General features: G+C 43.1%; 3 protein-coding genes across 5 annotated transcripts; 2 read left to right on the top strand and 1 right to left on the bottom strand.

The window, feature by feature from the left end:
* The first annotated feature begins 11,944 nt into the window (after positions 1–11,944).
* LOC135539413 (presenilin-2-like) lies at positions 11,945–38,141 on the top strand. Its single transcript, XM_064965286.1, has 11 exons — positions 11,945–12,068; positions 12,429–12,595; positions 12,999–13,219; positions 14,059–14,200; positions 14,419–14,486; positions 17,333–17,553; positions 18,168–18,266; positions 18,880–18,948; positions 33,723–33,854; positions 34,160–34,275; positions 36,288–38,141. Exons 2-11 carry the CDS (start codon positions 12,467–12,469, stop codon positions 36,441–36,443), a joined length of 1,353 nt encoding a protein of 450 aa, XP_064821358.1. The 5' UTR covers positions 11,945–12,068; positions 12,429–12,466; the 3' UTR covers positions 36,444–38,141.
* A 479-nt stretch (positions 38,142–38,620) lies between these two features.
* LOC135539414 (protein dpy-30 homolog) lies at positions 38,621–40,249 on the bottom strand. Of its 2 annotated transcripts, none has more exons than XM_064965287.1 (5): positions 40,187–40,249; positions 39,638–39,678; positions 39,483–39,530; positions 39,011–39,153; positions 38,621–38,815 (listed from the first exon to the last, which is right to left on the bottom strand). In XM_064965287.1, exons 1-5 carry the CDS (start codon positions 40,194–40,196, stop codon positions 38,743–38,745), a joined length of 315 nt encoding a protein of 104 aa, XP_064821359.1. In that variant the 5' UTR covers positions 40,197–40,249; the 3' UTR covers positions 38,621–38,742. The 2 variants fall into 2 exon arrangements, with proteins under 2 accessions (XP_064821359.1, XP_064821360.1); XM_064965288.1 differs by lacking the exon at positions 40,187–40,249 and adding an exon at positions 39,864–40,147.
* Positions 40,250–40,278: 29 nt separating this feature from the next.
* Positions 40,279–69,998, top strand: LOC135539412 (spastin-like). 2 transcript variants are annotated; one of them, XM_064965284.1, is made up of 17 exons: positions 40,279–40,822; positions 45,923–46,006; positions 47,887–47,970; positions 52,156–52,239; positions 54,042–54,232; positions 54,584–54,723; positions 55,014–55,107; positions 58,812–58,886; positions 59,523–59,594; positions 59,838–59,913; positions 60,346–60,437; positions 62,213–62,292; positions 64,110–64,152; positions 64,265–64,344; positions 67,857–67,927; positions 68,029–68,069; positions 69,651–69,998. In XM_064965284.1, the coding sequence occupies exons 1-17, from the start codon at positions 40,465–40,467 to the stop codon at positions 69,774–69,776; spliced, it is 1,791 nt and encodes a 596-aa protein (XP_064821356.1). In that variant the 5' UTR covers positions 40,279–40,464; the 3' UTR covers positions 69,777–69,998. The 2 variants fall into 2 exon arrangements, with proteins under 2 accessions (XP_064821356.1, XP_064821357.1); XM_064965285.1 differs by lacking the exon at positions 52,156–52,239.
* Positions 69,999–71,885: the final 1,887 nt, after the last annotated feature.

Genomic DNA, 71,885 nt, shown 5'->3' with positions numbered 1-71,885 from the left:
GGTATTGTGTCTATAATGGAGTGGCCAGCACAGTCACCGGATCTCAACCTTATTGAGCTGTTGTGGGTGTAGCTTGACTGTATGGTACCCATCAAGCCAATCCAACTTGTGGGAGGTACTTCAGGACGCATGGTGTGAAATCTCTTCAGATTGCCTCAACAGATTGACAACTAGAATGCCACAATTATTATTTCAATTAAAAGTCATTATTTATAACCTTGTCAATCTCTTGACTATATTTCCTATTCATTCTGCTACTCATTTCATGTATGTTTTCATGGAAACAAGGACATTTCTAAGTGACCCCAAACTTTGGAACGGTAGTGTACGTGTTTTTGCCATTGTATTTACACAATTGAACATCCAAATCATGAAATAATCTCTTGGATTCATTGCATCTATTGTTATTGAAGTCTTTATCATACCAGACAGTTATGTTAGGGTGAGTCAGACATTCAAATGACCATTTCCTCTTTTACTGGCCAGCTCGGTGTAGTAGACATATTATTGCACATCAGATAATGAGGGTTGGGAATAAGGTTGCACATTTTGGGGAATATTCAGAGGTGGAAACATTCTGTGGGAATTCATGGGAATATGTGGGAATTAATGGAACTATTTGCAAATGAATATTAATACCATTTAAATGTAGATGTTTTTTGCATTGGATATACTGTATATATTTTTTAATTAAACATGTATAGAAACAGTTGAATTAACACTCCTCAGTTAGCAGGCTCAAGCAAGCAAAAACCCACATGGTAGTAAAAACTAACCAGCAGAAATTTTAACAAGTTAGAAATGATTTAAACCCACTTTGCTGTATGCTATTATTTGCTAGTTAACAAAAAATGATGTATGTCATATAAAATATATTCACCCCACCCAGTATTGTAATCAAATCTTACCAGAAAGCATGTCATCCTTGGCTCAGACAGTGTAATAGTGTGGGCTCAATAGCATCTCATTAGTGTGTTAGATCTTGAGAATCAGTTGTGCATGTGATGGAAGAATGCACTGTGCATGCAGAGGGTTGCAATTCCATTAAATTGGGGATAGTTTAACCAAAATATGCCACAAGACCTAGAAATGATTTGTGTATCCCACAAAAAAAGGTTTACTGTTATAAGCTAACATTTTTGATGAATGTAAGCAAAATTCTCCAAATTCCCGGTCTTAACTTCCCATGGAACATTTCTGACCCTTTGCCACCCGAATTGGGAATGCTTTTCCTGGAACTTGACAGTGAATCTGACCATTTAGCCGGTATGCCATTTAATCAAGAAGATGCAGCAGACAGGTAAGTCAGCACTTGCCCGAAGATGCTGTGGAGTTGGGAGAACAGTTAGAGTGGAAACTGATTGGTCTGCAGCATAAACTGAGGAGGCAGGTGCTGTCTAACCAATGAAGTAATCCACTAAATTGTTCCACATTTCTTAACTGTTTTGAATGATTTAATGTTTCAAAGACATACAGTGCCTAAAGAAAGTCTCTTGAACTTTTACATTTTGTGTCAGTGCCCCAGAGTTTCGTTCATCCCCCCACACTTATCTAAACACCATACTCCACACTTTTAAGGAGAATTTGTTTTTATTCTGAAAAAAAAATGATATATAAAAAATACAAAACTGAAGTATCATAATTGGATAAGTCTCCACCCCCCTGAGTTAATACTTGGTCTGTTGGGATAGGTCTCTACCACCTTTTCACACCTGGAGTTGGCGATATTCATCCATTCTTCTTCACAAAACTGTTCAAGCTCTGTCAAGTTCCTTGGGGAGCGTTGATTGGATTTAAGTCGGGACTCTGACTGGGACATTCGCCTTTTTATTCCTTAGCCACACCACTGTAGCTTTGGCTGTTTGCTTCAGGTCATTGTCATGCTGATAGGTGAACTTCCATCCCAGTATCAGCTTTCTTGCAGAGGGCAGCAGGTTTTCCTCAAAGGCTTTTCTGTACATTGCTCCATTTATTTTCCCTTCTATCCTGGGGTCTTATTTATAAATGTTGTGTCCATTTTAAAGTAATTAAATATCACTTTCTTTAAAGACTGCACTCACAAAAACATTGATTTATAAACTCGACGCACAATCATACATACGCACGTTTCAGATCTGTCGTAAAACTGTGCGCGCATGAATGAACATTATGACTCCGCCTGAATAATAACCACCATTCACCTTTTATGGTGAGAATAGCGCCCTTATTTGCTGTATACTTTGGAAGTATTGTAATTAGGCCAACACAGGATCTAAAGTAAATAGCAATTGCGAACTTGATCTAATGTCTTTCAAGGTTGTAATGATGTGCGCTGAGAGTCGGGAAGCAAGTTAAGGGAGTGAGTGTTTTAATAAATAAATGGAACATAATACAAAACAAGAAACTCAAACAGCACACAGACATGAAACTGAAAAAAAATAACGCCTGGGGAAGGAACCAAAGGGAGTGACATATGGAAGGTAATGTAGGTGAGTCTGATGACGCACAGGTGCGCATAACGATGGTGACAGGTGTGCACCATAACGAGCAGCCTGGTGACCTAGAGGCTGGAGAGGGAGCACGGGTGACAGAGGTGCTGAAATAATATTTTCTATTGCAGTGACATTTGCTGTATCTGAAAGACAAACACGATTGCAAATTGTTGTGTTCCTGTAAACCTATCGTTTGAATTCAATATTGTTTTGCATTAACTTTTTCCCGAACCTAAATATGCTGCAATACCCTCAAATTCTGAAACATTGTCTGCTAATTTTTTCTTCTTCTATATATTAGGCCTACTTACAGTGGTAGCCTGTGCACTTCCATGCAAAATATCAACTGTCTGTTCACCTGGTAAATTATACTGTATGTTATAAGGCTACTTTTGCCTTCCTGCAATGCTATACTACACTAGAAACTGCGTAGCCTACATCAAGTTCAGTTTTTATTAATGCCAACTTTTGCGTGAACTGGCGCACACGTTTTAGGGTATATTTTGTGCTTACACAACATTTATAAATGCGGCCCCTGATGAGTGCCACAGTCCTTGACAATGAGAAACATCCCCATAACAGCATGCCTCCACCACCATGCTTCACAGTAGGGACCGTATTGTTTGGGTGATGTGCCATGTTGGATTTGGGCCAAAATTACGCTTTGCATTTAGGCCGAAAAGTTCAGTTTTAGTTGGGATATAATGAGTAATGCCACCCTATCACACATGCCAGATTTGTGGAGCAGAGGAGGCTGGTCGGAGGAGCTATAGGAGGACATGCTCATTGTAATGTCTGGAATGGAATAAATGGAAACTGAGTCAAACATGGTTTCCATATGTTTGATGCTACCACATGTTTGATACCGTTACATTTATTCCTTTCCAGGCATTACAATGAGCCTGTCCTCCTATATCTCCCCCCACCAGCCTCCACTATTGTGGAGTGCTTGGGATATTGTTGTCACATGCACACATTGACCAGTCTTGGCGATAAAAACCTGAAGCTCTTTCAACGTTGTCATTGGACTCTTGGTAGCCTCTGATCAGTCTCCTACTTGCTCGGTCTTACAGTATTGAGGGACGGCCTGATCTGGGGAATTAACCTAAAGGGAGTGCCAGATGAAGGAGAGGTAATGAGTGAGGTAATGGAGTCCAGGTGTGCCTCATGATGCGCAGGTGTGCGTAACAATAGTTGCCAGGTCCGGCAAGGAAGAGCAGGAATAGGCGTGACAGTAACCCCCCCCCAATGCACGGCTCCAGCGGCAGGAAGAGGGACGGCCCCAAGGACAGAGAGCGGGCCTGTCTGGGTAGTGAAGATGGATATCACGGATGATGTTGGGATCCAGAATGTCCTCCACCGGAACCCAACACTGCGCCTCTGGGCCATACTGGAGCCGACCCCCACAACGTCGGGTGTCTAGTGGGGATCTGACAATATAGGGGACAGAGGGGTGTCATGGGGGACAGCATCAGTCAGCGGACCAGGAACCTCCAGCCTGAGAATGGAGACATGAAAAGAAGGTGAGATACGGTAGTCACTGGGATGCTGTAACCTATACGTCACCTCGTTGACCCTCCGGAGAACCTTGAACAGCCCCACAAATCGGGGGCTTGACTTCTTGCAGGGCAGGCGAAGTTGGAGGTTCCTGGTAGAGAGCCAGACACGATCCCCAGGATGGAACACGGGAGTCTCACTGCTGTGGCAGTCTGCCTGCTACTTCTGACAGTGGACGGTGCGCTGGAGTCTCACTTGAGCGTTGCTCCACACTTCTTCTGCGCGCCTGAACCACTCATCCACCGCAGGAGCTTCGGTCTGTCCCGGGGTCCATGGAGCCAAGGCTGGCTGAAAACCAAAAACACACTGGAAGGCAGTCAGCCCAGTGGAAGAGTGACGTAACAAATTATGGGCGTACTCCACCCATGGAAGAATTCGGGCCCACTCACCCTGCTGGTCCTGGCGGTGACTCCTCAGGAACCTCCCCAGCTCCTGGTTCATCCTCTCCACCTGCCCGTTAGACTGAGGCCTATACCCGGAAGTGAGGCTGACCATAACCCCGAGCTTCTCCATAAAGGCTCTCCATACCTGTGAGGTGAATTGGAGGCCATAATACCGGAAGACCTGCTGGAATAGTGCCTCAGTGACCTGGAGAGAAGTGGGGAGATCAGAGAGAGGGATGAAACAACAGGATTTGGAAATTCTATCCACAACTACTAAAATGGTGGTGAAACCGTCAGAGGATGGGAGATCAGTGACAAAGTCAATGGATAGATGAGAACAGGAATTCTGAGGCACGTATTGGGGAATAATCAGAATTAGTTAGGTAACATTCACAAATAGGATGTTTTATTTACATAATAATGCTTATGTGAGATATGTCATTAGGATGTCTTCTTTTGGATAATACTGTTGGTAGTTTGCAGTTATCCCTTCTCTGCTAGGGCTTAGTCACTAGGGGCCCAGAGAGGGGAGAGGTCAGGCTTGTCTTCATATGGTCATATGGGAATGTGTCTGTAACTATTGTATGTCCCCTCTGAGGTTGCCCTTATCTTGATTTAGTATATGACCTAAGAGTCTCACTGTCTTAGTGAGCTTGTCCAGGAGGGGGTGTATTTGAGATGGGAGTATCTCGAATTGACAATTGATATATGCCATTGGATGAGGTAATGTTTTGGTCCTAAGTGGTACCAAGAATGAGATGAGAACTTCGTTTAGGAGACCAAACTGAGCAATAATTTATAGCTAATGCTATCTAGCTATGGGATACTCCTCTTTCAAGTAAAAAAAATATTTGTGTAATGTTCCTAAGATCTGTTATTCGTCATGTGAGTTGAGATGGGTGTGTCTTGGCTATAAATGATACTAAGAATTGTTTGGTAAGCACTCTCAGAGAATTCATTTATAGACACTGAATTGATCTGAGAGCCACAGGGCTATGGTGAAGCTCATATAATTAAATATGGACTTTATAATATAACTCTGACCTGTGTATGGTTTGCTCTCTCATGATTTGGTAATAAAGGAAATTTCCACAACACACGGGAAGGAGTTTCCCTGCTGGAACGTGCTGGGGGGATTCGGTTTGAGCACACATTGTACAAGAGTTGACGTATCGACTAACGTCCTGCGCCAAGGTAGGCCACCAATAGTTCTCGGAGATAGATTGAGTAGTATGAGAAATAATTGCATGTCCAACGACGACAGCTGTGTGTGCCCAGGTCAGCAGCCGATCCATTATCCCTGTGGGAACGTAGATGCGCTCAGGAGGACAGGTAGTTGGTGCAGGCTCCCTCTCCAGAGCCTGGCAAATGTCCACATCTACATCCCAGAACACAGGGGTACAACTCAAGATGAAGGGGCTACGACTCGAGAGGAAGGGGGCATTCATCACAGGACCCTCTCCCGAATCATGGAGACGGGACAGGGCATCGGTTTTGTTGTTCTTTGAACCTGGGCGATAGGTCAGTGTGAAGTCAAATCTCGTAAATAAAAGGGCCCACCTTGCTTGGTGTGGATTCAGCTTCCTCGCTGTTCGTATGTACTCCAGGTTCCGATGGTCAATGAGGATAACGAATGGGTCCTTGGCGCCCTCCAGCCAGTCTCCACTCCTCTAATGCAAACTTCACAGCCAGGAGCTCTCAATCACCGATGTCGTAATTCCTCTCTGCAGGGGACAGTTTCTTAGAGTAATACGCACAAGGATACAATTTTTGTGGATTACCTTGTCGTTGAGACAGAACTGCCCCCACGCCCACCTCTGAAGCATCCACCTCCACCACAAAGGGTATCGTGGGATCTGGATGTTTGAGCAATGGGGCGGAGGTGAAACATCCCTTCAGTAGGTGGAAGGCCTCGTCAGCTGCTGGACTCCACACCAACCTATGGGGACTACCCTTGAGGGGAGAGGAGTAGCGATGGTACTAAAGTTCCTGATGAAACAGCCTGCTCGCGCAGTCCTCTTCTGAATAGCGTACGAAGTGAATAGCGTATGAAGTGCCGGTTCATTCCATCCGCTGGATGCTGCTACTGTCCGGAAGGTGAGGGCGTACTCAGCAGCAGTCTGGTCCTCCTGCCATAGTTGGAGTAGGTGCTCAACCCCCTCTCTGCCCTCCAGTGGATGATCGAAGATACCTCTGAACAGAGCCATGAACCCTTCATAGGAATCCATCTCCTCCTCACCTCTCTCCCAGACGGCTGTGCCCCATTACAACACCCTCCCAGTTAGCAGAGAAATAACCTTGGCAACCTTGGATCTATGTGGTTGGGGCTCCCATCCAGTGCGAAAAGTAGGAGCACTGTAGTAGGAAGCCACGGCATTTAGATGGGGTGCCGCCATATTTATCCTGGAGGGGCAAACAGGATTCACAGACCTGGGCAGGTTGCTGAATGTGCTGGTGTGATGCTTGCTGGGTTGACTGGTGGTAGAGTGTCCTCCGCTAGTTGAAGTCAACGGCTTTCGGGTATGTTAAAGACGTTGAACACTGCGAAGAACCTCTTCCATAGCCGTCCCCAGTTGCGCCAGCTGGTCATGGTGTTGACAAAGTAGGTATCCCTGTTCACTGACAGTTGCCAGGACCGGTGGTTATTAAACCGTCGATGTTGAACATCGGAGGGGAGGAGTGGGAGTAGACGTGACACCTTGGTTCTCATGGTTGAGTGTTTGCTTTGCAATTCACTACACAGGAACTGCTGAATTGACCCTGAAATCATGTGAAATCACTGCAATTTAACACAGGTGGAGCCTAATTAACTTGATATGTGATATTGAAGGTGACTGGTTACACCTGAGCTAATTTAGGATTGCTATTACAAAGGGGTGGACACTTATCCAACCAAGCTATTTCAGTTTGAATTTGTTTTATTCCCCCCCTTCAGTTGGAAGTTGTGGTAGGATGTGTAGATCAGTGGAGGCTCCTCAGAGGAGTTAGGGGAGTACCATCCTCAGTGAATTTCATAAAAAATAGTGAAACATTAAGTTATTATTTTTTAGATAAAACTAAATATATTCACATCACTAATTAAATACTAGATGAAAACACACTGTTTTGCAATGAAGGTCTACAGAAGCTTCAACAGCATTCTCTGGAGTAGCACCATGGTGTAGCTGGAGGACAGCTAGTTTCCATCCTCCTCTGGGTACATTGCATTGTCCCTACATTTTTCAGCACTGAGCATATTTCAGGTCTGCTGAGCACAACAAATTCTGTGCAACTTTCAGCATGCGTTTACTGTGAACACTTAGGCTGTACCCACTTTAAGTTACAGTTTCAGACAGTGGTTAAGTAGGCTACTGTGGCTATTTGATCATAATGTAGACCTACCAGAGCGGCGTCTCATTAAAAAAAAAAAAAATAGAAAATGCATCCCATAATATTTTAAGATGGAAACAGCTGTTCTATCCTTCAGCCTACAGTAGCAGCAAATGTTTGATGTTCAATGTAGGCCTATATTCAATTTTTTTTAAACATGCAGGTCTTGACATTAACCTGTGTATCAACTTTTTCTTCAGACAAGGAGGTGACTGAGAATGTTGTTGTTTGATGCAAGAAAGGACTTTACTAAATAAACTGCATTATTATTCCCATGCCATTATTACAGAGAATCAGACAAATTATGGATATGAACAAATGTGCACGTGGCTACATGCAGCTCTCACTTTGATCTGAAAACAAGCTAATCTACTCACGACCACTCATGCTGTAAACACAGTCCAGTTCAAAGTGAATGGCACAGATCCATGTATGGCAATGGTCTATTTGTATATAGGCCCAATGCAGCTCTGATTGGTTATGCCGCACCAGTCTGTAGAGTATGGGCTGAGTCATGTGTGTCAATAGAATCCTACTCCGATGCATTCTGCCTACAAGAAAATCTCTTTCAAAGTTAGTTTTGCATACAAAGTCTTGAATAGTTTGTTGTGTTTCAGTATAATATTACGTTGATTCAATCACAATTCCCACAGTAAAGGGAAACGTTGATAGAAAATTGAGTGAACTTGTGCTTAACTGCGCATGGCTGATATTTGGTATATTGACTTCAATACAAAACCTAGGAGGCTCATGGTTCTCACCCGCTTCCATATACTTAAAAAGTAATTATGACAACTTACGGAGGACGTCCTCCAACCTATCAGAGCTCTTGTTGTCCACCCAATCAAATAATGAATCTAGTACTGAAAGCATAAGCTACAGATAGCTAGCACTGCAGTGTATAACATGTGGTGAGTAGTTGACACAAAGAGAAAGACAAAAGTTAAATTAAATTTTTTAATGAATGAAAAGCGAGAGAGAGAGCTTGCTATATATTTTTCACTTTCATTTATTTAGCCAACGAATGCAGCTAGCTAAACTCCGCAAAAAAGAAACATCCCTTTTTCAGTACCCTGTCCTTCAAAGATAATTCGTAAAATTCCAAATAACTTCACAGATCTTCATTGTAAAGGGTTTAAACACTGTTTCCCATGCTTGTTCAATTACCCATAAACAATTAATGAACATGCGCCTGTGAAACGGTCGTTAAGACACTAACAGCTTACAGACGGTAGGCAATTAAGTTCACAGTTATGAAAACTTAATACATTAAAGAGGCCTTTCTACCGACTCTGAAAACCACCTAAAGAAAGATGCCCAGGGTCCCTGCTCATCTGCGTGAACGTGCCTTAGGAATGCTGCAAAGAGGCTTGAGGACTGCAGATGGGGCCAGGGCAATGAATTGCAATGTCTGTACTGTGAGACGCCTAAGACAGCGCTACAGGACGGACAGCTGATCGTCCTCGCAGTGGCAGACCACATGTAACAACACCTGCACAGGATCGGTACATCCGAACATCACACCTGCGGGACAGGTACAGGATGGCAACAACAACTGCCCGAGTTACACCAGGAATGCACAATCCCTCCATCAGTGCAATGGGCTGAGAGAGGCTGGACTGAGGGCTTGTAGACCTGTTGTAAGACAGGTCCTCACCAGACTTCACAGGCAACAACGTTGCCTATGGGCACAAACCCACCGTCCCTGCACCAGACAGGACTGGCAAAAGTGCTCTTAACTGATGAGTCACGGTTTTGTCTCACCAGAGGTGATGTTCGGATTCGCGTTTATCGTCGAAGAAATTTGCGTTTACACCGAGGCCTGTACTCTTGAGCGGGATTGATTTGGAGGTGGAGGTCCGTCATGGTCTGGGGCGGTGTGTCACAGCATCATCGGACTGAGCTTGTTGTCATTGCAGGCAATCTCAACGCTGTGCGTTACAGGGAAGACATCCTCCTCCCTCATGTAGTACCCTTCCTGCAGGCTCATCCTGACATGAACCTCCAGCATGACAATGCCACCAGCCATACTGCTCGTTCTGTGCATGATTTCCTGCAAGACAGGAACGTCAGTGTTCTGCCATGGCCAGCAAAGAGCCCATATCTCAATCCCATTGAGAACGTCTGAGACCTGTTGGATCGGAGGGTGAGGGCTAGGGCCATTCCCTCCAGAAATGTCCGGGAACTTGCAGGTGACTTGGTGGAAGAGTGGGGTAACATTTCACAGCAAGAACTAGCAAATCTGGTGCAGTCCACAAGGAGGAGATGCACTGCAGTATCAAATGGCCACCTGTTTTTTTTTTAATTGACACGCCCCTCCTTTTGTTTTTACACTGCTGCTACTCGCTGTTCATTATCAATGCATAGTCACTCTACCCCTATCTACACGTACAAAATAACTCAACTAACCTGTACCCCCTGTATACTTGTATAGCCTCATTTTTGTGTTACTTTGTCTTGAACTGCATTGTTGTTTAAGGGCTTGTGAGTAAGCATTTCACAGTAAGGTCTACACCGGTTGTATTCAGAACATGTGACAAATACCATTTGATTTGATGATTACACCCGAGTTCAGCTAGATGAAGCCAAGAGTGTGCAATGCGATATTGATTGTGTCACGGTCACCTTGATTACTAAAACATTTCATTCGTAGGCTAGGTTGTAGCAACCTCGTGATGAGCATAGGGAAAATAAGAATTTAGTATTTCATTAGCAGTGGTGGGAAAAGTACACAATTGTCATACTTGAGTAAAAGTAAAGATACCTTTTGTAATGAACACAATGGGAGACAGAGAGCTGGTTTCAAGCCCAAGCGCAGCAGGTGTTTATTTGTAAAGGACCACAGGAGGAGGCAGGTAGCTGGGTCCAGGGGCAGGCAGAAGGTCGTACACAGGGGGCCCAACAAGTCAACAGTACAGGCAGGGAAAAAGCTATTAACGTTGTCCGGGAGATCAGGCAATAAGTGGATAACAGGAAATCCGAAAATAGGCGTCGTTAGTGAGGCAGGCAAAAACTATCATACACGGGAGGATTAAATTACAGGAAACCCACCGCTCCAACTAGAAGTGAGTCACAAAACAAACAATACCTCACAATAATGGGGTGCAAGGAACTGACCTAAATAATGTGTGAACAAGTGATCAGAATTCAGGTGATTGGAATCTGGAGCGTTAGCTGCGTTCAGGGGATCTATGTGTTTGAGAGTGTGAGCTGGAAAGTGGGCTGGAAAGTGACAACGAAAGACACAATACAGAACATTCATAGACAATATCAGCTCAAGGTCAGAACTACATAAATTAAAAAATGGCATACGTAGCCCACATATCAATACATACAAACAAAATATCTAGGCCAAATAGGGGAGAGGCTGTGTGATGTTGCTTTGTCTGTTTTTTAACCATATTTGCTGTTCATTTGGGAAATATGAGATGGAAGGAAGTTCCATATAATACTGTATGCTTTCTTGAAATTTTTCTGGATTTGGGGACTGTGAAAAGACCCCTGCTGGCATGTCTGGTGGGGTAAGCTTGTGTGTCAGTGCTGTGTTGACTATGTAAACAAATTGGAATTTTCAGCACATTATTGTTTCTTATAAAAATAAGAGTTGCAGTCAGTCTCTCCTCAACTCTTAGCCAAGAGAGACTGGCATGCATATTATTTATATTAGCCCTCCTGTCACAATAAAAAGCAAGACGTGCCTCTCTGTTCTGGGCCAGCTGCGGCTTAATTAGGTATTTCTTTGCAGCACTTGAGCGTGCAGGAGTTGCTTTTTTTTTTTAAGTGTGGTGTCATAAAAGCAGAGCGTCTCTTTACTATGGACAGACCACTCCCCATCTTTACAACCATTGAATCTACATGTTTTGACCGTGACAGTTTACAATCTAAGGTAAAAACACCAAGTCATTGAATCTTCTCAACTTGTTCAACGGCTACATTTTAATGCAGGCTTTAAGGCAACAAAACATTTGAAAGGGGGTGTAGAATTTCTATAGGCACTGTAAGATGAGTGGCTTGTATTTGCAAGTTTCATAAACATATTTTTTATATATATTTTTACTTTTAACGTTCTTATATTTTTTTGTATTTTTACAAAGCAAACGTATTTGAAGTCACAAGTTGTCTAGTGACGTTGCAGAAGCACGGATCACGTGGTCCACCAGGCATCAGCTGATGACTTCCTTGTTGCGGTTCTGCTTGTCGTCAGGAGCAATTGCAGAAGTGCTCCCTTTCTTCCAAGAACGGACGCGGTGTCCTTGGTCTTGTTTATGTCAAATTGTGGATTAAGAAGGTACTTTGACACATTTAATAACTCACTTTAATATAGAACGTACAGATGTTTTATTATACTAATGCGCTTGCTAGCTAGCCAGCAAGCTAACTTTCAGTGATCTAAATACCAGACTGTTGTGCCATTGCGGTAAACCTCCTTTTAGCTAGCTACAGTAACGTTAGAGTATCCTGAAATGATGTAACGTTATGTAGTTTTAGGCTACGTTTTTCGATATCAATGTACTCGATAATCCAGTCAGTCCCTGTGGAACTATAATGATTGGGCGTCAGTAAAGTTGCAGTTACTATTTTTTTTGGGGGGGGGGTCAAATAACATCGCAAATTAATTTTGTCTGGATTAATTTGTAAAATTTTGCAGCTGTGTCCCACTACTCTGCCGTCGCTAACATTCCATCCATGAGTACCTCAGACAGTGAAGAGGACTCCTACAATGAGAGGACAGCTCTGGTTGCATCCGAGATACCTTCTGTGCCATCTTACCAACAAGACCCTGACCAACCCCAGCCTGCAGACATGGAGCCCAGGGTAGGTGTCTTCTGCACTGTTGGGCAAGTGTCCTTCCCAGAGCAGGGACACCTTAGAGCCATTGAATTGATCCATCTTAATTGGTCTTTGTGATTCCTTGTATCCCATTATTGGAGGAGATGGTCCAAGGTCCCTCCCCAACACATTTTGAGAAGTCGGCAAGGGGAGAGGATGCAAGGAATTTAGGATGACTTGAGAATGAGCCTTTGAATCAAATGTCCGCAAATCTTAGATAGTGGTGATTGTGATGAATATATATATATATATATAGACTGTGGGTATCACAGCCACTACTTGTTATTTTCTGTTGAAACCTTCATAGTGCAATAATAACACTATTATTCACACCATGTACTATTTCTATGTAATAAGCAATGCTAGAACGTGCCCCATTACCTTGCAGCGCCGCACAGTGGCCCCAGAGCCTGCAGCTGAACCCCCTAGCCTGGACAGGAGTGCCGTGGAGCGGGAGCCCGTAGACCTGGAGGAAGAGGAGGAGCTCCCCCTTAAGTACGGCGCCAAGCATGTCATCATGCTGTTCGTCCCCGTCACCCTTTGCATGGTGGTCGTCGTAGCCACCATCAAGTCGGTCAGCTTCTACACTGAGAAGAACGGACAGCAGCTGTAAGTGTTTTTTTCCCCTTCCGTTTAGTAGCCTAGCTTAGGTTATGTTCTGAGGTATAAAACGGACGGAAGCGGGGAGGGGTTGGTACCTGGACCTGTCCAATAAGAATTGCACATTTTTGTGTTCCATTTTAAAACATTTTCTGTTGTGTGCGCTAATGAACACGACCCAGTGTAATATGAGAAGAGATGCTTCTTTGCATGATAATATGAGATGAGCTGCTTCTATGCAGGACATTATGAGAAGAGGTGGTTCTCGCATATCTTGGACAGAACCTTAAGGGAACCTTTCCTGTGATTTGAGACTGACATGCTTAGAACTTAGTAGACACTAAAGTTTTTAGAACTTGAGTATGTTACATGACAGGTTTTCCCACACTGTAGTAGAAGCTAAATCTATATCTATCTCGCTGGAACTAAGGCTAAATTAGGGTTGGCCAACCCTCCCTCTGGTCATGGGGAGCTACTGGGTGTGCAGGCTTTTGCTCCAGCCCCACTATAACAGCCTGAAATACAGAACCTGATTTTGTAGAATATGGTGTGTTCGAGTATGGCTGCAGCAAAATCCTGCAGGAGGGTAGCTAGCCAGTGATCTGAGAAGGAGGGTTGGCCACTCGTGAGATAAATATTAGGTGTAGATAATATTAGGTTTAGAGTGAATTTGCTCCTAGATGCTGATCCAAGGTCAGTTCTGCATTTCTCCCACTAAAAGTTAAGGTTAGGATTGGGGGAGGGGAAGCTAATCGTAGATCTGTACCTAGGGGGAAACTACACCATGGAAGAAAGCATTTGCGTCAGGCCGATTTTCATGATTGTTGATTTGACTCTGGCCCTGTTAGGATCTATACGCCGTTCACAGAGGACACAGACACAGTGGGCGAACGGCTGCTCAACTCAGTGCTCAACACCATCATCATGATCAGCGTCATCGTGGTCATGACCATCTTCTTGGTTGTGCTCTACAAGTACCGCTGCTACAAGGTGAGACAGACCAAGAGTGTATTCAGTAATGTGAAACATTCTGAACATTGCAGATAGAATACCAGGGAATTGTGTCCGCTCTATTCATTCTGTCTGACAGGTAATCATATCTGTTGTTTTACAACCTACATTTCTATCTAAACGTTCTGTAATGTTACATCCTCCTGAACAGGCCCCAAGCTTGGAGTGCTATATTCTAATTCACTGTGTTGTCCTAGTTCATTCACGGATGGCTCATCCTGTCCTCGCTGATGATGCTCTTCTGGTTCAGCTTCATGTACCTGGGGTGAGTGTACATCCCAGGAATTGTTTGAAGTCAGCCACATGGTATCATGTTGCCTGGCTGTTGTGGTTGTTTCAAGGAGAGAGCGGGACAGGAAGGCTGTCTCATAATATGTAGGCTCTTTATATGGGCTTAGTTCATGGCTCTGGTCAAAGGTAGTGCACTATATAGGGAATAGGCTGTCACTTGTTTTACACCCCAACGCACCATATGCATTTGGGACAGTAGACTGGAAGTGCTTCTCTGCACTATGGTTATTCTGGGCTAGTTAAATTGTGTGTGTGTGTGTGTGTGTGTGGCCACACAATGCTTGCATTATCCGGGTGTTATTGATACACACAGAAAGGGGAACTGATACTGCTGCTTCGATGGAAGCAGAACTTGTTAATTAGAACCTAACAATGCATATTTTCAGAGTTAAAAACCTGACGGACACTATGAAAGCTCAAACCAAGTATATTCTTCCCAGAGGGTCAATACAGCTGCATCGGACAAAGACATGTTTAGAATAATTGTGGTATATGAACCCCACTTTGGGTGGAGTCTCCTCCTTTTCGCTAAACTTAGTTTCCTGTCTAGCAATAAAGATACAAAGTGATACTGGTAATAAACTTTTCTTTCTCACTTAATGTGACCTGATCTGACCCCGACCCCCTTCATCACTAATCCAGGGCTCTCTGCCCTTGTCAATGCTGCCACGTGATCGTTTTCCCTGCACTCAGCACATTCCAAGCTTAATTGCACACGTATATACCTTCCTCCTACAGATAACCATTCACTTCTGGTGTTGACCCTCTAAATCTAAGCACTCAATTTCAATAGGATACCTGATAATTAACCCTATCCCAAGTTTATGACAGAGTATCCAGAATCCACCAGTATTTTGATGCTACTTTTCTCTGATTATTGACAATTTTCCCAAAAATATTGCCTTAAAGCAATTTCTACCACACTAGTGTATTAAGTAACTTTGTTGGCTCTAACTTCTCCCCCCTCAGCTTTTGTTATTTAAAGAACTGTCCGACCAATCTGAAAGATCACCTTAGTCCCCGGGCTAGAGATTTAACTTAAACAGAACGCCGCTGTCTTCACTTATAGTACCAGTCAAAAGTTTGGAAACACCTACTCATTCCAGGTTTTCTTTATTTGTACTATTTCTACATTTTGAATAATAGTGAAAACATCAAAACTATGATATAACACACATACAGTCATGTAGTAACCAAAAAAGTGTTAAACAAATCAAAATATGTTATATTTCAGATTCTTCAAAGTAGCCACCCTTTGCCTTGATGACAGCTTTGCACACTCTTGGCATTCTCTCAACCTGTAATGCATTTAAATTAGGTGTGCTTTGTTAATTGAATTTGTGGATTTTTTTTCCCCTTCTTGATGCATTTGAGCCATTTAGAAGTGTTGTGACAAGATAAGGGTGGCATACAGAAGAAGCCCTATTTGGTAAAATACCAAGTCTATATTATGGTAAGAACAGCTCAAATGAGCAAAGAGACAGTCCATCATTACTTTAAGACATGAAGGTCAGTCAAGCCGGAAAATTTCAAGAACTTTGAACGTTTTTTCAAGTGCAGTCGCAAAAACCAGCTAGCACTATGATAAAACTGGCTCTCATGAGGGTCACCACAGGTAAGGAAGACCCAGAGTTACCTCTGCTGAAGAGGATACGTTCATTAGAGTTACCAGCATCAAATTGCAGCCGAAATAAATGCTTCAGAGTTCAAGTAACACACATCTCAACATCAACTGTTCAGAGGAGATTTCTTGAATCAGGCCTTCATGGTCAAATTGCTTCAAAGAAACCACTACTAAAGGACACTAATAAGAAGACTTGCTTGAGCCAAGAAACATGGACATTAGACCGGTGGAAATCTGTCCAGATTTGATATTTTTGGTTCCAACTGCTGTCTTTGTGAGAAGCAGAGTAGGTGAACGGATGATCTCCGCATGTGTGGTTCCCACCGTGAAGCATGTGGGGGTGCTTTGCTGGTGACACTGTCTGTGATTTTATTTTGAATTCAAGGCACACTTAACCAGCATGGCTACCACAGCTTTCTGCAGAGATATGCCATCCCATCCGGTTTGGGCTTAGTGGGACTATCATTAGTTTTTCAACAGGACAATGACCCAACACACCTCCAGGCTGTGTAAGGGCTATTTGACCAAGAAGGAGAGTGATGGAGTGCTGCATCAGATGACATGGCCTCCACAATCACCCAACCTCAACCCAATTGAGATGGTTTGGGATGAGTTGGACCGCAGAGTGATGGAAAAGCAGCCAACAAGTGCTCTACATATGTGGGAACTCCTTCAAGACTGTTGGAAAAGCATTCCTCATGAAGTTGGTTGAGAGAATGCCAAAAGTGTGCAAAGGGTGACTACTAAGAATCTAAAACACAAAGGATATATTTTTATTTGTGTAACACTTTTTTTTGGTCACTACTTGATTCCATATGTGTTATATCATAGTTTTGTCTTCGCTATTATTCTACAATGTAGAAAATAGTAAAAAATGAAGATAAAACTTTGAGTAGGTGTGTTCTAAACTTTTGACTGGTACTTTACATCCAAAGCAGCATTCTAATTACTCAGTTCACACTCTGGATCTCATCATCTCAACAGTCTAATGTGAATTCCTCATCCTGAAAGATAGGACAGATGAAAGGAAGGGTATTCGTCTGTCCTACTCGGATCACTATGGATGAAGGATATGAGGTGAGGAAAGGAAGCCACTACTGATCATTAAGATAAACCGCTTTACAGACCAAGGGATGTGAGGTTTGAATGCACTTTAAATTAAGTTTGATTTGACAGGTCTCTCTCCTCCTATTCAGGGAGGTATTTAAAACCTACAACTTGGCCATGGATTACCCAACAGTAGCCATGATCATCTGGAACTTTGGGGTGGTAGGAATGATCTGTATACACTGGAAGGGGCCTCTGCAGCTGCAGCAGGCTTACCTCATCGCCATCTCGGCCCTAATGGCCCTGGTGTTCATCAAGTACCTGCCCGAGTGGTCCGCCTGGGTCATCCTGGGAGCCATCTCCGTCTACGGTGAGTAGGAGGGCTCAGAGTACATATTGCTGTTGGTTTATACTGTCTGGCATCGTCCGGAAACAACCCCTAGCAATTTAGTCTCTAGTCTAGACACTGAGGGGATTTGAAACGATTGGATAGATCTAAGGGCCTTGAATAGATAATAATTTCCACTTAGCATATCCCTAGACAAGGTGGAGGGTCCATCTTTTATCTAGAAATGTAGAAGATTTGAAAGTATTGGTGGTGCAGGGTCCTTGGATGGGTATAAATTCCAACTAGCCTATCCCAGTGTAAGGTGAATGTACTATCCTATTCCGTATACCTATCTAATCCTTTCAGATATTTGCGAATAGCCAAGAGGGGTAGAGACTACAGGTTGTTTCTGGATGGGCCCTTTGATTTAATGGTATAGGTGTTAATTTGACGCTTCTTTTTAACTGTGATGGTAGACCTTTTATCATACTGCTGTACAGACCTCGACTATTAGCTGAGCACCATTTATCAAAAGGCGTGCAATTTCATCATGTATAAATGTTGCAATCATTCTTCTAGTAGTTCAGTGCTTTTTTTTTTTTTTTTTTTTGCTCATTCAGAAATTCCTGTGTCATGCTACTGTCCTTTGTTTGCAGATTTGGTTGCGGTCTTGTGCCCTAAAGGTCCTCTCAGGATGCTTGTAGAGACCGCACAGGAGCGTAACGAGCCCATCTTCCCTGCTCTCATATATTCATGTAAGTACAAGGTTTTGTACACTGGGGCACACCATAGCAAACTGTAACAGAAAGTGTATCTTGTTAAACAAGTTCAGGGTGTGTATTCTCTTCAAACGGAACAAAGAGACCTACCTGATTTGTCCAATAAATTAATTTCATTTTTTGTTGCAAAAATGTTTTGCTACCATAAGAGCGTTTTCTTAATTTTTACAATTCTATTACATTTTTTAATGTTGGTCGCTTATATTTGTCCTATTTTTTTTTTGTTGTTTTTTTTTTTAGTCACTCTATTCCCCCTGAGACACCCTCGAGAGTGTGGTCACGGCCACAGTCTGCCATTATCATTTAGAGTAATTTAGGGTTACGCGCTTTGCTTAAGGGCACATAATGAACACGACCCAACTCTGAAGGAATAGGCATCATGCAAAGCAGTGGCTCCTTGTCTTGGTGCACGGGGGGCCCTTTTTATGTGTATTTGTTTTAGTTAAATTCAGATTTGACCAAAATGTCTGTTCGGTTTCTTTGAGTTGGTTCTCGAGCCTTTGGTATGGTTCGTAATTTCCTTTTGACCAAAATGATGAGTCTTGCAGAATTGCTCAAGTTTACTAATAGGACTTTAATTTATGTTTAGCTGCCATGATATGGATGGTTGGGATGGCCAACCCAGCAAGAAATGCAGAGCCCACAAATCAAGATACAGGTACGTTTTGTCTAATTTCTGCTTATAACCCTTTGGCTTTAACGATGCTCAGTTTGTTCCTAATCTCAACTATATATATACAGGGCCTTGCAAAGTATTCACCCCCTTGGTGTTTTTCCTATTTTGTTTAATTTACAACATGTAATTAAATTTTTTATTTGGATTTCATGTAATGGACATACACAAAATAGTCCAAATTGGTGAAGTGAAATGGAAAAAAATACAAAAATAAAAATGTCAGCGGAAAAGTGGTGCGTACGTATGTATTCACACCCGTTGCTATGAAACCCCTTAAATAAGATCTGGTGCAACCAATTACCTTCAGAAGTCACATAATTAGTTAGATTGCACACAGGTGGACTTTATTTAAGTGTCACATGATCTCAGTGTATATATACACCTGTTCTGAAAGGCCCCAGAGTCTTCAACACCACTAAGCAAGCAGCACCATGAAGAACAGGGAGCTCCAAACGATAGTTACCGGAGTGTAACTCCAGTTCTATGAGTGGAGCGGAGCCCCATAGGGGAGCTCTGCTCCTAGTGGTTTACCCCGCTGCCTAGGCAGCGAATAGCCTGAGAAAAAATGATGCACACACCTACAGCCAATAGGAGTACAGGTGTCCCTATATAAGGGGACGCTTCCCCTCAATCAGCCTCCCGAAAAATTATCTTCAGCGAGACTGGGGGTCGGCAGGGCCTTAAGCCCTATGGGGCTCCGCTCCACTCATAGAACTGGAGTTACACTCCGGTAACTATCGTTCTACATCGTGGAGCTCCGCCCCATAGGGGAGCTCTGCTCCTAGTGGTTTAAGGCGGAGCGAAACGCTCCCAAAATGTACTCCCTGCCGAGCCAAAACACTTTCCACTTAAGAAAAGGTCAGCTCAGCAATGGCTGCGACCAAATCCCACAGTACTGCAATTTATTGTGAACCACACTAAATTACAATGTACTGTGTCTTTGATCTAATCCGCTCACTCAGTCTAAAGGCAAAGCCAATGACTAGTGAGCAGATCATAGAATGAGTCATACTAACTGCACCACAGATAGATGAACTCAACTCTATTGATATACCGATTGGTCTAATAGTACTGTAATACCCATTACAGAACTATATCCCTAATCCCTCTGCCCAACACAGTCATAGACTGGTGGACAAGATATAACACATGACTCAACTGTGCCACTCAGCCAGGAGTCATGTCCTGCAGTCCTTCTAATAAAGGAGAAAATACGGACCTGATGGAAACCCTGCCCATTAATCTAGTGTTTTCCCGCCTTAATTCTAGCCTTCACCTCAGCAAAACTGAGTACAGGCTGAACCAGTTTAGAAGACATGCTCACTGCTTTCTCAGTGTAACCCGCCACACTCAATGCATAGGCAGAGCCAATGATTCGTGGGCAGACGATAGAATTTAGGCCAACTATTCTGCCTCGGCAGATAGATGATGCCTCAATATTCTCTCAACTTTATTGACCGGTCTAATAGTCAGGTAACACTAGGTTACAGTACTATTTCCCAGCACAATGACACACTGGTGGCAGTCTAGACATTCCCTGTTGTATTGACAGTGTCAAACAAAGGTCATGTTACACGTGTGTGTGTGTGTGTCTCTCTCTCTCTTCTGTCAAAAAGGAGCGGACCTAATGGGAACACGTCTCATTAGTCCTGCACCGTTTCTTAACTCAAGTTCTGCCCTCAACTACGCTGAGTACAGAACGAGCTAGAGAGTTAGACGACACGTCCAACAGGTAGAATCGGAAAAAGGAGACGGTGACGACCACGACGCCGCTGCACAAATATCCTCTACCCCAGTTCCCCTGAAAAGTGCCATAGACGCCGCTACTCCACGAGTGGAGTGGGCTCTTACGCCATGAGGCATTGGTCGCCCTGCCGTCTCAATGCCTTCGCAAAGCCAATGAGACAGCCGCTGTTTTGAAAGTGGTCTACCCAGTGCGTTAGCACCGTGACACACAAACAACTGAGGTGATGACCTAATCATCGCCGTGCGCTGCACGTAGCACGCCAAGGCGCGATCCGGGCACAGGCGATGAAGTCTCTCCGCTCTCCGCTCCTCATGAGGAGGGGGGGGAGAAAGCCCATAGCTCAACAGTCTGCGACCTGTATGAGCTCTTAATAACCTTCGGCGTAAATGCCGGGTTAGGACGTAACACCGCTCTGCTCAAGTCGCCGTTTATGGCAAGGCAGTCGGGTCTCGTCGAAAGAGCACACAAATCACTGACACGCTTGGCTGTAGTCAAGGCAAGCAATAGTGCCGTCTTCAGAGACAGCATCTTGAGGGGAATTTGATTCAATGGTTCGAACGGCGTCTCACAGAGCGCCTCGAGTACCAAAGTTAAATCCCACTGTGGTAGCGTGGCTCTAGCCATTGGCCTAAGCCGCCGCGTCCCCAATAGAAACTGTTTCACTAGAGGGTGACTGAAAACAGTGTCTCTGTCAAACCCATCATGACAAGCTGAAATCGCTGCCGCGAACACTTTAATGGTGGCGGGTGAGCGCTGCTTGTCAAACATGAACTGTAGGAAAGCGAGCACACTCTCAACCTGACAGCACACGGGGTCCACATTCTCTGTGGCGCAACATTGTGAAAACATGTTCCATCTACTGGCATAAGTCCTATATGTGGAACTGGCACGTGAGCCCTGTATGGTTCTGATTACCGAATCAGATAACCCACGGCGCTCTAACCTGTCCCTCTCAGGAGCCAGACCTTCAGTGGCTGGCCGATTAGAAGCAAATGCTCTATCATGCCTGCCGCCTGAGACATCGCGTCCTGTCGATGTGGAATTGGCCATGATGGCGCAATCGACATTTGAATCATCTCCGCGTACCACGGAGCCCCTGGGCGGTCGGGGGCTATCAATATGATTGACAGCCCTCCTGTTCTCACACGGGCTAGCAGTGGGAGAATGCAGGACAGCGGTGGAAATGCGTACAGGAGAACCTCCGGCCACTGGTGCGCAAAAGCGTCTATCCCAAGTGGCGGTTCGTCCTGGGCTCGTAGAGAAAACCATAGGGGACATTGCGCGTTCACACGTGACGCGAACAGGTCCACCTCGGCTCTCCCGAACCGTTCCCATATTTGGAGAACAACATCGGGGTGCAGTCGCCACTCGTCGTCTCGGGGACCCCCTCGAGACATGAGGTTTGCTCCGATATTCTGACAGCCTGGAATGTGCGCTGCTGTCAACGAGCAAAGGTGCTCGTGAGCCCACAGCCACAATTCCTCCGCCAACCTGTGGAGTGCAGGAGACCTGACTCCCCCTTGGCGATTTATATAGGCTACTGTCGTTCTGTTGTCTGACCAAACCAGCACGTCGTGTCCCCGTAGGGTGGACACGAAGTGGGTCAGAACCAGTAGAACCGTTTCCAATTCCAGGAGGTTGATGTGACGTCCCGATTGGGACCACACACCTCCGACTGCCCGAGCCTGACATGTCCCTCCCCATCCAGTCAGACAAGCGTCTGTGTACACTGGAATGTGGGATGACACCCTGCCTATTGCGACCCCTTGTGCCATTACGCACGGGTCTCTCCAATAGTTCAGGTCCGCTCTGAGCGAGAGGGGAACTGTCAACAACCGACGACGGTGCCTCACTGGGTCCAGTCGTAGTTGAGCAAACCATCGCTGTGTTTTGCGCATGTGCAAATGTCACAGCGGAACCACGGAGTGGGCAGACGACATGAGAACCAAAAGTGTCATGACGGAATGCACCGTCACCATGTGATTCGGATAAACACTTCTCAGGGCTAACAACAAGGCAGCCCGTCGAGGATCCGAAATTCGCGCCCTTATAGTCAGTGTCTATATGTAATCCCAGAAAGACAATCTGTTGACTGGGCCAAGGCGCACTCTTTTTCCAATTCACAGCGAACCCCAGACGTGTGAGGTGAATCACTGTCTGTGTCGTGTGTGTGATCGCCAGCTCTGCTGACGGGGCCAAAACCAGTAGGTCGTCTAGGTAGGCTAATAGCCTTATCCCCTGACGGCGCAACGGCTCCAATGCCGCCTCCACACATTTGGAAAACGTGCGAGGTGCCAGGGCGTACCCGAATGGCATACTCGTACGCCACCCCTTGAAAGGCGAAACGCAGAAACTTCCTGTGACGCGGAAGTACCGGCACATGAAAGTATGCGTCCTTTAGATCTATGCTACACAGCGATGGTTTGCTCAACTACGACTGGACCCAGTCTACTTCCGGCGCCGACGGAGATGGCCGCCTCGCTTCGCGTTCCTAGGAAACTATGCAGTTTTTTTACGTGTTATTTCTTACACTAGTACCCCAGGTCATCTTAGGTTTCATTACATACAGTCGAGAAGAACTACTGTATATAAGATCAGTGTCAACTCACCATCAGTACGACCAATAATGTTTTTCGCGACGCGGATCCTGTGTTCTGCCTTACAAACAGGACAACGGAATGGATCGCATGCAGCGACCCAAAAAAATGACTCCGAAAAAGAGGGAAACGAGGCGGTCTTCTGGTCAGACTACGGAGACGGGCACATCGTGCCCCACTTCCTAGCATTCTTCTTGTCAATGTCCAGTCTCTTGACAACAAGGTTGATGAAATCCGAGCAAGGGTAGCATTCCAGAGGGACATCAGAGACTGTAACGTTCTGAGCTTCATGGAAACATGGCTCACTGGAGAGACACTATCCGAAGCGGTGCAGCCAACGGGTTTCTCCACGCATCGCGCCGACAGAAACAAACACCTTTCTGGTAAGAAGAGGGGTGGGGGCGTATGCCTTAAGGCTAACGAGACATGGTGCGATGAAAGAAACAACATACAGGAACTCAAATTCTTCTGTTCACCTGATTTAGAATTCCTCACAATCAAATGTAGATCGCATTATCTACCAAGAGAATTGTCTTCGATTATAATCACAGCCGTATATATCCCCCCCAAGCAGACACATCGATGGCTCTGAACGAACTTTATTTAACTCTTTGCAAACTGGAAACCATTTATCCGGAGGCTGCATTCATTGTTGCTGGGGATTTTAACAAGGCTAATCTGAAAACAAGACTCCCTAAATTTTATCAGCATATCGATTGCGCAACCAGGGGTGGAAAAACCTTGGATCACTGTTACTCTAACTTCCACGACGCATATAAGGCCCTGCCCCGCCCCCCTTTCGGAAAAGCTGACCACGACTCCATTTTGCTGATACCTGCCTACAGACAAAAACTAAAAAAAGAAGCTCCCACGCTGAGGTCTGTCCAACGCTGGTCCGACCAAGCTGACTCCACACTCCAAGACTGCTTCCATCACGTGGACTGGGACATGTTTCGTATTGCGTCAGATAACAACATTGACAAATACGCTGATTCGGTGTGCGAGTTCATTAGAACGTGCGTTGAAGATGTCGTTCCCATAGCAACGATTAAAACATTCCCTAACCAGAAATCGTGGATTGATGGCAGCATTCGCATGAAACTGAAAGCGCGAACCACTGCTTTCAATCAGGGCAAGGTGTCTGGTAACATGACTGAATACAAACAGTGCAGCTATTCCCTCCGCAAGGCTATCAAACAAGCTAAGCGTCAGTACAGAGACAAAGTAGAATCTCAATTCAACGGCTCAGACACGAGGCATGTGACAGGGTCTACAGTCAATCACGGACTACAGGAAGAAATTCAGCCCAGTCACGGACCAGGATGTCTTGCTCCCAGGCAGACTAAATAACTTTTTTGCCTGCTTTGAGGACAATACAGTGCCACTGACACGGCCTGCAACGGAAACATGCGGTCTCTCCTTCACTGCAGCCGAGGTGAGTAAAACATTTAAACGTGTTAACCCTCGCAGGGCTGCAGGCCCAGACGGCATCCCCAGCCGCGCCCTCAGAGCATGCGCAGACCAGCTGGCTGGTGTGTTTACGGACATATTCAATCAATTCCTATACCAGTCTGCTGTTCCCACATGCTTCAAGAGGGCCACCATTGTTCCTATTCCCAAGAAAGCTAAGGTAACTGAGCTAAACGACTACCGCCCCGTAGCACTCACTTCCGTCATCATGAAGTGCTTTGAGAGACTAGTCAAGGACCATATCACCTCCACCCTACCTGACACCCTAGACCCACTCCAATTTGCTTACCGCCCAAATAGGTCCACAGACGATGCAATCTCAACCACACTGCACACTGCTCTAACCCATCTGGACAAGAGGAATACCTATGTGAGAATGCTGTTCATCGACTACAGCTCGGCATTCAACACCATAGTACCCTCCAAGCTCGTCATCAAGCTCAAGACCCTGTGTCTCGACCCCGCCCTGTGCAACTGGGTACTGGACTTCCTGACGGGCCGCCCCCAGGTGGTGAGGGTAGGTAACATCTCCTCCCCGCTGATCCTCAACACTGGGGCCCCACAAGGGTGCGTTCTGAGCCCTCTCCTGTACTCCCTGTTCACCCACGACTGCGTGGCCACGCACGCCTCCAACTCAATCATCAAGTTTGCGGACGACACAACAGTGGTAGGCTTGATTACCAACAACGACGAGACGGCCTACAGGGAGGAGGTGAGGGCCCTCGGAGTGTGGTGCCAGGAAAATGACCTCACACTCAATGTCAACAAAACTAAGGAGATGATTGTGGACTTCAGGAAACAGCAGAGGGAACACCCCCCTATCCAAATCGATGGAAAAGTTGTGGAGAGGGTAGCAAGTTTTAAGTTCCTCGGCATACACATCACAGACAAACTGAATTGGTCCACTCACACAGACAGCATCGTGAAGAAGGCGCAGCAGCGCCTCTTCGACCTCAGGAGGCTGAAGAAATTCGGCTTGTCACCAAAAGCACTCACAAACTTCTACAGATGCACAATCGAGAGCATCCTGGCGGGCTGTATCACCGCCTGGTACGGCAACTGCTCCGCCCTCAACCGTAAGGCTCTCCAGAGGGTAGTGAGGTCTGCACAACGCATCACCGGGGTCAAACTACCTGCCCTCCAGGACACCTACACCACCCGATGTTACAGGAAGGCCATAAAGATCATCAAGGACATCAACCACCCGAGCCACTGCCTGTTCACCCCGCTATCATCCAGAAGGCGAGGTCAGTACAGGTGCATCAAAGCTGGGACCGAGAGACTGAAAAACATCTTCTATCTCAAGGCCATCAGACTGTTAAACAGCCACCACTAACATTGAGTGGCTGCTGCCAACACACTGACACTGACTCAACTCCAGCCACTTTAATAATGGGAATTGATGGGAGATGATGTAAATATATCACTAGCCACTTTAAACAATGCTACCTTATATAATGTTACTTACCCTACATTATTCATCTCATGTGCATACGTATATACTGTACTCTATATCATCGACTGCATCCTTATGTAATACATGTATCACTAGCCACTTTAACTATGCCACTTTGTTTACATACTCATCTCATATGTATATACTGTACTCGATACCATCTACTGTATCTTGCCTATGCTGCTCTGTACCATCACTCATTCATATATCCTTATGTACATATTCTTTATCCCCTTACACTGTGTATAAGACAGTAGTTTAGGAATTGTTAGTTAGATTACTTGTTGGTTATTACTGCATTGTCGGAACTAGAAGCACAAGCATTTCGCTACACTCGCATTAACATCTGCTAACCATGTGTATGTGACAAATAAATTTGATTTTGATTTTTGCTTACACAAAAGTCTCTGTTGTGAATACATTCCAGTAGACGTTTTGTCGTGAGCATTCGGAAAGGCCGTTTGGCTACGCTCTCGTTGAGAGTGCGTAAATCCAATATTGGCCTCACCCCCCTGTCGTTTTTGGCACTAGGAAATAGGGCGAATATAGCCCACTGTTCCTTTGCTCCTGGGGAACTACTGTGACCGCCTCCTTCGCCAAAAGTTCCGTAATCTCTTTCACAAGAGCGGCTACTTTCTCTGGCGTCTTCATCACCGTCTCCACCACACCCGAGAACGGGGTGGAGTTTGATGGAATTGAATGGCATAACCCTTCTCCAGCGTCCGACTTAGCCAGGAGGAGAGGGTGCAGCTTCGCTGCCACTCCCAATAGTGCTCTGAGAGCGGGAGAGCGCGAAGCTGTGGTACAGCCAGTAGGAAGGACCTGTATTCCTCTATGGCCCAAGCCGCCGCTGTCTCCCACCACTGAAGTGGTGGAACAGCCCAAGGTGAGCCCCCTACGAAAGGGGGAGGGAACACTAGCGCGTTCTGTGAGAATCGGGGGGCGCCGACACTTCGGTTATGCATGTAACCTTGTGGTTCCAGCCCTCCGTGAACTCAGCATGGGTCTGCGCTACACTAATTGAGGCGCCGGCCTGAATTAGTGCGCCCGTCTGCCAATAGCGACTGCTTCATCGGCCTACTATGGGGCTGTGTACGCAGGCTGCTATTAAAACTCCTATCTATTTCACTCCTCAGAGTGTGTAGTGTTGGGTTTTTATGAGGTAAAGCATGACTGCTCATTACGAGCGTCCGTCTTGCTTTCCCTTTGTCATTCCCACTCACAACGGCCCTCTGTGTGTGCTCAGCTCCGCAATGGGCTGAGCTGCACACAGAGTGGTGAGAGAGAGAGAGAGCAAGGAGGAATCTGAGCGGTCTGTTTTGTTTTGGAAAAGAGGTTCTCTTGTGACAGTCAGATGGAACACATTCTTTATTAAACACAGACACAACTCCTCCATCCCTTTGCAGGGGTGGGGGATGAACAGTGGGCGCCATCACAAGAAGTGCAGCACTCTCTCCCGTCCTCTCCCCCTCGTCCCGTCATGGCCGTCGCCTCTTCTGACTGCCTCTCGGCTGCCAGGGCGACGAAATAAACGGGGTCTCTCTCGTCGGTTTCACCGCCGCCTTCTCTGGTGCTGCCGGAGGGGCAGGGCCCGCTCTAGGTACTCCAGGTGCGGCTGCTCGACGGGCTCTCCGTCTGACCGCAGACCCTGGTCTACTGGAGACGGTGGAGCGATGGGGATCTTTCGTAGCTGTTCTAGACCCTCCTGCCAAAGGCAGGTGTCTCGCCAGCTGCTTTCTCTCCTCCTCAAGCTTCCCAAAATGCGCCGTCGCATCAGTGGAGGCGTTCAATAGGGCAGCTTTGTCGGTCTCCTTCATAGCCGTCAAAGACAGCCAGAGGTGTCGTTCCATTACCACCGAAGTGGCCATAGATCTCCCCGCATATTCAGCCGATGCCTGTGTGAGATGGAGAATGGCGCCGGAAATCTTTGACGCTTCCTCCATCTCCTCTCCCGACAGCCCCTCTCTACCCGTGGTCAGACGGGATAGAGAGGCTGCCAAGAGGGCAATATTATTCGCTGCTGCTACAGCCTGTGTACTAAGAACAAAGGACTTCTCAGCCAGCTGTGCTGTGAGACCGTCCTTAGTCGTTGGTAATGTGGGTCTCTTGGCAGACGGCCAAGAGCTCGAACCTGGCACGAGGTACGCAGCTAGGGCGGCCTCGAGCTTAGGGATCTCTTGAGGCCGTTGTCTGGCAACGTTAGTGAATGGAATATACGCCTTCACCGGCGCTCTGGCCGTCAAAGGCGTTTCCCATGCACCCTCCACATATTTGGCGAGCGAGGGCATGGTCGGTGCCAAAAGTACCGCTGCCCGTCTTGGTCTGGAATAGGGGCCGCCCACCATTAAATCGACTTCCGAAACGGAGGGAATGGGGGGCAGAGTAATTTCCAGCCTGCTCGCAGCCCGCTCAATGAGCCCTGTAAAATCAGAGCGCAGAGAGGCTACTGCGTAGGAGGGGGCTGCTGAAAATTCAGAGCCCGTCTCGTCCTCGCCTAAGGATGAGAAAATCACCTCACTCTCCCTGGGGAGGGGGTTCTCTTCAGCCTCGGTCGGTAGACTGGATTTTATCGGAGAATAATCCAGACACTTCCCAACATCCTCATCCTCTCTAAAGGCGCTGTCATCATATGACGTCTCAGAGTCTGAGGCTATCACAGAAATTGCGTCCTCGAGAGGTAAATCCTCATTGAAAAATGCCCATCGCTGTTTTCTCTCCTTTAAAGAAAGGATTGAACAGCTAGCGCATTCCAGAGGATCTGTGAGGCCGCCGCTAGCGTGCTTTGAACCTAAGCACACAAAACAAAGTTTGTGCTGGTCCAAAGCCGCCATAGTGGAGCAGCGACACTGAGCTCTTAAAAGAGCTTTTGGGGGTGGAAAAGTGCTCATTGAAGGACGACGTCTACAACAGGATATCGACGACGGGTTCGTCCTGAGATTCTTCTCTTCTAGACTTCTTCAGTCCAGTCCTGTCGCTGAAGATAATGGGAGGCTGATTGAGGGGAAGCGTCCCCTTATATAGGGACACCTGTACTCCTATTGGCTGTAGGTGTGTGCATTTTTTTCTCAGGCTATTCGCTGCCTAGGCAGCGGGGTAAACCACTAGAAGCAGAGCTCCCCTATGGGGCGGAGCTCCACGATGTAGAACTGGTCAGGGACGAAGTTGTGGAGAACTACAGATCATGGTTGGGTTATATAAAAAAAAATATCCGAAACTTTGAACATCCCACAGAGCACCATTTAAATCCATTATTAAATAATGGATAGAATATGGCACTACAACAAAACCTGGCGAGAGGGCCGCCCACCAAAACTCATGGACCAGGCAAGGAGGGCAATAATCAGAGGCAACAACGAGACCAAAGATAACCCTGAAGGATCTGCAAAGGTCCACAGTGGAGATTGGAGTATCGGTCCATAGGACCAATTTAAGCTGTACACTCCACAGAGCTGGGCTTTACGGAAGAGTGGCCAGAAAATAATAAGCAAAAAAACGTTTGGTGTTCACCAAAAGGCATGTGGGAGACTCCCCAAACATATGGAAGAGGGTACTCTGGTCAGATGAGACTAAAATTGAGCTTTTTTTGCCATCAAGGAAAACGCTATGTCTGGCGCAAACCCAACACCTCTCATCACCCCGAGAATACCATCTCCACAGTGAAGCGTGATGGTGGCAGCATCATGCTGTGGGGATGTTTTTCATCGGCAGGGACTGGGAAACTGGTCAGAATTAAAGGAATGATGGATGGTGCTAAATACAGGGAAATTATTGAGGGAAACCTGTTTGTCTTCCAGAGATTTGAGACAGGAAGGAGGTTCACCTACCAGCAGGACAATGACCCTAAGAATACTGTTAAAGCAACACTTGAGTGGTTTAAGGGGAAACATTTAAATGTCTTGGAATGGCCAAGTCAAAGCCCAGACCTCAATCCAATTGAGAATCTGTGGTATGACTTGAAGATTGCTGTACACCAGCGGAATCCATCCAACTTGAAGGAGCTGGGGCAATTTTGCCTTGAAGAATGGGCAAAGATTCCAATGGCAAGTTGTGCCAAGCTTATAGAGACATACCCCAAGAGGGTTGCAGCTATAATTGCTGTAAAAGGTGGCTCTACAAAGTATTGACTTTGTGGGGGTGAATAGTTATGCACGCTCAAGTTCTGTTTTTTGTTGTTGTCTTATTTCTTGTTTTGTTTCACAATAAAATATATTTTGCATCTTTAAAGTGGTATGCATGTTGTTTAAATCAAATGACCCCCCCCCCCAAAATAAATAAAAAATAATAATAATTATGTATTTTAATTCCAGGTTGTAAGGAAACAAAATAGGAAAAATGCCAAGGGGGTGAATACTTTCGCAAGCCTGTGTGTGTGTGTACAGTTGAAGTTGGAAGTTTACAAACACTTAGGTTGGAGTCATTAAAACTCGTATCTCAACCCCTCCCCAAATTTCTTGTTAACAAGCTATAGTTTTGGCAAGTATGTTAGGACATCTACTTTGTTCAAATTTTCCAACAATTGTTTACAGGCAGATTATTTCAATTATAATTCACTGTATCACAATTCCAGGGGGTCAGAAGCTCACATACACTAAGTTGACTGTGCCTTTTAAACAGCTTGGAAAATTCCAGAAAATTATTTCATGACTTTAGAAGCTTCTGAAAGGCTAATTGATATAATTTGAGTCAATTGGAGGTGTACATGTGAATGTATTTCAAGGCCTATCTTCAAACTTAGTGCGTCTTTGCTTGACATCATGGGAAAATCAGCCAAGACCTCAGAAAATAATTGTAGACTTCCACAAGTCTGGTTCATCCTTGGGAGCAATTTCCAAACACCTGAAGGTACCACGTTCATCTGTACAAGCAGTAGTATGTATAAACACCATGGGACCACGCAGCCATCATACCACTGAGGAAGGAGATGTGTTCTGTCTCCTAGAGATTAATGTACTTTGGTGCGAAAAGTGCAAATCAATTCCAGAACCATAGCAAAGGACCTTGTGAAGATGCTGGAGGAAACGGGTACAAAAGTATCTATATCCACTGTAAAACGAGTCCTATATCGACATAACCTGAAAGGCCGCTCAGCAAGGAAGAAGCCACTGCTCCAAAACCACCATTTAAAATAAGCCAGACTACGGTTTGCAACTGCACATGGGGACGAAGGTTGTACTTTTTGGAGACATGTCCTCTGGTCTGATGAAACAAAAATATAACTTTTTGGTCATAATGACTATCATTATGTTTGGAGGAAAAAGGGGGAGGCTTGCAAGCTGAAGAACACCATCCCAATTGTGAAGCACTGGTGTGGCAACATCATGTTGTGGGGGTGCTTTGCTGCAGGAGGGACTGGTGCACTTCCCAAAATAGATGGCATCATGAGGGGGGGAAATGATGTGGATATATTGAAGCAACATCTTATGACATTAGTCAGGATGTTAAAAGCTTGGTCGCAAATGGTTCTTCCAAATGGACTATGACCCCAAGCATACTTCCAAAGTTGTTCCAAAGGACAACAAAGTCGAGGTATTGGAGTGGCCATCACAAAGCCCTGACCTCAATCCTATAGAAAATTTGTGGGCAGAACTGAAAAAGCATTTGTGAGAAAGGATGCCTACAAACCTGGCTCAGTTACACCAGTTCTGTCAGGAGGAATGGGCCAAAATTCACCCAATTTATTGTGGGAAGCTTGTGGAAGGCTACCGGGAACATTTGACCCAAGTAAAAGCTGAAATAAATAATTCTCTCTACTATTATTCTGACATTTCACATTCTTAAATTAAAGTGGTGATCCTAACTGACCTAACAGGACATTTTTACTAGGATTAAATGTCAGGAATTGTGAAACTGAGTTTCTAAATGTATGTATGTAATGTAATGTAATTTCCGGACTATAAACCGCTACTTTATTCCCACGCTTTGAACCTCGCGGTTTATACAATGACGCGGCTTTATGGATTTTTCCCGCTTTCAAAAAAACTGAGCACCGTAACATAATGTGACGTAAATCGAGCGCGCTCAAACTTCCCATCATTCTGATTACGGTAGTAATTTGTCACCTTCATGATGGCAAAGACACGGAGAAATGCATATGAGGCAGCTTTCAAGTTGAAGGCGATCGATCTGGCTGTTGGAAAAGGAAATAGAGCTGCTGCACGGGAGCTTGGCCTTAATGAGTCGATGATAAGACGTTGGAAACAGCAGCGTGAGGAACTGACTCAGTGCAAAAAGACAACAAAAGTTTTCAGAGGGTAGAAAAGCAGATGGCCTAAAGTATTTTCAGCCACTCGACATCAGTGTAAATCGTGCATTTAAGGTGGCGCTCCGTGTTCAGTGGGAGGCTTGGATGACCAGTGAGGAGAAATCCTTCACTAAAACGGGCCGCATGCGAAGAGCAACTTATGCTCAAGTCTGCCAGTGGGTCCTGACAGCGTGGAGCATTGTCAAAAAATCCACTATCATCAACGGGTTTCGAAAGGCTGGACTGCTGCGTGTTAAAGGGGCAGCATGAGCTCAGCCGGATGAAAGTGACGAGAGCGACAATGAAAACGATCCAACATCGGATGAAGCAATTGAGGCTATTCAACTCCGACACCGAAGGAGATGACTTCAGTGGTTTCAGTGTACAGGAGGAGGAAGATGGTGACCAATGACTTTCTTGGTAGGCTACTGTTTTAATTTTTGTTACAAGCCGTGTTTCGTTTAAAGGCTGTGTAATGTTCATTTGTTTCAATGTACCGGTAGGCACCTGCAGCTTATAGACATGTGCGGCTTATTTATGTACAAAATACATATTTTTTTTTAAATTATTCAGTGGGTGCGGTTTATATTCAGGTACGCTTAATAGTCCAGAAATGACGGTATGTATGTACAGTTGAAGTCAGAAGTTTACATACACCTTAGCTAAATACATTTAAACTTAGTTTTTCACAATTCCTGATTTCTTTTGATTTTCCGATGTCAAGCAAAGAGGCGCTGAGTTTGAAGGTAGGCCTTGAAATACATCCACATGTACACCTCCAATTGGCTCAAATTATGTCAATTAGCCTATCAGAAGCTTCTAAAGCCATGACATAATTTTCTGGAATTTTCCAAGCTGTTTAAAGGCACAGTTAACTTAGTGTATGTAAACTTCTGACCCACTAGATACAGTGAAATAATCTGTCTGAACAATTGAACAATTGTTGGAAAACTTCCTTGCGTCGTGCACAAAGTAGATGTCCTAACTGACTTGCCAAAACTATAGTTGAATTAACAAGAAATTTGGGGAGTGGTTGAAAAACAAGTTTTAATGACTCCAACCTAAGTGTATGTAAACTTCGGACTTCAAGTGTGTGTGTGTGTGTGTGTGTGTGTGTGTGTGTGTGTGTGTGTGTGTGGTTTCAACAGTTTCACATCAATGTTTTTGGATGAGTGCACTTGTAGATTTGAATGCAGAACAGATTTGAATGATTGACTTAAAATAAATAAACTTTTGCCATTTAAGGTTCCTCAGATGAGGAGGCACATCGGAGTGAGGGCAGCGCCCTGGCGAGGGACTGGGTGGAGCCAGAGACTCAAGTGTCCTCAGGGATGAACAGGTCCTACTCAACCGAGGACGACCTAGACGAGGAAGACCGTGAGTACTTTCTGAATCCTAAATCAACCACTAGCCCCTACCCCTTAGGCACGGGATCTGAAAGGATCGGATAGGTGTAAGCAATGATGGTGAACATTACACCAAACCTATCAAAATGCAGCCATTTGCCATTTCTAGCCAATCCTTTCAGATCTCCACAAATGTATAGGGGCTGTGGTTCTAGGTGTTGATTGGGGATTGTACGAACATCTCCCATGGCAAAATAAAATGTCCTCAATTATTTTTAGAATTTTGTAATAAATGTGGTGTCTTATGGACATGCTGTCTTGTGGTATAATCTGCAGGAGGAGTCAAGCTGGGACTGGGGGACTTCATCTTCTACAGTGTGCTGGTGGGGAAGGCTGCCGCCACCGGAGGAGACTGGAACACCACGCTGGCCTGCTTCGTGGCCATTCTCATAGTGAGTGTTGCAGTCAGAAAAACAAAGTGTTGGAGAAGAAAGTAAAATAGCTTTTTTTACATGGCACATAATGCATACATTTAAGTTCCTTGCTCAGAACATGAGAACGTATGAAAGCTGGTGGTTCCTTTTAACATGAGTCTTCAATATTCCCAGGTAAGAAGTTTTAGGTTGTAGTTATTATAGGACTATTTCTCTCTATACCATTTGACTATTGGATGTTCTTATAGGCACTTTAGTATTGCCAGTGTAACAGTATAGCTTCCGTCCCACTCCTCGCCCCTACCTGGGCTCGAACCAAGAACACATCGACAACAGCCACCCTCGAAGCATTGTTACCCATCACTCCACAAAAGGGGAACAACTACTTCAAAGTCTCAGAGCGAGTGACGTCACCGATTGAAATGCTATTCGTGCGCACCCCGCTAACTAGCTAGCCATTTCACATCGGTTACGCCAGTCTAATCTCGGGAGTTGATAGGCTTGAAGTCATAAACAGCTCAATGCTTGAAGCGCAGCGAAGAGCTGCTGGCAAACACACGAAGGTGCTGTTTGAATGAATGCTTACGAGCCTGTTGCTGCCTACCACCGCTCAGTCAGACTGCTCTATCAAATCATAGACTTAATTATAACATAATAACACACAGAATTACGAGCCTTAGGTCATTAATATGGTCAAATCCGGAAACTATAATTTCGAAAACAAAAGGTTTATTCTTTCAGTGAAATACGGAACCGTTCCATATTTTATCTAACAGGTGGCATCCCTAAGTCTAAATATTGCTGTTACATTGTACAACCTTCAATGTTATGTCATAATTATGTACAATTCTGGCAAATTAATTATGGTCTTTGTTAGGAATAAATGGTCTTCACACAGTTCGCAACGAGCCAGGCGGCCCAAACTGCTGCATATACCCTGGCTGCTTGCATGGAACACAAGAGAAGTGATACAATTTCCCTAGTTAAAAGAAATTCATGTTAGCAGGCAATATTAACTAAATATGCAGGTTTAAAAATATATACTTGTTTTGATTTTAAAGAAAGGCATTGATGTTTATGGTTAGGTACACATTGGTGCAACGACAGTGCTTTTTTCGCGAATGCGCTTGTTAAATCATCACCAGTTTGGCGAAGTTGGCTGTGAGAAATTAACAGGCACCGCATCAATTATATGCAACGCAGGACACGCTAGATAAACTAGTAATATCATCAACCATGTGTAGTTTGTTTTTTATAAGATAAGTTTAATGCGAGCTCGCAACTTACTTTGGCTTCTTGCTGCAGTTGCGTAACAAGTAGTCAGCCTGCCACGCAGGCTCCTCATGGAGTGCAATGTGAGGCAGGTGGTTAGAGCGTTGGACTAGTAACCGGAAGGTTGCTTGATCGAATCCCCGAGCTGATAGATTTTAAACTTGTTGTTCTGCCTCTGAACAAGGCAGTTAACCCACTGTTCCTAGGCCGTCATTGAAAATAAGAATGTGTTCTTAACTGGCTTGCCTAGTTAAATAAAGGGGAAAAATTAAATAAATTGGCCACAATCGGTGTCCAAAAATGCCGATTACCGATTGTTATGAAAACTTGAAATCGGTCGACCTCTAGGGTGTACTGTATTATTATGCATACTGGATGGATTGGTTACCTTATTCTACACTCCAAGCGTTCTATCCCATGAGTCTGGGAGTGAACGTATAGGCCTAGGTGATGCTGTTGGTTCATTAATTGTGCAGGGTGGCATAAAGAGTTAGCCTACAATTATAGTGAATAACTTTATTCATTTTTTCCAATTGTATTTATGTATGTTTAACTGTTCAGTTGCATGTCTGAACGAATGTTCATGATAAGCAGACTCATAGTAAACTAGAAAGGTAGTTCCAGCAGAAACTTTGGAATGGGTGTTGATTGCTAGCCTATTTAGTGTGGTGGCTAAGCTGAGATAGCCCATAAAATTGCATGAAGTGGCCCATTTTATGGATTTGACATGTTCTTTAATGAGTCCATGTTTCTCACAGGGACTCTGCCTCACTCTTCTGCTGCTGGCCATATTCAAGAAGGCCCTCCCAGCTCTCCCTATCTCCATCACCTTCGGCCTGGTCTTCTACTTCTCTACAGACAACCTGGTCCGCCCCTTTATGGACAACCTCGCTGCCCACCAGTTCTACATCTGACTTCCCATCTGGGGGTCAATGGAACGCACAACAATTTTTTTCCCACGCCTGTTCTCGTGTTTTCCACCAATGGTAGTCTGTAAGCAAGGATTTGATTGGGGGGGACTATAATGCTTTTAATCAGATTGTGTATATTTTGCTAACAGGTCACCACAAATGAGGGTAAAATACATCTAGGATTGTTTCATGTGGTAGATGTACAGTAATACATTGATACCACACGGGTGTATCAGTCTGTCTCAGTTCTTATTTTACAGATATAGGATGGTGTCAGGTTGTTTCTTCTCATTCGATAGGTCAATGTCGATAAAATGCAGGTCAGAAACAGGACATTGTGAATTATCAGGAGAAATCACATGTTATTACGCACTATAGATCAATTTGAATTAGGCATTTATGTTCCACTCAACCAACTTTGGGTTATTTTGAGGATAACTTGGCACTCCAACTTCAATAGAGCACAAGTGAAGTGGTAACTTGAACAGTCAAAACATACTGCAGTGATCCATTCATATCAATTCCCCCTCAAACATCTGCACAAGGCTACTGGTTTTTAAAGGGGCAGTGCAGTCTGAAACTTGATTTTCCATTTTTAATTATATTTTTGAGTTCAAAATTTAACTCAAATTGTGAAAATGATAATGCTGCCTTTCTTAGTGTAAGAGTTAAATATCAAAAAAAATAATTAAAATGTACACCTGGAATTTCAGCCTGTTCAGGTGGGATGGAGTTTTTGGCCCACAGCATGACATCATGACATCATATTCTGACCAATGACCCCGTTCACAAAAATGGTTCGTTCCTACAGACAGTGAATCCTGTGGCTTACTATATAAAGCAGGCAGTCAGGCATTGAGGTCACTGAGGGTATTTGGTGTTATTTTCATTAAATAAACAGTAATTTATTAGACAGTGATTTAAAAATGACATTAAGACTGCATGGGAGCTTTAATGTCTTGAGAAAGCGGAAACCCAAAAAGTCATATTTTAGGGCTTCACTTCGAGTGTAGTTTTTACTTGATAAATGAAATGAGGTATCAAGATTCCAACCCCCTATTGCCCTTCTGTAAATAAGTGAATTAAATAAATAGAACAAGCTTAGATTAAAATAAAAGTTTTGTTTGAGGCACTCTGTTTTTCAACAATTGATTCAATCTTGTATGACTCGTAGGAAATTATTTAACTTGAGATTTATTTTCTAATAGTAAAAAAAAAAATCCAAATAGAAGTCAACGCGTACTCCAGTTTGCTAATTGCTGCTGAGTTGCCATGTATTGTGAAGAAGGGTGCCAAATGGTGTAGGGTGATGTTGCCCATAGATGCTGATCTCGGATCAGTTTTGCATTTCCCCACTAATGATTAAGTTTAGGATTGGGGAGAGAGGATGATGCTAGATCTGTACTTAGAGGAAACATTATCCCGGAGTGCTCAAACAAACATGAAGCATGCTGGTCCTAATTAGCCTGAAATCCAAACTGATGTTTTCTGTTTATCAGTTTGTATTGCAGTCTAGGTTCTAACTGCTCACTGAAGACAAACTTGGTGGTAGTGTGAAAAAGTAAAATACTGGTCTGCTGTTTGGAGTGCATTTACATGCAATGAGTGTGTAGTCTTTATATTGAAAATATATATTTTATAGAACGTAATAATGGTGTAACATTTTATTTATCTTAATACACTTAAATGAAGTTCGATGGATTTTCTTTTTTTGTTGTACTTTTTTTTCATTGTGGTGTGCAATAAAGTGGTACATCTGCTAAATTAATTCCAAGAGCAGAAATCTAACAATGGATGAAAGGGTGATTCTAAAATTACAGTTCAGGGTTATTTAGCACCAACTTCCCTGTTTTGTATTTCTTATGATTAATAGAATGGAGTTTGAGGCATCAGATTGACCCTTTTATCAAAGGGGTTCATCACCAGCTCTGTAGCTCAACTAGTGGTCGAATAAAACATGGCACTAGAATGATACGTGTGTCATTTGGCAATATGAAAACATGACATTGTTAATTAAAATGCAAATGTTTCCGCTTGTCAGCATTTTGGTAAATGGACTGAATCTGGAATATTTTGCCCCGAAGGGGACCATGATGCAAGGGAACTTGAGGTGCAACGTAGTTGGTGTCTTTTGTATATATTAGTTTACCTCTGACATTTGTCCTAAAAGAGTACCATACTTCCCTGCAGCACCATCTTTATTCTGGTTTAAAAAACTGCAAACATAACCAATGACAGAAACAACCATTTCCTTGATTTTAAACAGATGGGCTCAAAGTGCACATTTCCATCCGCCTGGAGCTTAATTTCGATCTTCAAACTGTGATTTGTTCTTGAGAAGGAAGGCTGCTAAGAATTCAATAGGATTTGCAGGTCTGAAAGAGAAGACAATGGAAAAAAGCACATCTTCAACAAAGTCTGGTCGCTTGAAAGTTACTTGAAACCCAAATGTGCTTCCCTTTTCATAGTACTGCCTGTTCTATAAATTTTTTCCAAATAAATTTCCAAGCATGTCAAGCAGAAATTTGAAGAAAAAAAAATCAGCCCCTGCACAGACATTTTCAACATACCTTTCCTTGGCCAGCACAGATAAGCCTTGAAGAAGAATGGGCACCACTGTCTGATCCAAATATGCCCTCGTGGGGAGCGACTGCAGATCCACCTTCTGTTTGGAGACCTTCTCTGTGTTGGCTTTCTCGCTTTCAACTATTCTCTACATAATGAGGTGGTAAAAGAGGAAGCAGAGATACAGAAATATCAACAGTTACTCACGCCACTATCCATGCATGTAAGCGTCTTAAAAAAAGTGTACTCGGAATTGCAATCTCATGCAATGTAGCCTAACCAATTTGTACCAAAATGTATAGGCTTCACACATTAGTGCATGCTATGTTAGAGAGCTGTGCATACATTGCTTATTCAGTAGACAATCAAGGTTACCATAACTAACATAATGCAGTGTGATGTTTGAGTCTTTGAAATGGACCCCGTTTCATGGACATGCTTTTCTGAAAAGCACAATAATCGTATCGATTGTCATACCTGGATGTTGTCCGTCAGTCCATATTCAGAATGGGGGTTTTCAGCTGTCTAAAAAGGAGCAGAAATATGCATTTATTTAAAATGTGTCTATCAAACACGCCATTTCAATGAAGAGAACCGCTTAAAACCCCTAACTACATCTGTATTAGACTTACTGGAGTGTGCACCTCCATAGATTGGTCTGCGTCCGTGTGATCTGAGAGAAACATACATTAACGTCAGCTACCTACATTCTAGGCAATAGGAAGAGGATAGTCAGTCAGTTAACGTAAAAGTCTTCAGAATCATTCAGACAGATCAGCAACAATATCAAAATGTCAACAACCGCAAGGACGGTGGTCCTGTCATCGTTTAACTAGAACGTAAAATAAACACACTTACTCCAGATTAAGTTCAGGTAAATAACGACATAGGAGTACCATCCATTCCTACAAGCCAAAGAAGGTACCCTACAGGCAGGCTAGCTACAGTAATGTCGAATTAATATATGAATTCAAGTGGCGGGTAAACTAACGTTACTTTAGCTCGTTGGCTAGTTAACGTTATGTTAGCAACGACCTTCCACCGTGAACCAAGGACTGTTACCGACAGAACAGACTGGATTAAACAAATTGTTGGGGTATACGAAAATATTTCAAGCTAAATGTATCGCTACAACTGTAATAGAACGTACAAAAGTGCCGATAAACGAACATTTCACTTACCGTCCGCCATGTTTGTTGTTAGTATTTACGCAATGTGCGTGGTTTCTACGTACAATTTTGCTTGCAGTTACGTACTGTCTATGATAGGACAAGACTGAGCGTGCCCCTCCTCTCTTACCCTTTTGTTCGTTTGGTAACCGCCCCGTCCAATTTTATCAACATTTGGACCACCATGTCGGATAATATGTGGCAACTGTAGACGCTGCAAAGGTTGAGAGGCAACCCAAGCAAAAGGCAAGACCGTTATGTTATGGATACGATAGCGAGCCATCGGGTGAATGAGTTCTCCGGGAGGAAGAGGCAGCAGAAAGAAGCGAGGCCCTGCAGGGTCCCCGCCCGACGGAGGGACCACCTGCGACCAGGTGTCACTACATAAACGAAATTTGTATTACTTCTCATACCCACTGCTGGCGTTGTTTGCAGTACTCCGTGTCCTCGTATTGCATTTTGGCGAACTCTTCGCCTGGCTGTGCGAGCGGATGTCTCGTGCTATGGCTGCGAGACCCAAACAACGGGCAGCAGACGAGCATGCGAACAAGGTGTGCGAGCATGACATCGGCGAGCAGATCCGATCCCACCACAAACAAGCATTCGAGTACATCTCAGTGGCTCTGAGAATTGACGAGGATGACAAAGGTATGTTTTCAGTGTAGTGTGACTGCTATTTGCAGCAGCACCACTGACTGTTGTGTAGCTGGGTTTAACAGCAGTTGTCAAGTTAACAACTGTTATAAACCCATGTGTGGATAATGCAAACAAAGATAATACTGTCAATACAGATTGAAACAAAACCGGTTAAATTTAACTAGGCCTATTGATTCAAACTCAGGCTCTGCACCCAAACAGCAACGCAATTGAGCATGTAAAAGATATTACTGTATTCTAAATGCTAACGAGGAAGTAAAGAAAGAGAGAGGTCAGTCGACTTACTGGTTTAAGTTGTGATTTTCTGCATGATAAAAGGTGTGGTGCAGAAGTGTTGATCCTATGATATCTTGTGTATTTATGGGCCTTTCCGTAGAAACCGTCACATAGTTTTTATGTCATCATGCAGACAGAGAGAGAACAGTTGTTCTGTCAATGGCATTGTCTGCAATCACATAGCGATATTAGCTTATTGGACTACAGATACACATCTGTCCATTATACCACCACACTATTACTACAATAGCTTACTGTTGAGGCGGTTGACAAGAGTTATGCAGACTGTTCAATATGGCTTGGAGAATATGCCTGCCTACTCAACCTAGGTCTCAGACTGGCTGAATACAGTCAGCCATGTGGTAGGCCCAGGGGCGAAAGGGGGCAATATGTTAGCGGCTGAATATATGGGTGTTTTCTGTTAAGAGAATGTGTTTCTTGTTAAAAGGCTGAATAGCACTAAAGGGAATAAGCAAACGCGCTATGTGTAATCCTGGGATTAAGTGTATTTGTTGGTATAATTCTATAATGGTCTATAGTTATCTGTACTTAATCCTATAATGGCCATTAGTAATATTATAGTCCGATAATGGCATGTAGCAATCTTATAATTGCCTATAATAATCTGTATTTATTATTTTTTGGTAAATAATATATAGGCACCGCCACCAATAAAATTGATCCAAGGAAGGGGAAACCCCGTGTAGAGGAATAACATAGATAAACAATGGTGGAGTAAAGCCGAGGTGATATGGTTATTTATGGTTATTAGCATGAAGTGGGGGGGGGCTATGAAACTTGTATAAGCATGAAACTGTATAAAAAGAGTGGACTGAGACCGGCAGTTGCTCCATGGACCAACTCGGCTTGTTACTTTGTAATAAAGTCTATTTGAATTCACACGTTCCGGTATCTGAGCGATATTGTTGAACCAATATTTCCACGACAAGTGCGAGGGAAACCCACCAGTAGACACAGCCCACTATTTGCTGCTTTATTTTTTGATCGTGATGATCTAGTCTAACTTGTCTGCATAATTTAAGGTGCCAATGAATGTTTTACCGTTTGTTAAAAGGAAAATAACAAAGATGGGCTAGCCTGCATAAATTAAGGTGCCTATGAATGTGGATGTGCTAAAACCAGCAAATAAATAGGCTTGGTCCTCCTTTGTGCCACCATCTTTTGGAAACCAGGATGGTTTATATTCCCAATATACTGTCACACACACACACACACACACAGTAGGATATACAGTACAGCATGAGGTCTACTGCATATCTGCATGTGCCTTGCTCAAATCTGTGTGATCCCAGGGGATCAATAGACATGTGCTGGGATGATGTGAGCTGACATTAATTGTTATCGTCAGCAGGGTGGAAAATGCCATCCAATTCTCTCGCCTCTCCCGAGTTGGCCATGTCATCATGCATGGGCGAACTGAATGAATTGAGTTCCTCCTTGACTATTTACAATGTTCCAATGTACTGTAACTGGGGTGTAATCCTTGGTCCAAACAGTTGGAAAAAGGAAGGTTTTGCAACTAAAAGCAAAAGTTTCTATTGGACAAATTCAGGTAGGTCCCTCCCCGTTTCATTCCGCTTGCTTGCGTTTATGAAACGCTTCCACTCAATACACAGGCGCCGGAGCACATAGGAAAACAGGCTACAGTCAGTGGGGCCTCTTGCTATGTTTTGAAAGTCTATACATTCATCAAGTTGGTGAATTTGGTTTGTTAGACCTGTGATTTCAATGCACACACCCAAAATGTATTGATTATGTTTCTCCCAGACTCCTAGGTCTGTCATAAGCTAACCTCGTCCCCAAGCTATTTTGCACAGCAGCGTATTGAGTAGATAGGTAAGCCAAACGCTTACTTTGCTGAAGGCAGACATCTGATCATCTGTTTTAGCATAGTAGTTGAAGTAAAGCAGAGATGCATGACACCAGACTAATTTTCCAGCTCTGGAAACCCCCCAAATCTGTATCCACGTCTTCTCTGCCAATGTTCGATTTACTGACTGAACTGGCTGGAGTGATGTGCCAAGGGGCTTACTGTACTCTATCACTGTACTGTACCTGCTCAGGTTTAGCCTAGTGCACACAGTCACACCAGTCCCAAACCATTTCATACATTCAAGGGTTGACTGTATATTGTATATTTCTACCACTGTGTTTTTTCGAGTAGGCATATATTGTAGTGCAGGAAGCCTCTTGTGCTCTTTTTCAACCAGGCTCCTCCCATATCAGACATCCAGTTTCTCTGTGGAGCACCATTGTGATGGCATGGGGAGTGAAAATGGTTTTGGCCTCACGGAACAAAGGGCCTGATTCAACGAGGGCCTTGGACTCTTTTGTGAGGCTTTTGTACGCTTAGCTCTCCCTCTGGGAGTGTGGAGAATGCCATCACTTTGAACATGAGTCCCCCAGTATGCCGCACTTTTGGCCCACATCTTTTGAAACAAACAACTGTGTTATCGAAATCTGGGTTTGTTGGGTTGTCTCACTGAAAGATGGGGCATTCCCAGTCCCTCTTGTCTAGGTCTAAATGCCCTACTTTGTTTGTTTTTTTCATGGCTGGACATTCGCTTATATATGGAAATAGATCTGGAATTTTTTTCATATCTTATCATAAGTCATGACCTTTTCAATGAAGGCCAAGCCAATATCACATCCGTCTATTTATTTGCAATTAAAGGCTCTGGCCTATGTCATGCCCCTAAATAACAAACCTGTAGAGATGAGTGGTGGTTTGAATAGAAAGTGAAGCCCATCTTATTTATTTATATGTTGAAATGGAGGAGGGCCGGAGTGGCAGCTATCATTGTCTTTTAAATGGCTAGAGTGGATACAGTGACAGTTTTCATATTGATAAGATCCTAATAGAAGTAACGCATATGCCACAGCAGGGTCTTGTTCATCCGGGCATGCAACGGAAAAACTGAACTGAAATCAGTGATTCTTATTCGACAATTCCTCCCCGTTTTTCAGTTTAGTGCCAAATGACCACAACTCGGCTGAACCCAATAGAATTTTAGGGCCTGTCTGCCTGCCTTTGGGACTAGGGAGCCCAGGTCTCAATAACATTCAGAATCACTCATAAGGAGCGGATATTGCAGTATATTCCCACCACTATGAAAATCAGTCTTATGACTTGACACTGCTCCACGCCAGAGGGGTTTAAGAGTCTGGGTCAGTCATGTGAAATGATACATTATAGTTCACGTCATTATGGTTTGATCCATAAGTCTCTGTACTTTTTGTTTGAGGTCATGATTGACTGTCTGTCATGCCAAATGTTTGTTTTTGCTATTCTTCCAATGCCTCTTGAGATGCTATACCTTTAGGCAACACAAAGTGTGTAAAATATGTAGGCTAAAACATGTAGGCCTAATGCATGTAAAATATGCAGGCTAAAACATGTTGGCCTAAAGCATGTAAAATATGTAGGCTAAAACATGTAGGCCTAAAGCATGTAAAATATGTAGGCTAAAACATGTAGGCCTAAAGCATGTAAAATATGTAGGCCTAATATGCATGTAAAATATGTAGGCCTAATATGCATGTAAAATATGTAGGCCTAATGCATGTAAAATATGTAGGCTAAAACATGTAGGCCTAAAGCATGTAAAATATGTAGGCTAAAACATGTAGGCATAATGCATGTAAAATATGTAGGCTAAAACATGTAGGCTTAAAGCATGTAAAATATGTAGGCTAAAACATGTAGGCCTAAAGCATGTAAAATATGTAGACCTAATGCATGTAAAATATGTAGGCTAAAACATGTAGACCTAAAGCATATAAAATGTGTAGGCCTAATATGCATGCAGAATATGTAGGCCTAATGCATGTAAAATATGTAGGCTAAAACATGTAGGCATAATGCATGTAAATTATGTAGGCTAAAACATGTAGGCCAAAACATGTAGGCCTAATGCATGTAAAATATGTAGGCTAAAACATGTAGGCCTAATGCATGTAAAATATGTAGGCTAATGCATGTAAAATATGTAGGCCTAATGCATGTAAAATAAGTAGGTTAAAGCATGTAAAATGTGTAGGCCTAATATGCATGTAAAATATGTAGGCCTAATGCATGTAAAATATGTAGGCCTAATGCATGTAAAATATGTAGGCATAATGCATGTAAAATATGTAGTCTAAAACATGTAGGCCTAATGCATGTAAAATATGTAGGCTAAAACATGTAGGCCTAATGCATGTAAAATATGTAGGCTAAAACATGTAGGCCTAAAGCATGTAAAATATGTAGGCCTAATGTATGTAAAATATGTAGGCTAAAACATGTAGGCCTAATGCATGTAAAATATGTAGGCTAAAACATGTAGGCCTAAAGCATGTAAAATATGTAGGCCTAATATGCATGTAAAATATGTAGGCCTAATGCATGTAAAATATGTAGGCTAAAACATGTAGGCCTAAAGCATGTAAAATATGTAGGCCTAATGTATGTAAAATATGTAGACTAAAACATGTAGGCCTAATGCATGTAAAATATGTAGGCTAAAACATGTAGGCCTAAAGCATGTAAAATATGTAGGCCTAATATGCATGTAAAATATGTAGGCCTAATGCATGTAAAATATGTAGGCTAAAACATGTAGGCATAATGCATGTAAAATATGTATTGTAGACTAACGGATGCTTAGCCTACTGCAAAATTACTAAATATCTCATCCTTTTACATCAGCTCTTATTTGACTGTGAGCAATGATTTTGTATGGACTCTAACCTCAAAATGCTTTTTTCTGTGCCTGTCTGACTGTCCCGACCTTGTGGTTTGTCTGTTACTAGTGCACAAGGAACAGGCAGTCCAGTGGTACAAACGCGGAATCGCAGAGCTCGAGAGGGGCATCGCGATCGAGGTAGCTGAAAACGGTGAGTTGACTGTGCATACTTTGAGGTATTTAGTATTTCCAAGGGCCTATAGTCGTGGCCAACAGTTTTGAGAATGACACAAATATTAATTTTCACAAAGTCTGCTGCCTCAGTTTGTATGATGGCAATTTGCATATACTCCAGAATGTTATGAAGAGTGATCAGATGAATTGCAATTAATTGTAAAGTCCCTCTTTGCCATGCAAATGAACTTAATCCCCCCAAAAAATATCCACTGCATTTCAGCCCTGCCACAAAAGGACCAGTTGACGCCATGTCAGTGATTCTCTTGTTGACACAGGTGTGAGTGTTGACAAGGACAAGGCTGGAGATCACTCTGTCATGCTGATTGAGTTTGAAAAACAGGCTGGAAGCTTCAAAAAGAGGGTGGTGCTTGGAATCATTGTTCTTCCTCTGTCAACCATGGTTACCTGCAAGGAAACATGTGCCGTCATCATTGCTTTGCACAAAAAGGGCTTCACAGGCAAGGATATTGCTACCAATAAGATTGCACCTAAATCAACCATTTATCGAATCATCAAGAACTTCAAGGAGAGCGGTTCAATTGTTGGAAGGCTTCAGGGTGCCTAAGAAAGTCCAGCAAGCGCCAGAACCGTCTCCTAACGTTGATTCAGATGCGGGATGTACCACCAGCACAGAGCTTGCTCAGAAATGGCAGCAGGCAGGTGTGAGTGCATCTGCATGCACAGTGAGGCGAAGACTTTTGGAGGATGGCCTGGTGTCAAGGAGGGTAGCAAAGAAGCTACTTCTCGCCAGGAAAAACATCAGGGACAGACTGATATTCTGCAAAAGGTACAGGGATTGGACTGTGGTAAAGCCATTTTCTCTGATGAATACCCTTTCCGATTGTTTGGGGCATCTGGAAAAAAGCTTGACCGGAGAAGACAAAGTGAGCGCTATCATCCGTCCTGTGTCATGCCAACAGTAAAGCATCCTGAGACCATTCATGTGTGGGGTTGCTTCTCAGCCAAGAGAGTGGGCTCACTCACAATTTTGCCTAAGAACACAGCCATGAATAAATGATGGTACCACCACATCCTCTGAGAGCAACTTCTCCCAACCATCCAGGAAGAGTTTGGTGACGAACAATGCCTTTTCCAGCATGGTAGAGCACCTTGCCATAAGGCAAAAGTGATAACTAAGTGGCTCTGGGAACAAAACATCGATATTTTGGGTTCATGGCCAGGAAACTCCCCAGACCTTAATCCCATTGAGAACTTGTGGTCAATCCTCAAGAGGCGGGTCGACAAACAAAAACCCACAAATTCTGACAAACTCCAAGCATTGATTATGCAATAATGTGCTGCCATCAGTCAGGATGTGGCTCAGAAGTTAATTGACAGCATGCCAGGGCGGATTGCAGAGGTCTTTAAAAAGAAGTGCACCTGCAAATATTGACTCTTTGCATCAACTTCATGTAATTGTCAATAAAAGCCTTTGACACTTATGACATGTTTGTAATTATACTTCAGTATTCCATAGTAACATCTGACAAAAATATCTAAAGACACTGAAGCATGAAATTAATATTTGTGTCATTCTCAAAACTTTTGGCCACGACTGTATAGTGCAGATTTCCTTACCATCTCTGGTCCCGGAGAGCTAGTGATTAAATTAAATTAAACCCTGCATATCGTTAACACACATGGTTCAGCTAACAGTGGTCCTGATTGAAGACCATGCTCAGCTGATTATTGTAATCACCTAGTGTGTAGCTGCTGGCCTGGAACAAAAACCTGCAAACCCAGTAGCTCTTAAGCAGAGTTGGAGTACTCTGCTATAGCAAAATAAAACATATACAGGAGTGTAAAACGGCTATTTTACTAATAGATTTGTTTTTATTCTCTCTTCTCTTCCAGGTGAGAAATATGAACGTGATAAACGTCTACAGGCCAAGATGATCACCAATCTGATCATGGCAAAGGATCGCCTGGAGCTTTTAGGTGAGAATCAAACATTTGGACACATTTTTTAATATCTTGCCTTCCTTGTGCACCTTGATACCGCATGGCAGCTTCTGAACGGCTGCATTCATGTTGAATGCGTGGCAGGACATTGTTTGATTGTGTGACATTTGTTGCTTTTCATGCCAACTTAGATACCTTAGATGTCTGTTAGCTTTATATGGACTGATTTCAGTGCCAACAGAAATTGTATTTGAATTCCATGATTTGGAATTTGTATAACGGTATTGAATTTGAATGTAATATTTATGAATTTGTAATGCACAAATTAAATAATTTAATTCATAAATTGAACTTGTATTTTCAGGATTTGAAACTGAAATGAATGAATAGTGCATTCAGTTTTAAAATTCAATTTCAATTTAATTCAATATTAAAAATTCAATATTGAAATCAAATCAAATTATAATTATCACTTGCTTTGTAAACAAGTGTCGACTAACATTGAAATGCTTACTTACAGGCCCTTCCCAACAATACAGAATACAAAAAAATTAAAATAGGGGAATAATGGGGAATAAATATGCAATGATAGTTTGGCTATATACACGGGGTAGCAGTACCAAGTGGATGTGCAGGGGTACGAGGAAATTGAAGTAGATACTGCGTGTACATATAGGTAGGGGTAAAGTGACTAGGCAACAGGATAGATAAGACTGTAGCAGCTGTGTGTGTGTGTGTGTGTGTGTGTGTGTGGGGGCGAGTGTGTATGTGTTATATGTGTGTGTGTGTGTGTGTTGACGTGTCAGTGTAAGTACTATATGTGTGAGTGTGTGGTTAGAGTCCAGTGTGTGTGCATAGAGTGAAAAATAGTTAGTGCAAAAAAGGATCAATGAAGATATTCCGGGTAGCTATTTGCTTAACTATTTATGGCTTGGGGGTGTAGAAGCTGTTCCGGAGCCCTTTGGTCCCAGATTTAGCGTTCTGGTACCACTTGTTGTGCGGTAGCAGAGAGAACAGTCTATGACTTGGGTGGCTGGAGTCTTTGACAATTTTTAGGGCCTTCCTTTAACACCGCCTGGTATAGAGGTCCTGGATGACAGGGAGTTTGACCCCAGTGAAGTACTGGGCTGTACGTACTACTCTCTCTGCGCCTTGCTGTCGGATGCCGATGCAGCCAATCAAGATACCCTCTATTTGGGGATCTGAGGGTCCATGACAAATCTTTTCAGCCTCCTGATGGGGAAGAGGCGGTGTCGTGCCCTTTTCACAACTGTGTTGGTGTGTTTGGACCATGATAGGTCCTTAGCGATGTGTACACAACGAAACTTGCAGCTCACGACCCGCTCCACTACAGCCTCTTCGATGTGACTGGTGGCGTGTTTGACCCTGTGTTTCCTGTAGTCCACGATAAACGTCTTTGTTTTGCCCACATTGAGGGAGAGGTTGTTGTCCTAGCACCACACTGCCAGGTCTCTGACTTCCTCCCTAAAAGCTGTCTCGTTGTTGTTGATCAGGCCCACCACCGTTGTCACATCACACTTCTACATTAATGTGGATGCTACCATGATTACAGATAATCCTGAATGAATCATGAATATTGATGAGTGAGAAAGTTAGAGGCACAAATGTCATACCCCTAAGGCATGATAACCTCTCGCCATTACAATAACATGCGAGGTTAGCATTATTGGGGGCGGTACGATATTTATGCCTCTAACTTTCTCACTCATCATTATTCACGGTAGCATCCACATTAATATAGATATGTTTAGAAACATATTCTATTACTATTTACAATTCAATTGACTCCAAAATGACATCCAGAAGAAAATATCTTACAGCCCAAAAGCCAGAGCAAAATTCATAGGAAGAAAATAAACATTTATTTTACCTTTTATTTAACTTGGCAAGTCAGTTAAGAACAAATTCTTATTTACAATGACAGCTTACCCCATCCAAACCCTGGACAACGCTGGGCCAATTGTGCGCCGCTCTATGGGACTCCCAATCACTGCCTGATGTGATGCAGCCTGGATTCGAACCAGGGACTACAGTGACGCCTCTTGCAGTGAGATGCAGTGCCTTAGACCGCTGTGCCTCTGGGGAGCCTAACATGCCACATTGGCTTTAGAAACCACCAGAAGCTTCTATTTACCACAGAGAGTGTTTGATTCTGTCTGTTCTCCTGTACCATTCCTGGCTGGCAAAGTACCATGATGCTGTCTCTGGTTTTGAATCAGAATTTAGAGGGCTAAATATTATTTTTGAATCTGAATGCATCTGATAAGTTGAATATATGACACTTTGATCAACTTGAAATTATAGGTTAACTCCGTACACAAGACAATGAATGCAATATTTACCACATTGAAACTAAATGCATAAATATTGAAATATAATTTTAAAGCCAAATGAAATTATTCATTCAATTTGTTGATTACAAATTCAAAAATGTTTTAAGTGAAATTAAATATCCAAATACAAATAAAAAATTATGGAATTCAAATAAAATTGCTGTTGGCACTGAAATCGCTCCATAGCTTTGTATCTCTTGGAGAAAAAAGATGTAAAGCCTGTATACACTTGAGTGTACAAAACATTTCCATGACATAGACTGACCAGGGGAATCCAGTGAAAGCTATGATCCCCTATTGATGTCATCTGTTAAATCTACTTTAGTCAGTGTAGATGAAGGGAGAAGACAGGTTAAAGAAGGATTCTTTTCAGAGAAACATGGATTGTGTATGTGTGCCGTTCAGAGGGTGAAAGGGCAAGACAAAATATTTAAGTGTCTTTGAACATGCTATGGTAGTAGGTGCCAGGCACACTGGTGTAAGTGTGTCAAGAACTGCCACGCTGCAGTTTCCCGTGTGTATCGAGAATGGTCCACCAGGCCCTTCCGAGTGGCGCAGTGGTCTAAGGCTGTGCCATTAGAGATTCTGGGTTTGAGTCCGGGCTCTGTCGCAGCTGGCCACAACCAGGAGACCCATGGGGCGGCGAAACAATTGGCCCAGCGTCGTCCGGGTTAGGGGAGGGTTTGGCCGGCAGGGATGTGCTTGTCCCATCGCGAACTAGCGACTCCTGTGGCGGGCCAGATGCAGTGCACGCTGACACGGTTGCCAGGTGTACAGTGTTTCCTCCGACACATTGGTGCGGCTGGCTTCCGGGTTCAGTGGGCATTGTGTCAAGAATTAGTGCGGTTGGGTTTTGTTTCGGAGGATGCACAGCTCTCGGCCTTTGCCTCTCCCGAGTCCGTACGGGAGTTGTGGCAATGAGACAAGACTGTAACTACCAATTGGATGCCACAAAATTGGGGAGAAAAACGGGGCAAAAAGAAAAGAATGGTCCACCAACCAGGGGGGGGACATCCAGCCAACTTGACACAACTGTGGGAAGCATTGGAGTCAACATGGGCCAGAATCCCTGTGGTATGCTTTTTACACCTTGTAGTCCATGCCCTGACGAATTCAGGCTGTTCCGAGGGCAAAAGGGGATGCAACTCAATATTAAGAATGTGTTCCTAATGTTTTGTACACAGTGTAAATTCACATACATACTTTTTGTATTGACATCACATGACTTCCAAACTCCAATGTACTTTATGCACCAAAAGGGATTAGGCACTAAATACTCCAGTACCTTTTTATTAAACCCATAATGGACACCCCAAAACATGTTTTAATACTTTAAATTATAGAATTAGTCAATTATGGTAAAAATCCACTCAGCGGTCCCCCAAAGCTGTTTCAGAAGCTTCTTGTCATTCCACAGCTGGCTACAACATTATCCTGAATCATGTTCATTCGGCACAAAACCTAACATAACAAACCTAGACTTGTCCAATAAGAAATGCTAATTTTCCTTTTGCGTTGCAGAACATTTTAAAACATTTTGCTAATGAACACGACCATACTCTTGTTGTTTGATTCGTCCTGGATGGAAATGGCTGCTATGTTTGGCTTTGCTGCCTCGACACTGAAATGTTGACAATCCTCTCAGCCCTACCCCATATGCCTCATTCTTGGATGTGGCATGACAACTTAACTTAGGCACCATCCCAAAACATTGCTGTTCGTCCCTCATTCAAAGAATCTTGGCGTATTTTATTTGTTTATTTCAAATATAATTTCCTTTTCTTCTCCTTTGCCCTCCCTTCTCGGATTCTCCTATTCCCTTTCCCAATTTAATTTGGTTTTTGTTATTGTCATTCCTGTTGTGTAGAAAAGCTGCGTTCAGGGCCAGCTCAGAGAGACATCTATGCAGAGAGCTCAAACCAGTCATACCATAACGGTTATCTACGCTCAGGTGGGTGCTACCGGGAATCTGCTTTCAGGTGTCATGACTGGTTTTTTATGAGTGTTTTCAGGGTGTCATTGTTCCTGATTATTCAGGAATTGCAGTTTTTCTGCCTTTATTCTCTTCATGAACTCAGCAAAAAAAGAGATATCCCTTTTCCAAGACCCTGTCTTTCAAAGATAATTCATAAAAATCTAAATATCTTCATTGTAAAGGGTTTAAATACTTTCCCATGCTTTTTCAATGAACCTTAAACAACTAATGAACACGCACCTGTGGAATGGTCGTTAAGACACGAACAGCTTACAGACGGTAGGCAATTAAGGACACAGTTATGAAAACTTAGGACACTAAAGAGGCCTTTCTACGGACTTTGAAAAAGCACCAAAAGAAAGATGCCCAGGGTCCCAGCTCTTCTGCGTGAACGTGCCTTAGGCATGCTGCAAAGAGGCATGAGGACTGCAGATGTGGACTGGGCAATAAATTGCAATGTCCATACTGTGAGACGCCTAAGACAGCACTACAGGGAGACAGGACGGACAGCTGATCGTCCTTGCAGTGGCAGACCATGTGTATCAACACCTGCACAGGATCGGTACATCCGAAACATCACACCTGCGGGACAGGTACAAGATGTCAAAAACAGCTGCCCGAGTTACACCAGGAAAGCACAATCCATCCATCAGTGCTCAGACTGTCCGCAATAGGCTGAGAGAGGCTGGACTGAGGGCTTGTAGGCCTGTTGTAAGGCAGGTCCTCACCAGACATCACCGGCAATAACGTTGCCTATGGGCACAAACCCGCTGGACCAGACAGGACTGGCAAAAAGTGCTCTTCACTGACGAGTCTCACCAGGGGTGATGGTCGGATTTGCGTTTATCGTCGAAGGAATGAGCATCACACCCAGGCATGTACTCTGGAGCGGGATCGATTTGGAGTTGGAGGGTCCTTCATGGTCTGGGGCGGTGTGTCACAGCATCATCGGACTGAGCTTGTTGTCATTGCAGGCAATCTCAACGCTGTGCATTACAGGGAAGACATCTTCCTCCCTCATGTGGTACCCTTCCTGCAGGCTCATCCTGTCATGACCCTCCAGCATGACAATGCCACCAGCCATACTGCTCGTTCTGTGTGTGATTTCCTGCAAGACAGGAATGTCAGTGTTCTGCCATGGCCAGCGAAGAGCCCGGATCTCAATCCCATTGAGAACGTCTGGGACCTGTTGGATCGGAGGGTGAGGGCTAGGGTCACCCCCCCCCCCCCAGAAATGTCTGGGAACTTGCAGGTGCCTTGGTGGAAGAGTTGGGTAACATCTCACTGCAAGAGCTGGCAAATCTGGTGCAGTCCATGAGGAGGAGATGCACTGCAGTTCTTAATGCAGCTGGTGGTCACACCAAATACTGACTGTTTTGATCCCCCCTTTGTTCAGGGACACATTATTCCATTTCTGTTAGTCACATGTCTGTGGAACTTGTTCAGTTTATGTCTCAGTTGTTGAATCTTATGTTAATACAAATATTTACACATGTTAAGATTGCTGAAAATAAATGCAGTTGACCGTGAGAGGACATTTCTTTTTATGCTGAGTTTACATCATTGAAATTGATCTACCTCCAAACCAATATCCTACTTTTCCTGACTTTTCCTGTTTTTTTCTTATTTCATCTTTCACGCAGTCTTAGACAAAATCAGGCCTCCATTGATGGGACATTAGCTCACGCATAGCTTAATTAAATGTCCTAACCTACCATACTGATAAATAAATCGCTAATATATCTTGATGGTTCTAACAGTCTCCTTGCTCTTGGCAGTAAGTGGAGCCGTACCCAAAAAGAGGGACTCCCTGACTACTCACTCCAGTCACTCCCTCCCACGACCAAAGCATACGCCAAATAAACCCTTGCCGGCAGGCTACGGGGTCCTCCAGCGCTCCCCCAGCTTCATTGGGCCCTCCAGCAGTCACACACAGCACAGACTGGTCCCCCAGTCCAACAGAAACAAGGTGAGATCCAGATCGTCTTTCCTCAACTAACTCCACATCGAGCCAAGAGTCCAGGGCCCATATTGATAGTGTCTCAGAGTAGGAATGCTGATCTAGGATCAGTTCCTCCCTCTCCATGTAATCTTATTCATTATGCTCTAAAATGAATAACTGATTCTAGACTAGCACTATAGCCATGTACTATAAAGAAAAACATGATACTAAAAGAACATCTCCAGTCTATATCCATTTTTATTGAAGGGAAGACAAAATTGACCAACCTAAGAAAATAGAATTTCCAATCATCATCACAAGAGATTAGCTTTTTGAAAATTGTAACTAAATCTGAAGTTATGGTTATTTTTGTTATAGAGTAAAACTGGCAACCGGCAAAACTGTAAACCCACCACCACTCCCACATCCATGTCCCCACTGAAGAAGAGGGATATGAAGAACTTGAAGAATGTGGACAGCAAGCTGGCCAACCTCATCCTCAGCGAGATCATAGACAGGTGAGAGACAATGATTTGGAGTGTCTTGTGTATTATTCACTGGACGTAAAGCATGTGCTTTGCAAGGTGCCTCAGTTTGGAACGCAATAGACGTTGACTGCTTGATGTGGGTGATGTTCAGTAGGGCGCAAAGATGTAACACTTTTTATAATGTTTTGATCCAGCCTGCCTGTTTCAGTCTGTCTTTGCTGTTGAATTAACACAACCCAACCCAAGCAGAGTTGTGTTGAGTATGTCTATATTTCTGTATGGGAATCAGCATTCAGACCAGTCTCGTGTGTGTGTTTCAGTGGCTCATCTGTGAGGTTTGAGGACGTTGCTGGCCAGGAGCTGGCTAAGCAGGCCCTACAGGAAATAGTCATCCTGCCTGCACTAAGGCCAGAGGTGAGATTAGAGAGGAACAGCAACTCACTGGACCATGGAGTGTACAGTTGTGGCCAAAAGTTTTGAGAATGACACATTAATTTCCACAAGGTTTGCTGCTTCAGTGTGTTTTGATATTTTTGTCAGATGTTACTATGGAATACTGAAGTATAATTACAAGCATTTCATAAGTGTTAAAGGCTTTTATTGACAATTACACAAAGTTGATGCAAAGAGTCAATATTTGCATTGTTGACCCTTCTTTTTCAAGACCTCTGCAATCCGCCCTGGCATGCTGTCAATTAACCTCTGGGCCACATCCTGACTGATGGCAGCACATTCTTGCATAATCATTGCTTTGAGTTTGTCAGAATTTGTGGGGTTTTGTTTGTCCACCTGAATTGACCACAATTTCTCAATGGGATTAAGGTCTGGGGAGTTTCCTGGCCATGGGCCCAAAATATCAATGTTTTGTTCCCCGAGCCACTTAGTTATCACCTATGCCTTATGGCAAGGTGCTCAATCATGCTGGAAAAGTCATTGTTTGTCACCAAACTGTTCCTGGATGGTTGGGAGAAGTTGCTCTCAGAGGATGTATTGGTACCATCTTTATTCATGGCTGTGTTCTTAGGCAAAATTGTGAGTGAGCCCACTCTCTTGGCTGAGAAGCAACCCCACACATGAATGGTCTCAGGATGCTTTACTGTTGGCATGACACAGGACTGATGATAGCGCTCACATTGTCTTCTCCGGACAAGCTTTTTTCCAGATGCCCCAAACAATCGGAAAGGAGATTCATCAGAGAAAGTGACTTTACCCCCGTCCTCATCAGTCCAATCCCTGTACATTTTGCAGAATATCAGTTTGTCCCTGATGTTTTTCCTGGAGAGAAGTGGCTTCTCTGCTGCCCTTCTTGACACCAGGCCATCCTCCTAAAGTCTTCACCTCACTGTGCGTGCAGATGCACTCACACCTGCCTGCTGTCATTCCTGAGCAAGCTCTGTACTGGTGGTGACGCCATCCTGCAGCTGAATCAACTTTAGGAGACGGTCACTTGTTGGACTTTCTTGGGCAACCTGAAGCCTTCTTCACAACAATTGCACCGCTCTTCTTGAAGTTCTTGATGATCCGATAAATGATTGATTTAGGTGCAACCTTACTGGCAGCAATATCCTTGCCTGTGACGCAATGATGATGACACATGTTTCCTTGCAGGTAACCATGGTTGACAGAGGAAGAACAATGATTCCAAGCACCACCCTCATTTTGAAGCTTCCAGTCTGTTATTCAAACTCAATCTGCATGACAGAGTGATCTCCAGCCTTGTCCTCGTCAACACGAAGTGTCTCCGAGTATGAGTGCTGATCTAGGATCGGTTTCACCTTTTCAATCATAATGAATAAGGGGAGGGGGTGTGGATACGAGTAAATGTGTTCAAGCTTTATAGGAGAGCCTATTTTGCTGTTCAACTGGGATTTTCTTTATTTTGGCACACCGGTGCACCTAGAAAAATAATCAGGCAGCTAATAATTGTTGTAATGGTTAGGCTTCGCTGTACCACTGTTTCCATGTGCCATTGAGAAAAAAGCTTTTGGTTGCACCATTACTACAAACGTTGTGATCATATTACTGGTGCTACGTTTTTGGTCTATTGCACATTGGCGCTGCAGCTGGATGCACCTCCTTTGGTGAGGCCGTATTTTACGTTCATAGACCATGTCGCGAGCCATTCTTAAACGATTCGTGGGCGATTAACACCATGTTCAGTCATGTTACGACAACAGTGGTATGCCTGATTACCAACAACGATGAGGTGAAAGCCCTGGCAGAGTGGTGCCAGGAAATATTGATGGGGTCGCAGTGGAGAGAGTCAGTATGCAGCATCACTGACAACCTGAAATGGTCCCTTCACACAGACGGTGTGGTGAAGAATGCGCAACAGCGCTAATTTGTCTTGGCCTCTAGGGTCCTCACAAACTTCAAGAGATGGACCATTGAGAGCATCTTGTCGTGCTGTATCACTGCCTGGTACGGCAATTGCACCATCCACTGTGCTCTCCAGAGTGTGGTGCGATGAGCCCAATGCATCACCGGGGCACTGCTGCCTGGCCTCCAGGACATCTACAGCACCTGGTGTCACAGAAAGGCCAAAAAGATCAAGGACCTCAGGCACCCAAGCCACAGCCTGTTCACCCCGCTACCATCTAGAAAGCCGGAGACCGTACAGGTGTATCAAAGCTGGGGCAGAGAGACTGAAAAACAGCTTCTATCTCCAGGCCATCAGACTGTTAAACAGTCACCACTAGCTGGCTTCTGCCCAGTACCCTGCCCTGAACCTTAGCCAATGTTCTAGCCGGCTACCACCTAGTACTCTGCTCTGCACCTTAGTGACTGCTGTCCTACTGTATGTACATAGTCATTGAACACTGGTCACTTTTGTAATGTTTACGTACTGTTTTACCCACTTTACACTGTATGTATTTCTCTGTAAACAAATTAACAACAGACTTTCAGCATGCTTATAGAGAAGGGCAGTCTACATGTACTGCACTGACACAAATGATGATTGGTTGATAGAAATTGAGAATAAGAAGATTGTGGGAGCTGTACTGTTAGATTTCAGTGCAGCCTTTGATATTATTGGCCATAACCTGTTGAAAAAACATATGTGTTATGGCTTTTCAACCTCTGCCATATTGTGGATTCAGAGCTATATACAGCACTGGAAAAAGTTAAGAGACCACTGCAAAATTATAAGTTTTACTATTTATAGGTATGTGTTTGGGTAAATTGCATTTTTAGTTTTATTCTATAAACTACTGACAACATTTCTCCCAAGTTCCAAATAGAAATATTGTAATTTAGAGCATTTATTTGCAGAAAATTACAACTGGTCAAAATAACAAAAACGATGCAGTGTTGACGGACCTTGAATAATGCAAAGAAAATAAGAAAATAATATTCATTTTTAAACAACACAATACTAATGTTTTAACTAAGGAAGAGTCCACCAATATTTGGTGGAATAACCCTGATTTTCAATCACAGCTTTCATGCGTCTTGGCATGCTCTCCACCAGTTTTTCACATTGATGTTGGGTGACGTTATGCCACTGGCATTAAACACAGCATGTGTGTCCATGTGTGCTGTACCTTCTACTCTTCATTGTAATCAGAGGGCTGATATAAATACTATGCATGCCAGTCTCTCTTCGCTAAGACTTGAGGAGAGACTGACTATATCACTTCTTCTTTTTGTAAGAAACATTTAATGTGTTGAAAATCCCAAATTGTTTGCATAGTCAACTTACACACAGCTCTGACACACACATTTATGCCACCAGGGTTCTTTTCACAGTCCCCAAATCCAGAACAAATTCAAGAAAGTGTACAGTATTATATAGAGCCCTTTATTGCATGGAACTTCCATCATTTATTGGTCAAATAAACAGCAAATCTGGTTTCAAAATGTATGTAGTTCTGTCCTTGAGCTGTTTTGTCTATTGATGTTCTGTATTATATCATTCTGTATTATGTTTCATGTTTGTGTGGACCCCAGGAAGAGTAGCTTCTGCTGTTGCAACAGCTATTGGGGATCATAATAAAATACCAAATACAGTAAATGTTAAATCAGTAATTTATTGATTCCGATAGGCTATGTATTGCTCTGTAATTTTGAACTTCAGGACTATGAAACAAGTGCTGAGTAGATGTTGCTTTTTCAAGTTGTTTACAGGCTTGAGGGCTCCAGCACGAGGCCTTCTGCTCTTCGGTCCTCCTGGCAACGGAAAGACGATGCTGGTGAGTGTGGTGCAGTAACATTTGGTATTGACAAGAGACCCAATGAGAAATGATTAGTAGAGTGGGTCTTGGTTGGGCTCACAAAGACCACGAGTGACCATGAAATACCTTAACCATTGTCATAGAAAACGCACAAAACGATACATTTGCAAAATGTTTATAATACAAGACTAATATAATACTTATAATATAGACAGTGGATCGAGTCCTTTCACTGGATTAGCTGGTTTTGAAATCCTCTAACTGCAAGATGCTTTGTCCAAGAATAGAATAGGCCTAAATGTGTAAGTACATATTTATTTATTTTACATGGTGGTACTTTGACAGTGACGACTGAGTACTATGACTGATAAACACAATATCAATTCCCTGGGATTTTGCCTTTCTTTCATACAAAATTGCCTTATCCATCATGAATGTAGTTTTAGCATCTCCCAAAATGTGTCTGCCCTGCATTATAACAAAAGGTGATTCTATAGAGCAGGAATATGGATACGCTGTTATCAAATTTAAAACAGAGTGAACAGAAGAAAACACATTTATTTAAGGATTATAGAGCATTTATTTCCAAATATTTAAAAATAAGTATAATGTTCTGCATTTGACATTTTAGCTTGTTTTTTTTTAAACTGATAGGCTAAAGCAGTGGCCATGGAGTCCAACGCCACATTCTTCAACATAAGTGCAGCCAGCTTGACCTCGAAATATGTGAGTACATTATTCGCGTAACGATTTCTTTACACTTTTAATTTGTTACATTTTACATGTCTTTGCATGCTAGTTACTTCGCAGATGCTCTTATCCAATGCAACTTTAGTCAGTGCATTCAACTGAGTTTTTTTTAGTAGGGGAAAAAAACAACTTATCAGTCATTTCAAGTAGACACTTGTAGAAAAAGAGTAAACTCACTATTCAGAGTTCACTCGCTATTCTTTTGGTCTTTCCCTGTAGGTGGGGGAGGGAGAGAAGCTGGTGCGAGCTCTGTTTGCCGTCGCCAGAGAACTGCAACCCTCGATCATCTTCATAGGTAACGTTTGACTTAGAAGAATACATAACTGCAATGAACTGGTCAAGAAAGCACGTAATGATAATGATGTTTCATTACCTGGAATCTAATCATAAGCACAGATATTGGCAAGACTTTGCTATTTAATAACTGATGGAAACGGAGAGTGCGACTATGCATAGAATACTGGGGCGGCAGGATAGCCTAGTGGTTAGAGCGTTGGAAGGTTGCAAGTTCAAACCCCCGAGCTGACAAGGTACAAATCTGTCGTTCTGCCCCTGAACAGGCAGTTAACCAACTGTTCCTAGGCCGCCATTGAAAATAAGAATTTGTTCTTAACTGACTTGCTTAAATAAAGGTTAAAAAAAATATATATAAAGAAATGTAAAAAAAATACGGAATAATGGAACCCTTCCATTCAGATTGTGACTACTGTTACTTACCCCCACACAGATGAGATCGACAGTCTACTCTGTGAAAGGAGAGAGGGAGAGCATGATGCCAGCAGACGACTGAAGACAGAGTTCTTGATTGAATTTGATGGGGTAAGGAGGTCTCCGGGGTGTGTGTTTCTGCGCATGCACGCGTCCATGTTCCAGTGTTCATTTTTGTCACTTGTTTTTAGTTTTGTTTATGAGCGTATGTGCAATGTTTGTCCCTGGAGGATGTCTGTCTGTTATGGCCACATCCTGCATCCGGTCATGTCTGTTTAAGCATTTCGCTGCACTCGCTATAACATCTGCTAAACTGTGTATGCGCCCAATGAACTTAGATTTTTTTTTGTCTTGTCCATATCCTGCATAAATATTTGGCCTCTTCCACATTCAATCTGTCCAAGAGATGCCGTGTCTTCGGAAAGTATTCAGACCCCTTGACTTTTTCCACATTTTGTTACGTTTCAGCCTTAAACCATTTTAGAATAAATAAAACAAATTCCTCAACAGAGGTTTTCGAACCCTTTGCTATGAGACTCGAAATTGAACTTAGGTGCATCCTGTTTTCATTGATCATCCTTGAGATGTTTCTATAACTTGATAAAGGGAAAGGGGGAAACCTAGTCAGTTAGAGTCCACCTGTGGTAAATTCAATTGATTGGACATGATTTGGAAAGGCACACAACTGTTTATATAAGGTCCCACAGTTGTTAGTGCATGTCAGAGAAAAAAGCAGGCCATGAGGTCAAAGGAATTGTTTGTTAATGCTCCGAGACAGGATTGTGTTGAGGCACAGCACTGGGGAAGGGTACCAAAACATTTCTGCAGCATTGAAGGTCCCCACGAACACAGTGGCCTCCATCATTCTTAAATGGAAGAAGTTTGGAACCACCGGGCGGCCAGCTCTTCCCAGAGCTGGCCGCCCCGGCCAAACTGAGAAATTGGGGAAGGGCCTTGGTCAGAGAGGTCACTAGAGAGGTCTAGAGTTCCTCTGGGGAGATGGGAGAAACTATCAGAAGAACAGCCATCTCTGCAGCACTCCACCAATCAGGCCTTTATGGTAGTGTGGCCAGACAGAAGCCACTCCTCTGTAAAATGCACATGACAGCCCGCTTGGCGTTTGCCAAAAGGCACCTAACTCTGAGACCATGAGGAAAAAGATGCTTTAGTCTGATAAAACCAATATTGAACTCTTTGGCCTGAATGTCTGGAGGAAACATGGCACCATCCCTACGGTGAAGCATGGGGGTGGCAGCATCAGGCTGTGGGAATGTTTTTCAGCGGCAGGGACCGGGAGACTAGTCAGGATCGAGGGAAAGATGAACGGAGCAGAGAGATCCTTGATGAAATCCTGCTCCAGAGCACTCAGGACCTGGGGCGAAGGTTCACCTTCTAACAGGACAATGACCCTAGGCACACAGCCTAGACAACGCAGAAGTGACTTTAGGACAAGTCTCTGAATGTCCTTGAGTGCCCCAGCCAGAGCCATGAACCCAATCGAACATCTCTGGATAGACCAGAAAATAGCTGTGCAGAGACGCTCCCCATCCATCCTGACAGAGCTTGAGAGGATCTGCAGAGAAGAATGGGAGAAACTCCCCAAGTACAAGTGTGCTAAGCTTGTAGCATCATACCCACGAAGACTTGATGCTGAAATCGCTGCCAAAGGTGCTTCAACAAAGTACTACGTAAATGGTCTGAATACTTGATAGTGATATTTCATTTTTTGTTGTTGTTGTCATTATGGGGTATTGGGGATAAAACTATTTAATCCATTTTAGAATAAGGCTGTAACGTAACAAAATGTGGATAAAGTCAAGAGGTCTGAATACTTTCCATAGGCAACTGTGTAGCTGCCAATAATATTTATTTGGGTGTGTGTTTAGGTGCAATCTGGTGGGGATGAACGGGTGTTGGTGATGGGAGCCACCAACAGGCCTCAGGAGCTGGACGAGGCTGTTCTTAGGTACTGTAGGCCAGTGTGGCTGGGGATGTCCAGTTTGTTTTAATAAGCCAGGGTTGTATTCAGTAGGACACAGGCTATTGCAATGGAAGACATGCAAATTGTTTAGATCGTACCTCCCTACCTGTTTCATAAGTTTTTGTATGCCTAATGAACACAACCCAGGTTTACTTTTGAGTGAGGTCTCTGCCACAAGGTAGCACTGTTAAAGGGCAACTTCACCACATTTAACATTTGGTTTGTTATTATGAAGTATTTAGTGATGTCATACACACAGTTTTAGTGTACTTTTATGATTTCATGGCTATTGACTGTTTAGTGATGAGCAAAACTGGAAATTGCTTCTCTGTGATGTTTTCTAGCAGGATCCCTCAGATGACTAATAAAATAATGATGAACAGTTATTTTCAGCTATCTATATAACATGTCTGTAGTTTCCTGATCTTATTGGAACTCCCTGCTATATGTTGCTCTGGTTATCTTCGTCTAATACAGAAATGGGCAACTGGCGGCCAATAAATTTTTTGTATTTTTATATAGTATATATTTTTAGGAACTCAGCCTGGATCTCAACTTACTGTCATAACAAATGTTGTTCTAACAGGCCTACATTTTGGTTGGACATTTGTTTAAGACTGTTGCTAAGATTAAACTTGACTGTTATTGTTGGAATCACTATGTCCGATGTTGAAGATGGGTTAGCTAGTATGCTAGCTAACCATCAGATACGGTAACTTATGGTTAGCATTCGTTAGCATCTAAATTTTAATAATTTGAGTGTAATGCAGTTGATTGGTGACAATGACATGAACCTATATTCAGGATGATATTCATGCAAGCCAAAAGGATTATGACATAAGCTTCATCTAGGATTGCTAGCCAGTTAAGCTAACAGCAGACTGGGAAGAGCATTGCATCATGGGAGGTGATATGCACCTTGGGAATTGTTTACCTTTCTTCATACCTTTTCATATTTTCTTACTTTGAAAAAAATCTGCATTGTTGGTTTAGGGCTTGTAAGTAAGCATTTCACGGTTAGGTTTACACCTGTTGATTTCGGTACATTTGACAAATACAATTTGATTTGAGTATACTGTAGACGAGAGCAATGCAGAAGCTTAAAAATGACCAACTAGGAATCGTGCAGTATGACTAACAAAAACTATAAAACATCATTGTGTATCAAATTGTACAGTAGTTCATATACACTGAGTGTACAAAACATCATTTGGTCTAAGTTACACACCCTTTTGCCCTCAGAACAGCCTGAATTCATAGGGGCATGGACTCTACAAAATGTCGAAAGCGTTCCACAGGGATGCTGGCCAATGTTGACTCCAATGCGTCCCACAGTTGTCAAGTTGACTTAATGTCCTTTGGATGGTAGACCATTCTTAATGCTCACAGGAAACTGTTGAGCGTGAAACTCAGCAGCGTTGCAGTTCTTGACACAGTCAAACCACTTACTACCATACTCCATTCATAGCCACTTACATATTTTGTCTTCCCCATTCATCCTCTGAATGGCACACATATACACAATCCATGTCTCAATTGTCTCGAGGCTTAAACATCCTCCTTTAATCTGTCTCCTCCCCTTCATCTGCACTGATTTAAGTGGATTTAACAAGTGACATCAATAAGGGATCAAAGCTTTCACCTGGGCAGTCTATGTCATGGAAAGAGCAGATGTTCCTAATGTTTTGTACACTCAGTGTATCCTAGCAGCATAATAACTGGTTATAAAGTGGTGGAATTGTCCTTCAAGTCTTCAAGGCTTACCCAATGGTAACACATTCTCAAACTGTTTCTATTCACAGGAGATTTGCAAAACGGGTGTACGTGGCTTTACCAACAGAAGACGTATGTTAAGAAACCTATTAATTCCATTTACAATTGTAGCCATACAGTAAACCAATCATATTCCTCATGCAATTTCCCTGCAAAAATGTATACAATTGTGTGTTGTGTATAGACCCGGCTAAAACTGGTCAAGAACCTTTTAGGGAAGCACGGGAATCCTCTCACACAGAAAGAACTGTCCCAGCTTGCCAGGTAAACTGACTTGGAAACATACCTAATATGTTATGTACTTTTAGATATCCTTTACCATGGTTTGAATGAACTTTGTACAATAGGTAGTTGATAGAGCTATAGATATAGCAATAGATCATGATATCCATCTATCTTTATAATATAGAATGTTTTGTTCTATGTAATCCTTTCAAAATGATGGATAAAGAGATACCAATAGATATATAAAGAAGAATAGAGACATAATGGTATATTTTAAATGTTTGCTATCTCTTTATGCTTTCAGAATCACATACAGATAAAGAGATAGTGATAGGCATTGAGATATACAGTGCCTTGCGAAAGTATTCGACCCCCTTGAACTTTGCGACCTTTTGCCACATTTCAGGCTTCAAACATAAAGATATAAAACTGTATTTTTTTGTGAAGAATCAACAACAAATGGGACACAATCATGAAGTGGAACGACATTTATTGGATATTTCAAACTTTTTTAACAAATCAAAAACTGAAAAATTGGGCGTGCAAAATTATTCAGCCCCCTTAAGTTAATACTTTGTAGCGCCACGTTTTGCTGCGATTACAGCTGTAAGTCGCTTGGGGTATGTCTCTATCAGTTTTGCACATCGAGAGACTGAATTTTTTTCCCATTCCTCCTTGCAAAACAGCTCGAGCTCAGTCTCAGGTCTTTTGCAGACTCCATCAGGTTTTCTTCCAGAATGGTCCTGTATTTGGCTCCATCCATCTTCCCATCAATTTTAACCATCTTCCCTGTCCCTGCTGAAGAAAAGCAGGCCCAAACCATGATGCTGCCACCACCATGTTTGACAGTGGGGATAGTGTGGTCAGGGTGATGAGCTGTGTTGCTTTTACGCCAAACATAAAGTTTTGCATTGTTGCCAAAAATATCAATTTTGGTTTCATCTGACCAGAGCACCTTCTTCCACATGTTTGGTGTGTCTCCCAGGTGGCTTGTGGCAAACTTTAAATGACACTTTTTATGGATATCTTTAAGAAATGGCTTTCTTCTTGCCACTCTTCCATAAAGGCCAGATTTGTGCAATATACGACTGATTGTTGTCCTATGGACAGAGTCTCCCACCTCAGCTGTAGATCTCTGCAGTTCATCCAGAGTGATCATGGGCCTCTTGGCTGCATCTCTGATCAGTCTTCTCCTTGTATGAGCTGAAAGTTTAGAGGGACGGCCAGGTCTTGGTAGATTTGCAGTGGTCTGATACTCCTTCCATTTCAATATTATCGCTTGTATTAGTGCTCCTTGGGATGTTGAAAGCTTGGGATATCTTTTTGTATCCAAATCCGGCTTTAAACTTCACAACAGTATCTCGGACCTGCCTGGTGTGTTCCTTGTTCTTCATGATGCTCTCTGCGCTTTTAACGGACCTCTGAGACTATCACAGTGCAGGTGCATTTATACGGAGACTTGATTACACACAGGTGGATTGTATTTATCATCATTAGTCATTTAGGTCAACATTGGATCATTCAGAGATCCTCACTGAACTTCTGGAGAGAGTTTGCTGCACTGAAAGTAAAGGGGCTGAATAATTTTGCACGCCCAATTTTTCAGTTTTTGATTTGTTAAAAAAGTTTGAAATATCCAATAAATGTTGTTCCACTTCATGATTGTGTCCCACTTGTTGTTGATTCTTCACAAAAAAATACAGTTTTATATCTTTATGTTTGAAGCCTGAAATGTGGCAAAAGGTCGCAAAGTTCAAGGGGGCCGAATACTTTCGCAAGGCACTGTATATACAGTCACGTCTAAAATGATTGGAAACTTTGATAAAGATGAGCAAAACTATATTCTTGTATATAATTGCTCAGAGAAAGAGATTTTGTTTAACAAGTAATCTAAAACAGATAGGCGTCAATTATTGGCACCCCTGTTTTCAGTACTCTGGCACCCTCCCCTTGCAAGGATAATGGTACTGAGCCTTTTTCTCAAATGTTTTATGAGATTGGAGAACACATACAGAATCTTTCCAGATCCTTGATATCCTTTGGTCTGCGCTTATGGACTGCCCCTTCAATTCAAACCACAGGTTTTCAATGGGGTTCTCAGTTCGGAGACTGAGATGGCAATTGCAAAATATATTTTTCTGGTCAATTAACCATTTCATTGTGGATTCTGATGTATGCTTGAGGTTATTGCTTGGGGTTATTGTCTTGGTGGAATATCCAATTACGGCGAAGTTTCAGCCTCCTGGCATAGGCAACCAGATTTTTTTTTAATGTCCTGGTAGTTGCTACAGTTCATGATGCCGTTGACCTTAACAAGGAACCCAGGACCAGTGGAAGTAAAACAGGCCCATAACATCCAAGATCCCCCACCATATTTTACCGTAGGTATTATTGATGTGGGGGGGGGGGGGTCGATAGTTACTTATCAGGATATTCTTTTTGACAATATCGCAACATGTTTGTGCTAGTTGGCTGTAACTGCACCAAAAGTCCAGTATTTTTCCTTCACAGCTTGTTCTCCATCTTCTTTTTAAATAGGGAGCCAATTTGTTTTCATCACTTATTTCTATGACTGATCAAAATTTGTTTTCTCATGCCTCTCATGTCACTCTGCAGCAGACATGTTGTGAGAAATATGTTTGGACCATGGAATCGCAATAAAGTCAAAGTATTGAATCGCAATACATGTTGAATAGTGACAATCACAATGCATATTGTCGACACCATAGCAACTGTTTCCAATCCCAGTGCCAGTCCCAGTTTACATTATTTGGTTGCTCTCAATAAAGGCTATTCTTTCTGGCAACCCTTCCAAAGAGCCTATTGGCATGGAGGTGGCGTCTAATTGTAGATTTGGAGACTTGGTGACCCTAAGATGTGACTAAGTTCTGTAATTTTCCAACTTTGGCCCTTGAATATTCTTTGCCTCCTGAACTATCTTCCTTACTGTGTGTGGGGACAAGATACACTTTTGTCCAATACCAGGCAAGTTTACTGCTGTTCCAGTGGTTTGAAATGTCTTAATTGATACCCTAAAAGTTGTTTTTTTTGCTATTCTTTTGTACCCATTGCCTGATTTTATGATGTTCAACTACAATTTGTCGCTTTTTTGTTTGTGAATTTTCCCATGGTGATGGATGACAAAGGGATTTTACATGCGTGTTACCTCCTTGTTATACCCCAGTGAAACAGGAACCCAGAATATAGTTCCTTAAAATTTGATTAATTTAAAAAGTAGAATGTAAATGCAGATTAGACTTAATAGTTAGGGTTGCCAATCATTTTGATGCCTGTCTTAAATAATATGTATATATTACTTGTTAAACAAAATCTATTCATCTAAGCAATTATATTAGTATAAAATAATATAAATAAAAAACAACTGGAGCCTACAATATAGCTCAGTATGTGTATGATTTATTTTAGTTGTTTTTGCTCATCTTTATCAATGGTGACAATAATTTTGGAACTGTCTGTATAGAGATCTAAGAGATGTAGATAAAGATATTGTGGTATAATGGAAATACTTGGTGTATGTGTAATCCTTGCAGAATGACAGAAGGCTACTCTGGCAGTGACCTGACCTCGCTGGCCAAAGATGCGTCCCTCGGTCCCATCCGAGGTAAGCAGCACAATTCATTCAAACCTTTGAATCGATACAGCAATTGGTCTCTTTAAAAACGAGTCTAATTGTCTCCTAATGCAATCTCTTTCAATTCTCAGAGTTGCGTCCAGAACAAGTCAGGAACATGGCCGCAAACGAGGTACGTTCACACTATTCACTGTATACATCCCACTAAGGCTGAATAAAAAACCAAACACTTCGACCAATCAGACATCGTGTTAGGCTATAAAAACGGATAGCCAGGGGAACACTCAGACATCGTGTTAGGGTATAAAAACGGATAGCCAGGGGAACACTCAGACATCGTGTTAGGGTATAAAAACGGATAGCCAGGGGAACACTCAGACATCGTGTTAGGGTATAAAAACGGATAGCCAGGGGAACACTCAGACATCGTGTTAGGGTATAAAAACGGATAGCCAGGGGAACACTCAGACATCGTGTTAGGGTATAAAAACGGATAGCCAGGGGAACACTCAGACATCGTGTTAGGGTATAAAAACGGATAGCCAGGGGAACACTCAGACATCGTGTTAGGGTATAAAAACGGATAGCCAGGGGAACACTCAGACATCGTGTTAGGGTATAAAAACGGATAGCCAGGGGAACACTCAGACATCGTGTTAGGGTATAAAAACGGATAGCCAGGGGAACACTCAGACATCGTGTTAGGGTATAAAAACGGATTTTATCAAACAAAAGAAAATTCATTGTGTAACAATGAGCATTGGAATTGCAAACAGATGAAGATCGTCAAAGGTAAACAATTTATTTTAATGCAGTTTGTGATTATGTTACGCCTGTGCTGTTTGAAATAGTTGTTTTTTTATGGGGCTCTATGCTCAGATAATCGCATCGTATTCTTTCGCAGTAAATCCTTTTTTAAATCTGACAACGCAGTTGGGTTAGCAAGATTCTAGGCTTTCGATACATGTGAGACACTTGTATTTTCATGAATGTTTAATATGACTATTTATGTAGCGATCACCGTATGTTGTGGAATTTCAGCCCGCTACCGGGTTCCGTGCTCAGAGAGGTTAACTGACTTGCCTAATTAAATAAAAAATATAAATAAAAATGATATACTTGTAGGGCACTATGGTGTTGAAGCTGAGCTGTACTCCATGAACTGCATTCTTATTTACAATTCATTCACATTTGTTACGTTACAGCCTTATTCTAAAATGGATTCTATCGTTTTTCCCCCTCAATCTACACACAATGCCTCATAATGACAAAGCAAAAAAAAATTTTTAGAAATTTGTAGCAAATGCAGGACCTTTTGGTTCCATTGCAACAGGCAAGCTCAAGTATTTTTAGCAGTCACAACATGCAGCATTCACAAAGTTAAAATATATACATTTAATAAACCCTGCCAGTTTTTATAAATTGTCCCAAACTAGTATCTTCCATTTGTGTTGTCCATCTTACTTTTATTTTTTAATCCCCGCCCCCTCCCCCACAGGAGGCCTTTTGCCTCTTGCCAGGCCATCATTGTAAATAAGAGTTTGTTCTTAATTGACAGCCTGGTAAAATAAAGGTGACATTTTCTTTTTTTTTTCTTAATGGTTGCAAAACTTTTTCTACAGAAAACGAATGCTTCTCATTGGACAGGTGTTCCCTCACAGTTTGTCTGTTTTCCTCTGTTTGCTGTGAATGAATGAACCACCCTGCTGTTGTTGCCCTCTTCATCACTGTATTGTTCTGTGCCTTTGTGCAGGTGAGGAATATCAGGTTCTCTGATTTCGTGGAGTCACTGAAGAAGATCAAAAAGAGTGTCGGACCACAGACGCTGGACCTGTATGTGCGTTGGAACAAGGACTATGGGGACACCACGGGTGCATGAGACAAGAGGGGACACACATGCAGCCTCTGTCCTAACCCTGAACCTCCATTGAGGCAGTGGATTGAAAAGTGTTTTAAACAGAGATTCTTTTTTTCATTATTGTTTTTAACTCTAAGGTCATAGGACTGTTCGAATAAACTATTTATTGTGTGTTATGATACGGCTGTTGTCTTCAACCTATTATAGTCATAGTGATTTTATAAATAAATACATATAAATGTCCTTCAATTTGAAATGATTCATAAAAACAGTACCTTGCGATAAAGCACATACAGTGCCTTGCGAAAGTATTCGGCCCCCTTGAACTTTGCGACCTTTTGCCACATTTCAGGCTTCAAACATAAAGATATAAAACTGTATTGTTTTGTGACGAATCAACAACAAGTGGGACACATTCATGAAGTGGAACGACATTTATTGGATATGTCAAACTTTTTTAACAAATCAAAAACTGAAAAATTGGGCGTGCAAAATTATTCAGCCCCTTTACTTTCAGTGCAGCAAACTCTCTCCAGAAGTTCAGTGGGGATCTCTGAATGATCCAATGTTGACCTAAATGACTAATGATGATAAATACAATCCACCTGTGTGTAATCAAGTCTCCGTATAAATGCACCTGCACTGTGATAGTCTCAGAGGTCCGTAAAAAGAGCAGAGAGTATCATGAAGAACAAGGAACACAACAGGCAGGTCCAAGATACTGTTGTGAAGAAGTTTAAAGCCAGATTTGGATACAAAAAGATTTCCCAAGCTTTAAACATCCCAAGGAGCACTGTGCAAGCGATAATATTGAAATGGAAGGAGTATCAGACCACTGCAAATCTACCAAGACCTGGCCGTCCCTCTAAACTTTCAGCTCATACAAGGAGAAGACTGATCAGAGATGCAGCCAAGAGGCCCATGATCACTCTGGATGAACTGCAGAGATCTACAGCTGAGGTGGGAGACTCTGTCCATAGGACAACAATCAGTCGTATATTGCACAAATCTGGCCTTTATGGAAGTGTCAAGAAGAAAGCCATTTCTTAAAGATATCCATAAAAAGTGTTGTTTAAAGTTTGCCACCTGGGAGACACACCAAACATGTGGAAGAAGGTGCTTTGGTCAGATGAAACAAAAATTGAACTTTTTGGCAACAATGCAAAACGTTAAAATTGATGGGAAGATGGATGGAGCCAAATACAGGACCATTCTGGAAGAAAACATGATGGAGTCTGCAAAAGACCTGAGACTGGGACGGAGATTTGTCTTCCAACAAGACAATGATCCAAAACATAAAGCAAAATCTACAATGGAATGGTTCAAAAATAAACATATCCAGGTGTTAGAATGGCCAAGTCAAAGTCCAGACCTGAATCCAATCGAGAATCTGTGGAAAGAACTGAAAACTGCTGTTCACAAATGCTCTCCATCCAACCTCACTGAGCTCGAGCTGTTTTGCAAGGAGGAATGGGAAAAAATTTCAGTCTCTCGGTGTGCAAAACTGATAGAGACATACCCCAAGCGACTTACAGCTGTATTATTGAAATATCCAATAAATGTCGTTCCACTTCATGATTGTGTCCCACTTGTTGTTGATTCTTCACAAAAAAATACAGTTTATATCTTTATGTTTGAAGCCTGAAATGTGGCAAAAGGTCGCAAAGTTCAAGGGGGCCGAATACTTTCGCAAGGCACTGTATACAATGCATTCGGAAAGTATTCAGACCCCTTGACTTTTTCCACCTTTTGTTGCATTACAACTTTTTTATTTTATTATTCCCTCGTCGTCTAAACACAATACCCCATGATGACAAGGTAAAACATGTTTTTAGAAATGTTTGCTAATTTATAAAAAATAAAGTAAAAATATAACATTTACATAAGTATTCAGACCCTTTGTTGAAGCACCTTTGGCAGCGATTACAGCCTTGTGTCTTCTTTGGTATAACGCTACAAGCTTGGGACACCTGTATTTGGGTTAGTTTCTCCAATTCTTCTCTGCAGATCCTCTCAAGCTCTGTCATGTTGGATGGGGAGCGTCACTGCACAGCTATTTTCAAGTCTCCAGAGATGTTCAATCGGATTCAAGTCCAGGCTCTGACTGGGCCACTCTAGGACATTCAGAGA

The sequence above is a fragment of the Oncorhynchus masou genome, chromosome 5, assembly GCF_036934945.1.
Source record: "Oncorhynchus masou masou isolate Uvic2021 chromosome 5, UVic_Omas_1.1, whole genome shotgun sequence".
Lineage (NCBI taxonomy): Eukaryota > Metazoa > Chordata > Actinopteri > Salmoniformes > Salmonidae > Oncorhynchus > Oncorhynchus masou.
Note: the sequence above shows the minus strand (reverse complement) of the source record. Positions and strands in the feature narration are given on the sequence as shown.

Excerpts from the sequence above, each read along its gene's own strand:
- LOC135539413 (XM_064965286.1), top strand. The coding sequence starts at position 12,467 with ATGAGTACCTCAGACAGTGAAGAGGACTCCTACAATGAGAGGACAGCT. Across the intron at positions 18,267-18,879 it reads CCCTGCTCTCATATATTCAT|CTGCCATGATATGGATGGTT; the intron begins GTAAGTACAAGG and ends ATTTATGTTTAG. Across the intron at positions 18,949-33,722 it reads GCCCACAAATCAAGATACAG|GTTCCTCAGATGAGGAGGCA; the intron begins GTACGTTTTGTC and ends TTGCCATTTAAG.
- LOC135539414 (XM_064965287.1), bottom strand. Across the intron at positions 39,531-39,637 it reads CTATGGAGGTGCACACTCCA|ACAGCTGAAAACCCCCATTC; the intron begins GTAAGTCTAATA and ends GCTCCTTTTTAG. Across the intron at positions 39,154-39,482 it reads GACTGACGGACAACATCCAG|AGAATAGTTGAAAGCGAGAA; the intron begins GTATGACAATCG and ends CTCATTATGTAG.
- LOC135539412 (XM_064965284.1), top strand. The coding sequence starts at position 40,465 with ATGAGTTCTCCGGGAGGAAGAGGCAGCAGAAAGAAGCGAGGCCCTGCA. Across the intron at positions 46,007-47,886 it reads GATCGAGGTAGCTGAAAACG|GTGAGAAATATGAACGTGAT; the intron begins GTGAGTTGACTG and ends CTTCTCTTCCAG. Across the intron at positions 68,070-69,650 it reads GGAACATGGCCGCAAACGAG|GTGAGGAATATCAGGTTCTC; the intron begins GTACGTTCACAC and ends GCCTTTGTGCAG.